General features: G+C 44.8%; 1 protein-coding gene across 1 annotated transcript; it reads left to right on the forward strand.

Annotated features, from left to right (window-relative positions):
• Nucleotides 1-1,800: 1,800 nt before the first annotated feature.
• On the forward strand, nt 1,801-33,518 carry LOC118960365 (centlein-like). The gene is made up of 6 exons (XM_036974507.1): nt 1,801-1,955; nt 3,404-3,541; nt 3,948-4,133; nt 8,293-8,490; nt 13,110-13,187; nt 32,462-33,518. The coding sequence occupies exons 1-6, from the start codon at nt 1,857-1,859 to the stop codon at nt 32,570-32,572; spliced, it is 810 nt and encodes a 269-aa protein (XP_036830402.1). The 5' UTR covers nt 1,801-1,856; the 3' UTR covers nt 32,573-33,518.
• Nucleotides 33,519-66,911: the final 33,393 nt, after the last annotated feature.

Below are 66,911 nucleotides of genomic sequence, written 5' to 3' on the forward strand. Positions count from 1 at the left end.
TAAATCCATTGGGGTAACCAGGGACCTTATGCAGCAGGTCCCCCCGGCCAGACTCTCCTCTCTTCTCTCTCATTTCATTTAATGTCACTCCAATAAGACAAGCTCTCATTTATTTGGGCCGGTCTGCCCCCAGGCTAACGGCTCTATCGAGGGAGACAGGGACATTTACTTACACAAAAATATGAACGGCACTTGCCCCTCGGTTGCGTCATCTGTTTATTTAGAATCGAAGCCCAGTCCGGAACATGCGCAGGCCGAGAGGGGAAAAAACAAGACATATTTTGCAATGTAAACCTGATTAATTAAAAGGAAACACATCTGATCTTTAATTATATCATTCCATTTGTTCTTCCGATCCCCCCCCCAGCGGGACCCCAGAAGGACATGAAGTCGGTAATATTTGCCTTTATGTGGAGAAAAAAACCCAGAGCAAAACATGTAAACAGAATAAACAACACGCTAAGACGTTTAACTGAAAGAGTCTCTTAAGATTAGGCTCCAAAGAGTTCCGGGAATATTAAGCGTGTCGGGGAGAGGTTTTGAAATGTGAAGTGACACGTCGTACATTTTAGACACACACACACACACACACACAGCCATGCCGTTTCAACAGCGGGCCCCCAGTGTCTCTCTATCTAGTTACTGTCAGAATAGTCAACTAGTCAAGTAAACAAGCTCTTTTGGAGTTCCCCTCTGGATCGTTATCTACAGAACCACGTCCCCCTCCCTAGTCGGCCCCTCCCCAGTCGAATGGGTTTTCATGTGGCGAGGACAGCAGTGGAACATTTCATCAAGAACTGTCTCTCTTTTCATGCTATTTGGATGTGTTGAATTGCTTCTATGTTAGTGTAGATCAGACTGTTACTGCAGTCAGGACGTTAATGTAGTTCAGACTGTTACTGCAGTCTGGATGTTAGTGTAGATCAGACTGTTACTGCAGTCTGGATGTTAGTGTAGATCAGACTGTTACTGCAGATCAGACTGTTACTGCAGTCTGGACGTTAGTGTAGATCAGACTGTTACTGCAGTCTGGATGTTAGTGTAGATCAGACTGTTACTGCAGATCAGACTGTTACTGCAGTCTGGACGTTAGTGTAGATCAGACTGTTACTGCAGATCAGACTGTTACTGCAGTCTGGACGTTAGTGTAGATCAGACTGTTACTGCAGTCTGGATGTTAGTGTAGATCAGACTGTTACTGCAGTCTGGACGTTAGTGTAGATCAGACTGTTACTGCAGTCTGGATGTTAGTGTAGATCAGACTGTTACTGCAGTCTGGATGTTAGTGTAGATCAGAAGATCTAGAAGGTCATTTGTCAGAAATGTTCCCCAACTGATGTATCACAACATGCATAGATATTCCCCACTAGTCTAGGAATCAGGAATGTATGCAGTCTACAAATGGGATGTTATACAGCCATTCATATTTACTGCAGCTTCCCCTGTCAGCATGGGATTGTCAATATATTTAGTTGTCATAATGAGATGTGATGGAAGGGGAGCATGGGGACACGGTGTGTGTGTGTGTGTCTGCTTCTGCGTGTGTTTGCGTCTGCATCGTTGCGTGCGTGTTAATGACGTGTGTGTGTGTGTGTGTGTGTGTGTGTGTGTGTGTGTGTGTGTGTGTGTGTGTGTGTGTTTGTGTGTGTGTGTGTGTGTGTGTGTGTGTGTGTGTGTGTGTGTGTGTGTGTGTGTGTGTGTGTGTGTGTGTGTGTGTGTGTGTGTGTGTGTGTGTGTGTGTGTGTGTGTGTGTGTGTGTGTGTGTGTGTGTGTGTGTGTGTGTGTGTGTGTGTGTGTGTGTGCGTGCGCGCGCGCGTCTCATTCCCAGGGTGATCCACACAGAGAGAGACGTGCACATGAAGAGGCAGCTGGTGGAGGATGTGAAGACCAGGATGAAGTTCCTCCTGGAGACTGAGAAGACACACAGAGGACTGGTGGAGGAGCTGGAGAAGAAAGTAGGTCCCAGTTAACATCTCACACCACATGGTTTCATCACACTTAGCAGAGTCAGATGGCATAAAATGCATTTAACTGGCACGTTTACAGTCCCTCTTGACTTGATGGTTTTCCTGTAGTCACAACAACATTTAACTGGCACGTTTACAGTCCCTCTTGACTTGATGGTTTTCCTGTAGTCACAACAACATTTAACTGGCACGTTTACAGTCCCTCTTGACTTGATGGTTTTCCTGTAGTCACAACAACATTTAACTGGCACGTTTACAGTCCCTCTTGACTTGATGGTTTTCCTGTAGTCACAACAACATTTAACTGGCACGTTTACAGTCCCTCTTGACTTGATGGTTTTCCTGTAGTCACAGCAACATTTAACTGGCACGTTTACAGTCCCTCTTGACTTGATGGTTTTCCTGTAGTCACAACAACATTTAACTGGCACGTTTACAGTCCCTCTTGACTTGATGGTTTTCCTGTAGTCACAACAACATTTAACTGGCACGTTTACAGTCCCTCTTGACTTGATGGTTTTCCTGTAGTCACAACAACATTTAACTGGCACGTTTACAGTCCCTCTTGACTTGATGGTTTTCCTGTAGTCACAACAACATTTAACTGGCACGTTTACAGTCCCTCTTGACTTGATGGTTTTCCTGTAGTCACAGCAACATTTAACTGGCACGTTTACAGTCCCTCTTGACTTGATGGTTTTCCTGTAGTCACAACAACATTTAACTGGCACGTTTACAGTCCCTCTTGACTTGATGGTTTTCCTGTAGTCACAGCAACATTTAACTGGCACGTTTACAGTCCCTCTTGACTTGATGGTTTTCCTGTAGTCACAACAACATTTACCTGGCACGTTTACAGTCCCTCTTGAGTTGATGGTTTTCCTGTAGTCACAACAACATTTAACTGGCACGTTTACTGTCCCTCTTGACTTGATGGTTTTCCTGTAGTCACAACAACATTTCAGATGGCACGTTTACAGTCCCTCTTGACTTGATGGTTTTCCTGTAGTCACAACAACATTTAACTGGCACGTTTACAGTCCCTCTTGACTTGATGGTTTTCCTGTAGTCACAACAACATTTCAGATGGCACGTTTACAGTCCCTCTTGACTTGATGGTTTTCCTGTAGTCACAACAACATTTACCTGGCACGTTTACAGTCCCTCTTGACTTGATGGTTTTCCTGTAGTCACAACAACATTTCAGATGGCACGTTTTCATCACATGACGTCATCTGCTGGCAAATTTAACAATGAATCGGCTACGCATGTACTATATTTCATGAAAACACCACTAACCGACATATACACCTAGCCTTGATTTAATGTACACAGTACTGTAGCATGGGCTAAAGAAAAACACTTTCAAACATCTTTGTTATTTATAAGGTCATCTCAAGTTCTTCCTCCTCTCTCCCTCTGTGTGTGACGTCCAGGTGAAGACCTTGACAGAGGAGGCCACTAACAGGAAGGCCTATATAGACTCTCTGAAGAGGAGGCTGAGTGTAGCCACTAAAGAGAAGAGTCAGTATGAGACGACCTGTCAGGATCTCAAGGAGGGCCTGGACAAGAAGGTAGCAGCGATAGCGGTTCAGGCTCACCATTCTAGTAGTGTGTGGTAATGTGTGGTAGCAGTGGTAATGTTGCTTACACACAGGCTGGGATCGTTCTTTTTTGACTTGGTAAAAAATATCATAAGGTGGATTTTATACAGTTTTCCTTCCCATGGACAAGCTGGGAGAAGTACACTAACGGAAGTGGAGATTGACTCCACAACGCCTTCTTATAGCGTCCTTTCCAACCCCATGTATTACGATATAATCTCCCTGGGTTGTCATCAAACCATAATTAATACATAAATCATCTCTACATTATCATTGTACGTCATGAAACATTGATAGACAATTGCTGTTCAATTTTCAGTGTAAGAGTGAACAGCATGAATGGAAATCTGATATCCTTCTCTCTCCCTCCTTGTAGGAGCAGTGTGTGGAGGCCCTGCAGGCCCGTGTGAGGGCCAGTGAGCGGGCCCAGGCTGAGCTGGAGCAGACAGCATCCCGTCAGATGGAGGGTCTGGCCCAGCAGAGCACCGTGGCCCTGGAGGCCCTGCACAGACGACTGGGCCTGGCCCACACACAGCTGGAGCAGCTACAAGCCTTCACTAAGGTACTTGATTTGGGACAGGGCATGGGTTAGAGGGCAGAGGTCAAATGTACTGGGTGGCAGACACAGCACAGCACAGGGGTCGGTGGTCACTGTCAAAGACATGGACATACCAGGGTCGTGTTCAGTCGGGGCACACCGTAGATTTCAAATAAAATTGAAATAACCAGCCCCCTCCGCGTTTCAGTCAGTTTTCTTCCGTTTGGTGCCTAATGAACATGACCCAGTTTGACAATCCCGGTCTGAGATTAGCCTAGTTATTCCTAATATAACCGTATTAGGGTTGTGAAATGCCAGTCAGACGAGGGACTGCTAATTAGCCTTGCTGCCATGGCATGTTCTCTTCACACAAAGACCTAATAACCGTTGTAATATGACATCTCTTATTCTAAATTCATTAACATAATTGCCTCTGAATCAGTCTTTAATCCGACCATCAAATTGAGTCATGACATTGGGTGACACCAGGGCTGAGTGCTTAGTCTGTGCCAGTGGAGGGCATAATGGGGGGTGAAGGCCCTGCCAGTGTGTGTCTGCACACAGTGGGATTGGAGGCCAGGTCTGGCCTGGTCCCAGTTCTAATCCAACTGCCTTTCTAGTGGTGTGTCTGCCAGGGCCTGATAAAGAACCTGTCAATCACACCGTCGCCGTGACACCTGCCCATCATCTCTGACTGCAGTGTTGAGGGGGAGGGGCTTGAGAGAGACTGCGATGGTATCCCCTCCCTCTGAACTAGTCCAGGAGACAACATGGATACCATTGTGGTCATCACCAGGTCTTTGTTCTCCCTCAAGACATTTGTTTCACTGGTCAAAATAAACTGAGCAAACTGTTGTCAGGAAGTTTTTAATAAGAGGTTGCCCATCTCTCTCTCTCCCTCCCTACCTTCCTTTCCTGCCCTCTTCTCTACCCCCACTCCCTCTTTTCTCCCCTAGCAACATCATACTGTATCCTATCTTTACTAGTGAGCCCTTTCCTTCCTTGTTCCCAGAACACTAGGGCTGAGTTGTCTGAATGTCTGGGCCACTGTTGTTGAGCATTCACATCATTCAAATCATTCCCATCATTCTATGTTTCTCCAATCCTTTTTATGATCCCTGATAAGACCACGAGGCCTTTTGATTGGCTGACCTGCCATCCAGAGGAGATTTACTGCTGTCATGTATTGATCAGTGTCCAGAGCTTCTGGGGCCTTCTTCTGTTGTGTACTCTGTTTGGTTAGACCCCGGGCTCCTCTACACCTCTCTACCAGCCTCAGGCCATGTTCCACCTCTGTTCATGTGCTAAACACTAAACAGTGGCCCTGGACTGGCTGCCTACACTCACCGGCTTAGGCTCAGACACAAAGGTGGACACCAGATTTGGGTTCAAATACTATTTCAATTATTTAAAGTACTTTCGCATACTTTAGAAGTAAGTATTCAGCAATGTTTGATTTGAAAGTACAAGTAGTTGAATATTGGAATGTATTTGGAAATATACTTGGAAAGTATTGGTCCTGGACACAGTTAAATAGAACAGTAATAGCCTATGTCAGTATATATCTATGAAGGTGCCATGTTCACACTAGAGATGTGTCTGAATTCACTCAACCACATATTGTGGTCTACTGTCCTTTACCATCCCTGTCTGTGTGTTTTCAAACGGCCATTTTCTCAGTCCTTCCAGACAGTTATTTTGAGTGTGTGATCTAGTGAGAGTGATCTAAACGAATGGGGGTAGTTATTAGAGAAGGACAGTGTTTCCCTGCTCAGTTGATCTCCATGTTGTAAGTCCTTCCAGACAGTTGTTTTGAGTGTGTGATCTAGTGAGAGTGATCTAAACGAATGGGGGTAGTTATTAGAGAAGGACAGTGTTTCCCTGCTCAGTTGATCTCCATGTTGTAAGTCCTTCCAGACAGTTGTTTTGAGTGTGTGATCTAGTGAGAGTGATCTAAACGAATGGGGGTAGTTATTAGAGAAGGACAGTGTTTCCCTGCTCAGTTGATCTCCATGTTGTAAGTCCTTCCAGACAGTTGTTTTGAGTGTGTGATCTAGTGAGAGTGATCTAAACGAATGGGGGTAGTTATTAGAGAAGGACAGTGTTTCCCTGCTCAGTTGATCTCCATGTTGTAAGCCTCTGCTGTCTAAATTGGCCCTCTGGCTACGGTGATTGTGATACTAGGTTTGTCAGGGTAAGATCTGTGTGCGACTGACTCGGTGTACACACACACACACACACACACACACAAAATTGTGTGAGATACAATTGGTCTCAATTTCATATATACACACACACACTGATTATTTCTCTCTCTCTCTTTCTCCCTCTCTTTCTCCCTCTCTTTCTCCCTCTCTCCCAGGGCTCAAAATGAGTGATGAATTCACCCCTTAATCTCTTTCCGGATTATTTCACACATTCAGGGTTTGGGTCAATTGATTGTAACCCTTGACTAGCGACAGTAAATATCTATTAGGGCTGTAAATAAAAGAATAGGATCTCTGGCAGTTTCTTAATGAGCTGTGAATTCCTCCAGGACACAGTCTCGGCACACTTAAGGAGACTAAAGCCAGTTTGGTCTATCAGGAAAATGAAGATAGCTGTGGTATATCAGACCGTATACCACGGGTATGACAAAACATTTATTTTTACTGCTCTAATTACGTTGGTAACCAGTTTATAATAGCACTAATGCACCTCAGGGTGTGTGGTATATGGCCAATATACCACGGCTAAGGGCTGTGTAAGAAAAGTATAAATACTTTATACAATGTACAGAGAAACCCTACAGAATATCCTAGTCTGTTTAGTCATATTCATAATCAGCGCATTTGTGTTTTTGTCTGAGCTTCAATGCATTTACATTTGATTTATTTTACTAATAGTCTATCTAATACCATCCATCGGCTCCGTCCACGAACTGTCTGTCAACGATAACTCTCCCCACCAACTCTCTGAGCTCTCCCTTATGAAATCTAGCAGAGCCTCAACTAAGTACTTCTTAAAGTACTTTTATTTCACACGCCCGAAAGAAACTAAAGCAATGGAGACGTCTACTGTATGTCTGTTTATGATTAGCCTGGGTTATGTACACAGAATATGGGGGGGGGGGGGGGTACGTGTGTGTGTGTGTGTACGCCTGTTTCTGTATGTGTGCAGCTTCCCTTGTGTATGTTTTGTGTGTGTGTGCTTGAAAAGCGGTCTCATGCTACCTAGCCCATCTCTCGGCTGACCGTCCATTCCAAGGTCAGCTTTTCAGGCGAGCTTACAGGGGAATGATACAGAAGATTATTGCATCGATCAATAAGCTCAAAATGAAGCAAAGGGGAGTTTTGGGTTATTGACTTTCTCATGTACAGTGGCAGCTTTGACATTTAATTGTCTCGCTCTCTTTGTATTTAGAGCCAACTGCCATTTAGTGGATTCAGGCCTCTGAGGTGCCCGAAGACCAATGAGGTTTCACACACACACACACACACACACACACACACACACACACACTATCTCGGGCAACATTTTAAATGCACCTCATTGCTCAATTATTTACACTGCTATGCCGTTGTATTGGTTAGTTGTATGGTGAGCCCATTCAAAAGCAAATAAATCAAAGGTAGCATCTTTCCCATGCGTGATTCGGTCCGCGTCAATTCTGAGGGGATTTAACGGAGATAAAACCTATTGTTGATATCCAAGATGCGTAGATACCCTCTGTGCCCGTCATCACGGTGCCATTCAATTGGTCGGATAACTCGGAAACCTTCTCAGGTACTAAACTCCTATACGGAGAATGAGCGAACGAACCAGAGAATTTCAGTGTCAAACTCAATATTGCTGCTGACGCCCTCGGCTCTTGTCTTGATAGGTTTAACTTATTCATCATTTATACAGGTGTAGGGTCTTAATTTGATCACCCTGTTGCAGGAGAACTTTCCAACAATGCAGGAAATGTTGAACTTGTGGTGTATTTAAAGTTTAAAAAGGCTTCTGAAGTCTGTAATTTCCACTTTTCCCTTACAAAAAAATGTCCATAAATTATAATACACATAATAAGTCACATTTCCTGTTGTTGCAGGACTTTTTTTCCCTGCTGTAGAAAACTGGCTCAAATTTAGATGCTACATCTGTATCCGTCTCTCTCGCTTTCTCTAGTTTCATCACCCTTTCTACATGTTCTTCCTCTCAGGCTCTGGCAAGCGAAACTCTCCGCGAGGTGCAGGACGCCAAATCGCAGCTGAGGAAGAACAGGAAGATGGCGGAGAAGAAGAAGGCAGAAGGTGCCGGAGGGCTGTCCAAGCAGTCCATGGTCAAGGCCCAGTCCATTGCTGCGTCCATCCTCAACATGACCGAGATGGACCTGGCTGAAATGCTGGACACCGATGAGGTACAGGATCATGAATCCATAAAATAGTCACTGCGGGATAGATGTAATATCTGACCCTGTATCAGTTGTTAATAGATGTATTCTACCACCTTCACAATGACCCAGTGGGAACAGATACAAGTATAGGTTACCGTCACTGATAGGAAAACATGGAAAGACCGTTGACTTGTATTGAAGTCCCAGTTCAGTCAGAGGAATCTAACTGGCACTTGGCCTCTGTGGCGGTTCAGTCTCGTGTAGAGGCGAAAGAAACGCACACCTATTTAGGCGAGGTGCTGGCTAGCGCAGTGGAACACTTTTTAAAAATGAAGGAGAGCCGCACACTCTAGGAGCTCAGATTGAAAAATATTTCAGTCTCATGTAACAGAGTGCTATGGTAAATGTAGCTATATAACCTTTCTAGTCGTTGACTGGATAAGTATGGGGGAGTAGGCATCATGGACAGTGCATTCGGAAAGTATTCAGACCCCTTGACCTTTTCCACATTTTGTTACATTACAGCCTTATTCTAAAATGGATGAAATAAAACATTTTCCTCATCACTCTACACACAATACCCCATAATGACAAAGCCAAAACAGGTTTTTATTTACATAAGTATTCAGACCCTCAAGATTGAGCTCAGGTGCATCCTGTTTTCATTGATCATCCTTGAGATGTTTCTACAACTTGATTTGGAGTTCACCTGTGGTAAATTCAATAGATTGGACATGATTCGGAAAGGCACACATCTGTCTATATAAGGTCCCACAGTTGACAGTCCATGTCAGAGCAAAAACCAAGTCATGAGGCCGAAGGAATTGTCCGTAGAGCTCTGACACAGGATTGTGTCGAGGCACAGACAGGCCTTTATGGTAGAGTGCCCAGACGGAAGCCACTCCTCAGTAAAAGGCACATCACAGCCCGCTTGAAGTTTGCCTAAAGACTCTCAGACCATGAGAATCAAGATTCTCTGGTCGGATGAAACCAAGATTGAACTCTTTGGCCTGGAGGAAACCTGGCACCATCCCTATGGTGAAGCAGAGAAGAATGGGTGAAACTTGCCAAATACAGGTGTGCCAACCTCGTAGCATCATACCCAAGAAGACTCAAGGCTATATTCACTGCCAAAGGTGCTTCAACAAAGTACTGAGCAAAGGGTCTGAATAATTATGTAAATGTGATATTTCTTATATTTAATACATTTGCAAACATTTCTAAAAATCTGTTTTTGCTTTGTGGGGTATTGTGTGTAGATTGATGAGGGGTAGAGAAAAATAAAAAAACAATTTAATCAATTTTAGAGTAAGGCTGTAACATAACGTGGTGGTCTAGTGTGTTTGGGATTTATCAGAGTTATGGAATGGGGGGTGGGGGGCTTGTTCTTTCTGGGGTCTTCCTGGGGCAAACATCTGACATACATCTATCTACATTATATATACAGTATATTCAAATTGTTTTGCAGTGGCGTCCACGATCCCCTAAATGCATATAGGGGAAACACTAGCTTTATGTATAGGAAGACAATTCTAGAAAACATGTCTACGTACATAACAGAATGGAACCAGGCTAGGGTACAACTATCTCTTATTCAAGAGAAGAAGAAAACACCACAATATTGAACATCTCACACTCTTACTCGCTATAAAAGTGATTTGGCTCATGGCTTTTCTTGTTCAAGAAGGACCCTTTGTTTCATGAACACAAGCTCTAACTACAGTACGTCTCTACTTCCTCCCCATAGATCACTCCTTCTCTCGCTCTTCTCCCTTGTCGTCAATTAACCGACACAGCGTTACAATCAACTTCCTGTCTTCATCACAGGATGTGAGAGTGTATGCCAGCCAGGAATCAGGCACCACCTACCCTGGAATGACAGGGCCTAGATATGTTTGAAGAAATGTTCCAACTTATCAGAGCTTAATGACCGTGAAGTGTGTGTGAGGTGAGCTTTGCTCAGGGTGTGTGTTAATGGCGGCTAATGGCATTCCGCCCGGTCAACGGCGTGTGTGTGTCTGTTGGTGTTAATTGCTCGTCCGTGGATCACGGCGCTGTCGGGTGCTCAGGGACCCACTGGAGAACGGGTAAGTGGTCTGTCACTGGAAGGGTGTGTGTGTGTGTGTGTGTGTGTGTGTGTGTGTGTGTGTGTGTGTGTGTGTGTGTGTGTGTGTGTGTGTGTGTGTGTGTGTGTGTGTGTGTGTGTGTGTGTGTGTGTGTGTGTGTGTGTGTGTGTGTGTGTGTGTGTGTGTGTGTGTGTGTGTGTGTGTGTGTGTGTGTGTGTGTGTGTGTGTGTGTGTGTGTTGGGAGAGGAGAGGAGAGGAGCCAGTCACTGTGTCTTGCTAATTGAAAATCCCCCAGGAACCATGGAAGGACAAGGGGGAACAGTAATTGTGTGTCTGTGTAGATCTTTATGCAACTGGAAGTTACTAGGAAACCAGACGTGTTTTAATCTGTCCAGGTTGGAATCCACCTACTGCTTACTTAGTAACAGAGAGTTTTCCACCAGTTATTTTACAGAGTCAAATGTTGATGTTGAGATGTTTGTTTCTGTGACTGAAAGATTCAGACAGAGTGGAATAGGGGCAGCAGTGTGGTTCTCTCAGTTTGAGAGGAGGAGTTGTTCTGCTATACTGTACCTTGTATTTATTTTCCGCTGTTACTGAGGGTGGTTGTGGGCAAAACCCTTTGTGTTGCCACGGCCCTACACACTCAAACACACACAAATCAAATGCTATTTGCAACATGCTCCGAATACAACAGTGAAATCCTTACTAACCAATAATGCAGTCAAAACATTGTTTTTAAGAACTATTAAAAAATCTAATTTTTTTATTTTTTATTTTTTTTACATATAAACAAATAATACATAAAATGGACAAATAACATAATAAATTAAGAAAAAAATATATCCAAATTACTAAAGAAATAATATACCTAAATAAAACAAATAGAATTAAAAATAAAAGTAATACACACACACTAGCACACTCTCAGCCTCAGCATACTCTCTCCCTGCCACTCCATCCAGCGGTAGACAGGCAGTAAGAGAGTGGCAGTAGTGATCAGCTCCTTCTCCTTTGGCAGCAGCAGCTTGTTGTGGACTTAATGATGCGTCTGTAATAAGGACATAATTGCCAGGCCAGTTTGTTTTCCAACAGGGCCCCTAATGAGAGACGAAGGGTCAGTGTATTGTTATGCATCCTCTGAGGGGCCACACACATACACACCCTTCTCACCTCCGTGGGAGGCAGGGGTGATGAGGAGCCCACCACCAAGCAAGCCCACACCTCACCTCGCTCTCATTCTATCGCTCGCTCTCATTCTATCGCTCGCTCTCATTCTATCGCTCTCTCTCATTCTATCGCTCTCTCTCATTCTATCGCTCTCTTTCGCTCTGCCTGTCTCACTACCTGTCTCTGCCTCTACCTAGTCCCTTTTCCTTCCTTCCTTCCCACCCTCCCTCCCTCCCACCCTCCCTCCCTCCCACCCACCCACCCTCCCTCCCTCCCTCCCTCCCTCCCTCCCTCCCTCCCTTCCTTCCTTCCTCCCTCCCTCTCCAGTCACACTAATGAGGGTCTCTGAAGACATGGAAATTAGCTGTGCGCTAACGCTACCACCAGGCCCACCGTCCCCATCCGTCTAGGGGAGCCAGGGAGGCCCACCGTCCCCATCCGTCTAGGGGAGCCGGGGAGGCCCACCGTCCCCATCCGTCTAGGGGAGCCAGGGAGGCCCACCGTCCCCATCTGTCTAGGGGAGCCAGGGAGGCCCACCGTCCCCATCTGTCTAGGGGAGCCAGGGAGGCCCACCATCCCCATCCGTCTAGGGGAGCCAGGGAGGCCCACCATCCCCATCAGTCTGGGGGAGCCGGGGAGGCCCACCATCCCCATCCGTCTGGGGGAGCCAGGGAGGCCCACCATCCCCATCCGTCTGGAGGAGCCGGGGAGGCCCACCATCCCCATCCGTCTAGGGGAGCCGGGGAGGCCCACCATCCCCATCCGTCTAGGGGAGCCAGGGAGGCCCACCATCCCCATCCGTCTAGAGGATAGGAGAGCCAGGGAGGCCCACCATCCCCATCCGTCTAGGGGATAGGAGAGCCAGGGAGGCTCATTAGCAGTAACAAGGTTGCACTATCTGCACGCTGGTGTCTCTTTAATAAAGACTGACCCTGAGTGGAGCAGCGGTCTAAGGCATCGCAGTGCTGAGGTGCCACTACAGTCTGGGGTTCACCCATCCGCCGGTGCACAATTGTCCCAGGGCCGTTCGGGTTAGGGGAGGGTTTGGCAGGGGGCTTTGCTTGGCTCATCACGCTGACTCCTTCTTTTCTCTTATTTTTCATGAATGAATGAATGAATGCTTCATTTTCTGAACTCACCTCAGCCTTTATTTTTGTATCTGCGTTGAAGTGAAATTGCCTTAAATTGAGTGATTTTCTGGTTGTACAGAGACGAGTCGCCCTGTGAGGCTCAGTTGTAGAACATGGCCAAATGGTTGTGGGTTGATTCCCGCTGGGCCCACCCATACTTAAATTGTATGCACGCATGACTGTAAGTTGCTTTGGATAAAAGCTTCTACTAAATGGCATATATCATTATTATTATTATTATTTGTTCATCTTTGGTGGTTGTTGTGTGTCTCTGCAGGAGGAGGATGATGTGGCAGCAGACAGCAGGAGAGACCAGGAGTGGCTGGACCAGGTCATGAAGATCCTCCAACAGCAGGTCTGGTTTCAAGTCTGCTAGTGTTTTTAGTATTATCTACAGTAGTTAGGATCAGTAGTGGAGGGTAAACACACCCCTTCAGGGTATGAAGAGTGTTACTTTACTCACCGCGAACGGTGATCAGAGCTTACCCACCGATTTGATTTTCCACCACATCACTGGTACTGATAGAGTTCAGCCATTGTGGTCTCACATAGAGATGAACCAACAAATGTTTGTCTAAATCAAGAATGAACTAGTTACAATAGAGAGAAGAAAAGACTGTGTGAGTTGTGTACAAACACTTGTCTGTGTGTATGTGCCGTCAGCTCTGTGTGATCCGGTTCAGATTGAGTGTGTGTGTCCGTGTCCATGTCAATTCGCGCTGCAGGCACTCATGCGTCGCCTCCTCACCACGACACACACCGGCTCTTCCTCTGACCTTTTCACCTCCCCTCACAGACACACACTGGCTCCACTCAATCCATGTTTTCCCCTCCATCCGGACTGCTCTCAGGCCCCCACTCCACCACTGTCCTCCTGCATTCCTCCCCTTCCTTTCTCTCTTGCTCTCTCATTGTCTCTCTCGCACTCTCGCTTTCTTTCGCACTCTCTCTCTCCCCCCCCCCCGATCTCTTTATCCCCCCCATCTTTTTCTCACTCTCGCTCTCTCTGGCTCAGACCCCAAGGCAGCTTGTTAGTGGGGAACTAAATATTGATTTGGCGTTGCTGTCGATGCCGGGAGAATGAGCGAGCGTCCACCAGAGACGGTCCACCGGCAGGCTGCTATCGACGTTTTCCGCGGGCAGAGGAGAGAGAGAGGGAGGAGAGGGGGATGACAAAGCTGAGACTAGCCCCCGGGTCCCGGAGGGGGCCACAGACACTGCCGTGGTGACCCCCCCCCCCCCCCCCCCTCTCTCTCTATCTCTTTTTTTTCTATCCCTCGCTCTCTCACGCCAGACTTTTTATATCCATCCCCTTTCAAGTCTTCTCTCTCTCTCTCTCTCTCTCTCTCTCTCTCTCTCTGTGCCTGGCTTAATAAACTCACAGTATCTCTAGAGGGACACACAAACATCAAGGGGAGTTTGTTGGCAGGTGAGATTTTAGAAAAAGGAAGCCGACTGTGACTGTGCTTAGTTGTGCTAGTGGTGTGTACTGTACTCTACAGCATATGTCTCTGTCTTTGTTTCTGTGTGTCTCTGTCTCTGTGTCTCTATCTCAGTTTCTCTATCTCTGTGTCTCTGTGTCTTTCTCTCTATCTCTGTTTCTGTGTCCCTGTCTCTCTTTCTGTGTCCCTGTCTCTGTCTGTCTCTGTCTCTCTTTGTCTCTGTGCCTCTGTTTCTGTCTCTGTGTCTGTCTCTTTGTCTCTATCTGTATCTACGTGTCTGTGTTTCTGTCTTTGTGTCTCTATTTCTGTGTATATGTCTCTGTGTCTATGCCTGTGTGTCTTTGTTTCTGTGTCTCTGTCTCTCTGTGTGACTGCAGGTGCATGTCATTTTCGTAAGGTGGAGACAGACAGTGGAGACCACAGGCAGTTGTTCCTTGTCAGTGTGCATCCTATCTTCACACACTGACACGTTGTCTTTAGAGAACTAAGAAGACATAATAGATACAGTTGAAGTCGGAAGTTTACATAAACTTAGGTTGGAGTCATTAAAAGTAGTTTTTCAACCACTCCACAAATGTCTTGTTAATAAACTATAGTTTTGTCAAGTTGGTTAGGACATCTACTATGTGCATGACACAAGTCATGTTTCCAACAATTGTTTACAGACAGATTATTTAACTTATAATTCACTGTATCACAAATCCAGTGGGTCAGAAGTTTACATACACTAAGTTGACTGTGCATTTAAACAGCTTGGAAAATTCCAGAAAATTATGTCATGGCTAATTGACATCATTTGAGTCAATTGGAGGTGTACCTGTGAATGTATTTCAAGGCCTGCCTTCACACTCAGTGCCTCTTTGCTTGACATCATGGGAAAATCAAAAGAAATCAGCCAAGATCTCAGAAAATAAATTCTAGACCTCCACAAGTCTGGTTCATCCTTGGGAGCAATTTCCAAATGCCTGAAGGTACCACATTCATCTGTACAAACAATAGTACGCTAGTATAAACATCATGGGACCACGCAGCCGTCATACCGCTCAGGAAGGAGACGCGTTCTGTCTCCTAGAGATTAACGTACTTTGGTGCGAAAAGTGCAAATCAATCCCAGAACAACAGCAAAGGACCTTGTGAAGGAGCTGGAGGAAACATGTACAAAAGTATCTATATCCACAGTAAAACCTATATCGACATAACCTGAAATGCCGCTCAGCAAGGAAGAAGCCACTGCTCCAAAACCGCCATAAAAATGCCAGACTACGGTTTGCAACTGCACATGGGGACAAAGATTGTATTTTTGGGAGAAATGTCCTCTGGTTGGATTAAACAAAAATAGAACTGTTTGTCCTTAATAACCATTGTTATGTTTGGAGGAAAAGGGGGAGGCTTGTATGCCGAAGAACACCATCCCAACCGTGAAGTACGGGGGTGGCAGCATCATGTTGTGGGGGTGCTTTGCTGCAGGAGGGACTGGTGCACTTCACAAAATAGATGGAATCATGAGGAAAGAAAATGATGGGGATATATTGAAGCAACATCGCAAGACATCAGTCAGGAAGTTAAAGCTTGGTCGCAAATGGGTCTTCCAAATGGACGATGACCCCAAGCATACTTCCAAAGTTGTGAAAAATGGATTAAGGACAATAAAGTCAAGGCCATCACAAAGCCCTGTACTCATCCTATAGAAAATGTGTGGGCAGAACTGAAAAGGCGTGTGCGATCAAGGAGGCCTACAAACCTGACTCAGTTACACCAGCTCTGTCAGGAGGAATGGGCCAAAATTCACCCAACTTATTGTGGGAAGCTTGTGGGAGGCTACCCGAAACGTTTGACCCAAGTTAAACAATTTAAAGGCAGTGCTACCAAATACTAATTGAGTGTATGTAAACTTCTGACCCACTGGGAATGTGATGAAAGAAATAAAAGCTGAAATAAATCATTCTCTCTACTATTATTCTGACATTTCATATTCCTAAAATAAGGTGGTGATCATAACTGACCTAAAACAGGGCATTTTTACTAGGATTAAATGTCAGGAATTGTGGAAAAACTGAGATTAAATGTATTTGGCGAAGGTGTATGTAAACTTCCGATTGAACTGTACATCAATAGAAATGACAATATTCTAGAAAGCAGGCAGCACTCTTCTGTCTTCCTGTCATCCATTTGAGTTGCTCAGTGAGCAGGAGAATGTGAAACAGTGAACACTATGGCCTGTCTGTCACCCTGCTGCCTGTGGCAGTCGCACTAATAACAAGGCTTCCTTAACAGGGATATGATCTGTCCTGTTCCTCCACACTGCCCTGTCACCGCAGTTAAAAAGGAGAAGAGACAGAAATAGACAGAGAGAGAGAAAGAGGGCAGGAAAGAGAGATCCATGTCCTTAGCTGGCTGGCTGTCACTTGGTGGGTGGGTGGGTGGGTGGTTGAGTTTGTATGTGTGTGTGTTTGTGTGTGTGTGTGTGTGTGTGTGTGTGTGTGTGTGTGTGTGTCCTGACTCCTTCTGCAGCAGCCCAGTCCTGTCACTGTCAGGCCCTAATGGAGCTGCCTGTGGGACAGCACTTTATTATCTCAGTGGCACTGTCAATAGCAGAACCATCAGTCACCGGGCTGTCCGTCTGTCTACTGTGTCTGGCTCTGGGCCACAGCCACCACCACCCACTGCCCCGCCAGGCTCACTGTCACTGTCAACACCACACCAGCCAGCCACACGTCAACATAACAAGGACAGAGGGAGAGGCCCTGACACAGTGGCTACTTTAGTGTGTGTGTGACAGAGTGTGAGGAATTGATTGAAGAGGTGTGTGTTTTGAGTGTGGAACTATTGTATTTTCAGTGTTGATGTACTGTGTATGGGTGATGGTGTTTGAACGCTGTGAATACTTTAATAAGACCATCCTACCGGTAGTGTGTTCATGTGAATACTTTAATAAGACATCTCTCTACTAGTAGTGTGTTCATGTGAATACTTTAATAAGACCACTCTCTACTGGTAGTGTGTTCATGTGAATACTTTAATAAGACACCTCTCTACTGGTAGTGTGTTCATGTGAATACTTTAATAAGACATCTCTCTACTAGTAGTGTGTTCATGTGAATACTTTAATAAGACATCTCTCTACTGGTAGTGTGTTCATGTGAATACTTTAATAAGACATCTCTCTACTAGTAGTGTGTTCATGTGAATACTTTAATAAGACCACTCTCTACTGGTAGTGTGTTCATGTGAATACTTTAATAAGACCACTCTCTACTGGTAGTGTGTTCATGTGAATACTTTAATAAGACCACTCTCTACTGGTAGTGTGTTCATGTGAATACTTTAATAAGACATCTCTCTATTGGTAGTGTTTTCATGTGAATATTTTAATAAGACCACTCTCGACTGGTAGTGTGTTCATGTGAATACTTTAATAAGACCACTCTCTACTGGTAGTGTGTTCATGTGAATACTTTAATAAGACCACTCTCTACTGGTAGTGTGTTCATGTGAATACTTTAATAAGACATCTCTCTACTAGTAGTGTGTTCATGTGAATACTTTAATAAGACCACTCTCTACTGGTAGTGTGTTCATGTGAATACTTTAATAAGACATCTCTCTACTAGTAGTGTGTTCATGTGAATACTTTAATAAGACATCTCTCTACTGGTAGTGTGTTCATGTGAATACTTTAATAAGACATCTCTCTACTAGTAGTGTGTTCATGTGAATACTTTAATAAGACCACTCTCTACTGGTAGTGTGTTCATGTGAATACTTTAATAAGACCACTCTCTACTGGTAGTGTGTTCATGTGAATACTTTAATAAGACATCTCTCTATTGGTAGTGTTTTCATGTGAATATTTTAATAAGACCACTCTCGACTGGTAGTGTGTTCATGTGAATACTTTAATAAGACCACTCTCTACTGGTAGTGTGTTCATGTGAATACTTTAATAAGACATCTCTCTACTGGTAGCTACAGTACAAGCACACTTAGTTATTTCTAGGAAACGTGTTCTAGTTATCTGCACAAGGCTAGATCTTTATTATCTTGTCACCCCTCGCTACTGCCCTACAGTTGTGGCCAAAAGTATTGAGAATGACACATATTAATTTCCACAAAGTTTGCTGCTTCAGTGTCTTTAGATATTTTTGTCAGACATTACTGTGGAATACTGAAGTATATTTACAAGCATTTCATAAAGTGTCAAAGGCTTTTATTGACAATTACATGAAGTTGATGCAAAGAGTCAATATTTGCAGTGTTGACCCTTCTTTTTCAAGACCTCTGCAATCCGCCCTGGCATGCGCCCCATTCTTGTATAATCAATGCTTGGAGTTTGTCAGAATTTGTGGGTTTTTGTTTGTTCACCCGCCTCTTGAGGATTGACCACAAGTTCTCAATGGGATTAAGGTCTGAGGAGTTTCCTGGCCATGGACCCAAAATATAGATGTTTTGTTCCCCGAGCCACTTAGTTATCACTTTTGCCTTATGGCAAGGTGCTCCATCATGCTGGAAAATGCATTGTTTGTTTGTCACCAAACTGTTCCTGGATGGTTGGGAGAAGTTGCTCTCGGAGGATGTACCATTCTTTATTCATGGCTGTGATCTTAGGCAAAATTGTGAGTGAGCCCACTCCCTTGGCTGAGAAGCAACCCCACACATGAATGATCTCATGATGCTTTACTGTTGGCATGACACAGGACTGATGGTAGCGCTCACCTTGTCTTCTCCGGACAAGCTTTTTTCCGGATGCCCCAAACAATCGGAAAGGGGATTCATCAGAGAAAATGACTTTACCCCATTCCTCAGCAGTCCAATCCCTGTACCTTTTGTAGAATATCAGTCTCTCCCTGATGTTTTTCCTGGAGAGAAGTGACTTCTTTGCTGCCCTTCTTGACACCAAGCCATCCTCCAAAAGTCTTTGCCTCACTGTGCATGCAGATGCACTCACATCTGCCTGCTGCCATTCCTGAGCAAGCTCTGTACTGGTGGTGCCCCGATCCTGCAGCTGAATCAACTTCAGGAGACGGTCCTGGCTCTTGCTGAACTTTCTTGGGTGGCCTGAAGCCTTCTTCACAACAATTGAACCGCACTCCTTGAAGTTCTTGATGATCCGATAAATGGTTGAATTAGGTGCAATCTTACTGGCAGCAAGTGGTTGACAGAGGAAGAACAATGATTCCAAGCACCACCCTCCTTTTGAAGCTTCCAGTCTGTTATTCAATCTCAATCAGCATGACAGAGTGATCTCCAGCCTTGTCCTCGTCAACACTCACACCTGTGTTAACGAGAGAATCACTGCAATGATGTCAGCTGGTCATTTTGTGTCATCTCTTCATAACATTCTGGAGTATATGCAAATTGTCATCATACAAACTGAGGCAGCAGACATTGTGAAAATGTATATTTGTGTCATTCTCAATACTTTTGGCCACGACTGTAAACATCCTCTCACAGACAAATAAAACATTGCTTCTCATTTCCTCCTCTCTCTCTCTCTCTCTCTCTTTATTTGCCGCTCTCTTTCTCTCGCCCTCTTTCCCTCTCTCTCTTTCCCCCTCTCTCACTCCCTTTCCTTCTCTCTCCCGCTCTCTCTCTCACTCCTCTGCTCTCCACCCGGTGGCTTTTCATGAAATAAAGCCCAATATCTCTCAGTAGAACCCCATCTTAGGCTCCTACTGTATACACACACACCTACCCAGCTCCACTGGTGCTCCCCTCCTCTCATAATAATTTACTAGCCAGGGGCCCCGGACCCACACCAGCCACTACACCCCACCATGAATAACACAGTACGAAGATGTAGTGTCTGAAGACGTGCCCTGTGCCACAGGGTGTCTAGCCAATCAACAGCCCAGGGAGAATGGGGTTGAAATGGCCCAGGCCCATATTGATTTAATTGCCTTGGTTTATTTGTGGCATCCTAATTATTGACTGGAGCTGAGTTTAATGGGCCTGGCTTTATGAACACAGGGAAATGACTGCATATATGGTCTTCTTCCTCCCAAATAGCACCCTATGCTCTATTTAGTGCACTACTTTTGGCCACTGCCCTATTGAAAATAGAGAATAGGGTGTGATTTGGGACACGCATATGGCCTTCAATCTGCAGTTTGTTTGGCCCATAATGAACTGCTCCCCGTCCCTCCCTAGATCCTCTTTCACACTCATTTCAAAGCTACATTCTGGGATTTGAAAAACAACACAACAGAAGCCCTGTTGAATTGAAATGACCATTGAACAGAGTCCCAGATCACAGACTGTAGCTTTAACCTTCTACTCAACCCTCCTGACAGCCCCCCCCCAAAAAAACCTTTGAAAAGTCGTCGGCGCACTGCCCTTTACGATCGCCGATTGGGAGGACGCTCAAGTTTTACTAGAGGGTGGCGGAAGCTGGTGTGATATTGAGCGGTAATATTTACCCTTCAGTACCCTCGGGGGAGGAGTTTGGTTGCTATAGGCACTGCACTGTGTCAACCCAGGGTCCATTAAGAGAAGATTAACTTAATATCTTTACTGTAGTGTACTCTACATATCTGGGCTTGTATTTCAATCAAGAGCCCTTAGACAACACTACTTTAACTGAGACTCAGCGATATGACGTTGCCACGAGCAGCACTGCAGATGAGCGTGATGCAAGACTTTGCTCTCACACAGTGTATCTGAGCATTTTATTTTTGATTTAACCTTTATTTAACTAGGCAAGTCAGTTAAAAACAAATTATTATTTACAATGACAGCCTAGGAACAGTGGGTATACCGCCTTGTTCAGGGGCAGAACGACTGATTTTTGACCTTGTCGGCTCGGGGATTCGATTTAGCAACCTTTCGGTTACTGGCCCAACGCTCTAACCACTAGGCTACCTACCGCATGTGCATGGGGGCGCCACACATTGCTACAAGGTGATCGCTACGGGACCAAAACAGCTGAGAAGTTTAGACTCGCGTTTCAACGCTCCTAGTTGTTGCGGAATTCGACCCGATATTCCTGTTTACTTGTGCATGGCTGAGTCTACCTGTAAACATGGCTGAGTCTACCTGTAAACATGGCTGAGTCTACCTGTAAACATGGCTGAGTCTACCTGTAAACATGGCTGAGTCTACCTGTAAACATGGCTGAGTCTACCTGTAAACATGGCTGAGTCTACCTGTAAACATGGCTGAGTCTACCTGTAAACATGGCTGAGTCTACCTGTAAACATGGCTGAGTCTACCTGTAAACATGGCTGAGTCTACCTGTAAACATGGCTGTTTGTGGAGGCTGTCATGTGACCCAGACTAGTGTACTGTCCAGGGTGTGTACTTGTACATCAAGCTGCCTCACACTACAGACACAGGAGATAGACTAGTGTCCTGTCCAGGGTGTATACTTGTACATCAAGCTGCCTCATGCTACAGACACAGCAGATAGACTAGCGTCCTGTCCAGGGTGTGTACTTGTACATCAAGCTGCCTCACACTACAAACACAGCAGATAGACTAGTGTCCTGTCCAGGGTGTGTACTTGTACATCAAGCTGCCTCATGCTACAAACACAGGAGATAGACTAGTGTCCTGTCCAGGGTGTGTACTTGTACATCAAGCTGCCTCATGCTACATACACAGCAGATAGACTAGCATCCTGTCCAGGGTGTGTACTTGTACATCAAGCTGCCTCATGCAACAGACACAGGAGATAGACTAGCGTGCTGTCCAGAGTGTGTACTTGTACATCAAGCTGCCTCATGCTACAGACACAGCATATAGTCTAGTGTCCTGTCCAGGGTGTGTACTTGTACATCAAGCTGCCTCATGCTACATACACAGCAGATAGACTAGCGTCCTGTCCAGGGTGTGTACTTGTACATCAAGCTGCCTCATGCTACAGACACAGGAGATAGACTAGCGTCCTGTCCAGGGTGTGTACTTGTACATCAAGCTGCCTCACACTACAGAAACAGGAGAAAGACTAGCATCCTGTACAGGGTGTGTACTTGTACATCAAGCTGCCTCACACTACAGAAACAGGAGAAAGACTAGCGTCCTGTCCAGGGTGTGTACTTGTACATCAAGCTGCCTCACACTACAGAAACAGGAGAAAGACTAGCATCCTGTACAGGGTGTGTACTTGTACATCAAGCTGCCTCACACTACAGAAACAGGAGAAAGACTAGCATCCTGTCCAGGGTGTGTACTTGTACATCAAGCTGCCTCACACTACAGAAACAGGAGAAAGACTAGCATCCTGTCCAGGGTGTGTACTTGTACATCAAGCTGCCTCATGCTACAGACACAGCAGATAGACTAGCGTCCTGTCCAGAGTGTGTACTTCTACATCAAGCTGCCTCACACTACAGAAACAGGCTCAGTAGCTTAGTAGCTCCTGTGAACAGTTCCAGCTCACACAAGCCAAGGCATGTGCAAGGCTACTTACTTACATACTCAACCAAAACCGTTGTAACTTTTGAGTCAAGCACCACCATGCCCAAACAACAATATTACCAACTTCTCAAACGTGTTTGTTTGTTGTCAACGCTGGCATAGGGATGGCGGATATCATCTGCAATTATTCTGCAGTTGGTAATTATTATGCAGTAATGACAAGGAACAGATCTCCAGCTACTGTTGTTCCTTCAGAAAGAAGGGACTCTAATTAAGCCTTGTTTAATGATTGGGCTAATTAAATCAGCAGTGACTGTGCTGTGTGAAGGGGGGGGGGGGGGGATTCTCAGACGTTGTACTGTAAATGTGCCAAGGCAGAGATTGTGGGGACAAGGGGCCCTAGGGGAGGTGGGCGACTGGGTTTGTGTGACGAGTAGAGACCAAAGTAGACTATAACCTTCCTCTCTGTGTTTACTGTGATCACAAGCTACATAGTTTATTCAGACAAAGACGCTGTACACTAATAGAGTTTGGTTTAAGTTGGCCAGTCAAGATTATTCTGGAACTGCATTCATTAATTATTTTCCTCAATTTTCCTCTACACTGGCTGACTTTGTTGAAGTAGGCACACAGAAGTCAATTGATGCTGGTAGTGGACATTCTAAAGTGAGTTAGCATATAGCTTGGCTGTTGGACAGGGTTTGGGCCTCATTGAGTAATGTTAGCCTGTTATGATGGCTCATTGGATAACGTTAGTCTGTTAAGATGGCTCATTGGATAATGTTAGCCTGTTATAAGGGCTCATTGGATAATGTTAGCCTGTTATGATGGCTCATTGGATAACGTTAGTCTGTTAAGATGGCTCATTGGATAATGTTAGCCTGTTATAAGGGCTCATTGGATAATGTTAGCATGTTATAATGGCTCATTGGATAGTGTTAGCCTGTTATAATGGCTCATTGGATAATGTTAGCCTGTTAAGATGGCTCATTGGATAATGTTAGCCTGTTATAAGGGCTCATTGGATAATGTTAGCCTGTTATAATGGCTCATTGGATAATGTTAGCCTGTTATAATGGCTCATTGGATAATGTTAGCCTGTTATAATGGCCCATTGGATAATGTTAGCCTGTTATAATGGCTCATTGGATAACATTAGTCTGATATGATGGCTCATTGGATAATGTTAGCCTGTTATAATGGCCCATTGGATAATGTTAGCCTGTTATAATGGCCCATTGGATAATGTTAGCCTGTTATAATGGCTCATTGGATAATGTTAGCCTCAGAGGAGGCTGCTGAGGGGAGGACGGCTCATAATAATGGCTGGAAGGGAGCGAATGGAAATGCGTCAATCCCATGGAAACCATGTGTTTGATGTTGTTGATACCTTTCCACCTATTCTGCTCCAGCCGTTACCACGTGCCCATCCTCCCCAATTAAATTGCCACCAACCTCCTGCGGTTAGCTTGTTATTATGGCTCATTGATTAACGTTAGCCTGTTATAATGTCTCATTGAGTAATGTTAGCCTGTTATGAGGGCTCATTGAGTAATGTTAGCCTGTTATGAGGGCTCATTGAGTAATGTTAGCCTGTTATGAGGGCTCATTGAATAATGTTAGCCTGTTATTATGTCTCATTGAGTAATGTTAGCCTGTTATAATGTCTCACTGAATAATGTTAGCCTGTTATTATGTCTCATTGAGTAATGTTAGCCTGTTATTATGTCTCATTGAATAATGTTAGCCTGTTATTATGTCTCATTGAGTAATGTTAGCCTGTTATGAGGGCTCATTGAGTAATGTTAGCCTGTTATGAGGGCTCATTGAGTAATGTTAGCCTGTTATGAGGGCTCATTGAGTAATGTTAGCCTGTTATAATGTCTCATTGAGTAATGTTAGCCTGTTATTATGTCTCATTGAGTAATGTTAGCCTGTTATAATGTCTCATTGAGTAATGTTAGCCTGTTATGACGGCTCATTGCTGAAGAAAGTCAAACTACTGTGAAACAGCACCATAACAGTCAAGTCATCATGATTTGTGATAGGATTACACACTTCAGTATACTGAACAGTATGGTATGTTTCTGATTTGTGATAGGATTACACACTTCAGTATAGTGAACAGTATGGTATGTTTCTGATTTGTGATAGGATTACACACTTCAGTATAGTGTACAGTATGTTTCTGATTTGTGATAGGATTACACACTTCAGTATACTGAACAGTATGGTATGTTTCTGATTTGTGATAGGATTACACACTTCAGTATACTGTACAGTATGGTATGTTTCTGATTTGTGATAGGATTACACACTTCAGTATACTGAACAGTATGGTATGTTTCTGATTTGTGATAGGATTACACACTTCAGTATACTGAACAGTATGGTATGTTTCTGATTTGTGATAGGATTACACACTTCAGTATACTGAACAGTATGGTATGTTTCTGATTTGTGATAGGATTACACACTTCAGTATACTGAACAGTACGGTATGTTTCTGATTTGTGATAGGATTACACACTTCAGTATACTGTACAGTATGGTATGTTTCTGATTTGTGATAGGATTACACACTTCAGTATACTGAACAGTATGGTATGTTTCTGATTTGTGATAAGATTACACACTTCAGTATACTGTACAGTATGGTATGTTTCTGATTTGTGATAGGATTACACACTTCAGTATACTGAACAGTATGTTTCTGATTTGTGATAGGATTACACACTTCAGTATACTGAACAGTACGTTTCTGATTTGTGATAGGATTACACACTTCAGTATACTAAACAGTACGTTTCTGATTTGTGATAGGATTACACACTTCAGTATAGTGAACAGTATGGTATGTTTCTGATTTGTGATAGGATTACACACTTCAGTATACTGAACAGTACGTTTCTGATTTGTGATAGGATTACACACTTCAGTATACTAAACAGTACGTTTCTGATTTGTGATAGGATTACACACTTCAGTATAGTGAACAGTATGGTATGTTTCTGATTTGTGATAGGATTACACACTTCAGTATAGTGAACAGTATGGTATGTTTCTGATTTGTGATAGGATTACACACTTCAGTATACTGTACAGTATGGTATGTTTCTGATTTGTGATAGGATTACACACTTCAGTATACTGAACAGTATGGTATGTTTCTGATTTGTGATAGGATTACACACTTCAGTATACTGAACAGTATGTTTCTGATTTGTGATAGGATTACACACTTCAGTATACTGAACAGTATGGTATGTTTCTGATTTGTGATAGGATTACACACTTCAGTATACTGAACAGTATGGTATGTTTCTGATTTGTGATAGGATTACACACTTCAGTATACTGTACAGTATGGTATGTTTCTGATTTGTGATAGGATTACACACTTCAGTATACTGAACAGTATGGTATGTTTCTGATTTGTGATAGGATTACACACTTCAGTATAGTATGTTTCTGATTTGTGATAGGATTACACACTTCAGTATAGTGAACAGTATGTTTCTGATTTGTGATAGGATTACACACTTCAGTATAGTATGTTTCTGATTTGTGATAGGATTACACACTTCAGTATAGTGAACAGTACGTTTCTGATTTGTGATAGGATTACACACTTCAGTATAGTATGTTTCTGATTTGTGATAGGATTACACACTTCAGTATAGTGAACAGTACGTTTCTGATTTGTGATAGGATTACACACTTCAGTATACTGAACAGTACGTTTCTGATTTGTGATAGGATTACACACTTCAGTATAGTGAACAGTACGTTTCTGATTTGTGATAGGATTACACACTTCAGTATAGTATGTTTCTGATTTGTGATAGGATTACACACTTCAGTATACTGAACAGTACGTTTCTGATTTGTGATAGGATTACACACTTCAGTATAGTGAACAGTACGTTTCTGATTTGTGATAGGATTACACACTTCAGTATAGTATGTTTCTGATTTGTGATAGGATTACACACTTCAGTATACTGAACAGTACGTTTCTGATTTGTGATAGGATTACACACTTCAGTATAGTGAACAGTATGGTATGTTTCTGATTTGTGATAGGATTACACACTTCAGTATACTGTACAGTATGGTATGTTTCTGATTTGTGATAGGATTACACACTTCAGTATAGTGTACAGTATGTTTCTGATTTGTGATAGGATTACACACTTCAGTATACTGAACAGTATGGTATGTTTCTGATTTGTGATAGGATTACACACTTCAGTATACTGAACAGTACGGTATGTTTCTGATTTGTGATAGGATTACACACTTCAGTATACTGTACAGTATGGTATGTTTCTGATTTGTGATAGGATTACACACTTCAGTATACTGAACAGTATGGTATGTTTCTGATTTGTGATAGGATTACACACTTCAGTATACTGAACAGTATAGTATGTTTCTGATTTGTGATAGGATTACACATTTCAGTATAGTGAACAGTATGTTTCTGATTTGTGATAGGATTACACACTTCAGTATAGTATGTTTCTGATTTGTGATAGGATTACACACTTCAGTATAGTATGTTTCTGATTTGTGATAGGATTACACACTTCAGTATAGTGAACAGTACGTTTCTGATTTGTGATAGGATTACACACTTCAGTATAGTATGTTTCTGATTTGTGATAGGATTACACACTTCAGTATAGTGAACAGTATGGTATGTTTCTGATTTGTGATAGGATTACACACTTCAGTATAGTGAACAGTACGGTATGTTTCTGCCAACAGGTACAAAAGGGTTTCAGCAGCGTTGCAGCATCCTTTTGTGTGGATATAACCTTAATGTATTTATACCTGTGTCTGTGATGATCACCTCATTTCCACTCCTAATGAGTGAAAAACAAAGGCCTGCCGTAGCGTTGCTGAAGCGTTTAATCTGGGTTGTATTTAGGTCAGCTCTAATAACACAGGTTGCACAGACCTGATGATGTTTCCCAACTAAATATCAACTCCAAAATAAGGCAAAGATTTTTAATTACAGTATCTATGGCCCCAAGTGTCCAATTCCCTTTCATATCAGTCTCCCGGGGCCCTAAAGGGGAGAATAGAAAGGAACACGGCAACGAGAGAGAGAACGAGAGAGAGAACCGTAATTACCAAGGAGAAAGAAGGAGAAGAAGAATAGACTTTGGGGATTTTTTTCCTTTTACTCACCTGAGTTTTTTCCCCGTCTTTTTTAATCTGCATGTGACATGTTCATTATCGGGATAATCAAATGCAGACTTTTTTTAGTAGGTCTTGGGTGCTTTTGTTTTGTTCCTTGTTGTTTATTCCCCGTTTGATAACTTTAATTTCAAACAAAAGTGAGCAGATCAAAGATCATAAAGTGTTTCCCTGTGATCATGTAAAGTATCTCCTTCCCCGCGGTGGCCTAGATTGGAGGTGTCTTATCGCCGCTTTATAAATGACGGTAAACATATTGTACCAGGAACATATTGTACCATTTCAGTGGTGTATGCAAGGGCACTGGAGAACAAGCATTGAATCTAAAGCATTTTTAAATCAATCAATCAGTCAATCACATTTCTAAGAGGTACAGATGCAGGATCTTAATTTGATCACCCTGTTGCAAGAGAACTTTGCTGCAATGCAACAAATAAAAAATGTGTTGTTCCCGCTCCTTTGTCTCTGTCGTCCCCCTCCCTCTTTCCATTTCTATCTAGACTTCCACACTAACACCATGCATGTCTACCTCTCCTCACACAAATTGGGCCCTCGAAACCTGCTAACCTGTTCCGAGGGAGAACAGAAAGCGTGTGAATGATCGATCGGTTAAGGGAGGTGTTGTTTCACGTAATGGCGTCTAACGCACAACGGGAGCCCCGGTGTTGTACCGCAAACGGCTCCCCGCCTCCAGTGGCGCCCCAGGCACTGGAGTAACAGTGTCATTTAATTGGTCTGGTAAAACCACCTTTACGTCGCGCCCCCGGCCACCTTGTATTGTCTCTTGTCAGTATCTCAACACACTCAACGCGGGTAGCTTAGCACGTCAGCGCTAACACACCGGACCGTGTTAATGAAAACATATCCAGACAATCGCTCTGGTCTGCGGGGCCTATTGAATAGTGATGGGGGCTAGGGGGAAGGTGTTACATGCTTTGGTTTTTCCATTTATATTTGGGGATGGACGTTAGCATGTTGGGCGCACCGATTGGTGTCACCTCGTTAGTCAGAAGGTGTTTCACCTGTCCTGGCCCATGTTGATATCTAAAAAAACTGTAATGTATCTGATCTTCCCTGTTTTCGTTTTGCTCCACTTTTTGGTTTGCTTCCTGACTTTAAGTTTGATTTGGGTTTTATTTTGTTTGCCTCTTCTGGTGGGTGTCTTTTAGGGCCCAGTCGTTGTTGCTAGTTAACAATTTGGTACGTTCCCCAGCAAGAAACCAAAAATTGCCACTCAAACAGAAGGTGGAACTAACAAAGAGTCACTGACAAGGAACAAAACAGGTTCCCGGAGGGGTTCTGAAAGACATTCATGGGGGTGTCCACTGAAAAGGTGCGATCTGCCCTAAGGGCCCGGGGCCCCTGTAAAGCAGCGGTTACATAGTAATGACAGGTCCTAGCGGTCCCTCTGGTGCCATTAGAGAGAGCAGGCAGAGACATGGGTACAGTGTGTGTGTCGCTCCAGGGCCTGTGTGTTCACCTGCCCCAGGTAGCAAGCTCTGTGTTTGATCTCACTGACTGTCACAAATGTAACCCATACGGCTACTAAAAGAAAACGCTCCGTGCAGAAGAACAGAGGCCCTTTTGCCAGAATACACACAGCATGCAAACCAGATAGGTCACCTCTGTGAACAAGGAAGGTTGTGTTTATGTAGACTATGAGTTACACACACTTAAACCAGAATAGACTGAGGTACACTTCTCAATCAGTATGTTTACCTTTATTTAGCCATATCAATCATAATTATCATTATGTGGTCCTCTGTAACTCAGTTGGTAGAGCATGGTCCTTGCAATGCCAGAATTCCAGGACCACCCATACATCAAATGTAAACACGCATGACTGTAAGTCTCTTTGGATAAAAGCATCTGCTAAATAACATATATTATTATTATTATCATTATGACCCTGTCGGTCTCCTCTCCCATAGCCCTGTGCTGTGGCATCTCTTTATACTGTATTTGACTGTGTAGTTGTTTGTTTGCTTAGTTAGTGGCTGTACGTGTACTGTAGTTAGCTGATTAGAGCAGTGGTGAGGAGCTGAGCTGTGATTGGGTGTGTAGTGTTGTCTCTGCAGAGAGGAACAGAGCGGTGTCTCAGCAGTGGTAGAGGAGACTCAGAGGAACAGAGAGGTGTCTCAGCAGTGTTAGAGGAGACTCAGAGGAACAGAGAGGTGTCTCAGCAGTGGTAGAGGAGACTCAGAGGAACAGAGAGGTGTCTCAGCAGTGGTAGAGGAGACTCCGAGGAACAGAGAGGTGTCTCAGCAGTGGTAGAGGAGAATCCGAGGAACAGAGAGGTGTCTCAGCAGTGGTAGAGGAGACTCAGCGGAACAGAGAGGTGTCTCAGCAGTGGTAGAAGAGACTCAGAGGAACAGAGAGATGTCTCAGCAGTGGTAGAGGAGACTCAGAGGAACAGAGAGGTGTCTCAGCAGTGGTAGAGGAGACTCCGAGGAACAGAGAGGTGTCTCAGCAGTGCGTGTGTGCGTGACAGAGACAGACAGACAGACAGAGAAATAAAGAAAGAGCTAAATAAACATCCTGAATGTTTAACTTTGTACAATTCCTCCAGTAAGCCACTTCAATTCACTTTCGAGATCTGAGCATGAAGAGAACCTTTAAGCTCCAGTACTTAGTGCTGATCTGGTTTACATATGTTATGGAGATATGTTCTATAATTAAAGCATAATACAACGTTTTATGAGTTTCAGAGCTAAGCCAGCTTCAGTCCAGTACTACTGAAACCTGGCCACAGCGAGACTTTAAAACCCCACTACAGGAATGAGTAGGTTTCCCAGCGTTTCAGAGCGGATGCACGGAGTTAATGTGAATATGTATGTGTGGTATATCTGCCTTTGATCGCCAGGGCCTGATTTCCATAAAGTCCTTGTGTCGGTTTTGAGAGGCAAGAGGAAAAACAAAATTAGCCGAGGCGCAGAGGTTAAGACTGCCCCCTCTCTCTCTCCCTCGCCTGCAGCAAGGAAACCACACACACATACACAGTGAGAGAAACCCAAACTATTCCTCTCAACTTTAACACTGAGTGCAACTCTCATTAGTCTAGAGTGTCCTCCTCTCCTTTCTTATATAACACTGAACGTTCACTCAGAGAGCATGCTGACTAGCAGAACACCAGTATGTACATTACAGAACCATAAGTATATGGACACCTGCTCATCCAACATCTCATTTCAAAATCATGGGCATTAATATGGAGTTCCCCCCCCTCCCCCCTTTTGCTGCTATAACAGCCTCCACTCTTCTTGGAAGACTTTCCACTAGATGTTGGAACATTGCTGCGGGGACTTGCTTCCATTCAGCCACAAGCGCATTAGTGAGGATATGTGCTGATTTTGGGTGATTAGGCCAATGGGGTTGAGGTCAGGGCTCTGTGCAGGCCAGTCAAGTTCTTCCACACCGATCTCGACAAACCATTTCTGTATGGAACTTGCTTTGTGCACGGGGGCATTGTCATACTGAAACAGGAAAGGGCCTCCCCCAAAACTGTTGCCATTGTCATTGTATGCTGTAGCGTAAGATTTCCCTTCACTGGAACTAAGGGGCCCGAACCATGAAAAACAGCCCCAGACCATTATTCCTTTTATTATTTCCTTGTTGCAAAGGTGGCATCATATGATGTTGCCACGTTGAAAGTCACAGAGCTCTTCAGTACAGACCATTTTACTGCCAGTGTTTGTCTATGGAGATTGCATGGCGGTGTGCTCGATTTTATACACCGTCAGCAACAGGTGTGGCTGGAATAGCCAAATCCACTAATTTGAAGGGGTGTCCACATACTTTTGTATGTATATTGTACCTCAGGACATAAAAATAACAAAGTGCTCAGCTGTTCCTTTTTCATTATTGCGAAGTAATCTGTTTTTAAGAAATGCTTTGTGGAACACACTAAACATGGACCAACCCCTCTCTCTACTGCCCCTCTCAGGCCCAACCTCTCTCTCTACTGCCCCTCTCAGGCCCAACCTCTCTCTCTACTGCCCCTCTCAGGCCCAACCTCTCTCTCTACTGCCCCTCTCAGGCCCAACCTCTCTCTCTACTGCCCCTCTCAGGCCCAACCTCTCTCTCTACTGCCTCTCTCATGCCCAACCTCTCTCTCTACTGCCCCTTTCAGGCCCAACCTCTCTCTACTGCCCCTCTCAGGCCCAACCTGTCTCTCTACCCTGCCCCTCTCAAGGCCCACCTCTCGCTACTGCCCCTCTCAGGCCCAACCTCTCTCTCTACTGCCCCTCTCAGGCCCAACCTCTCTCTCTACTGCCCCTCTCAGGCCCAACCTCTCTCTCTACTGCCTCTCTCATGCCCAACCTCTCTCTCTACTGCCCCTTTCAGGCCCAACCTCTCTCTACTGCCCCTCTCAGGCCCAACCTGTCTCTCTACCCTGCCCCTCTCAAGGCCCACCTCTCGCTACTGCCCCTCTCAGGCCCAACCTCTCTCTCTACTGCCCCTTTCAAGCCCAACCTCTCTCTACTGCCCCTCTCTCCTCTCAATACTGTACCACAATAATAACAAACCTGCCCTCTGAAAAGATGCCAAGTGTCAAAAAGCACACTTTAACTGTTCTGTGTTTTTTCTGTCTTCTTTCTCTCCCCTCTCCCCTCCCCCTCCACAGATCCCCTCTGCTGCTCTCCTAATGGAGGTGCTGTGTGTGAAGATGAAGGAGAGGAAAGTGCTGACAGAAGCGCTGGCCGCGCTCACAACACCAGTCAGCGAAATCGCCTGACTCCCACTCCGGGGCTGAGGGCTGCGGCTGGGAAAAACTGTCATCCTCTCACTCTCCTCCTCCTCTTCTCTCTCCATCCCTCCTTCGTGCCCAGGCCTTTCTTTCTCAGCGGGGGCTGAGTTGGCCAAGTAAACCTGAAGTTGCTCTCTGTGTGTGTGCGTGTGCGTGAGCGCGCACGTGTATGAAGTTGCCTCCACGCCGCACTTCCAGAACAAATATTTACGAGAAAAGCGCTGTCGACTCACTCCGAGCCACTCGCTCACGCAGCGGTCTAGTGCCGTGCCGGGGCCCAGCCTTTGTAAATGAGCCCCCAACATCTGCGTTAGTGGTTAGCGTGCTCCATCTGCGAGACAGGGCCCTTTAGCGTCAGGCTAATTTACAGTACAGAGACAAACGCTCTCTATCTCTTTCTCTCTCTACTCCAAACGCCATCCTGAGGTGATGATAACATTATGCTTACGTTTTTACTTCAAGTTAGACATGATTTGTTATGTTTTTTTTATTTTGATATTTTCAGTAATTTATTGTGGATCTCAAGGACCCCCCAGGGTGCTCGGAGTGGGACCTGACCCAACAGTGCAGACTCAACGAAAGAAAAAGTATCCTCTTAAAGTAAGAAGCAGACATACTCTCTCTCCTCTTAGGATATACTGGACTCAAACCCGACACATGCATTCCATGTCCCATTTGGACCGGTTGGATTCCATTGTTCCATTCACGTTTCAGTGACCAAATGCTCTTAACGTGAATGATAGCATAAAATATACATTTTGTGTGTTTTGTTTGTTATGTCTAGGTATATTCTGAAATGTGTTTTATTTCAGGATACTACTAGACATTTGTGTGTTCACTTCATACTGTATTTTGCAATAGGTAATTATGTTATATTGTTAATTGATTGAAACTGAATTGAAATAAAAGTGCGTTGCCAGTTGTTTTATTTTTACACTATGGAGTCAAGATTATGGATCTGTCACATTAAAGTTGCACTGTGCAGAAATCTCTCCACCATTTCCTGGTTGCTAAAACTCGAATCGTTTTCCTAATGTCAGTTTATGTAACAAAATAAGTATAGGTATAAGTATAGTGTAGAGAATCTAAACCGCTGTGAAATATATTTTCTATAACCAACAATACAGTTTTTTCAGCTGTTTAAAGCTGTAATGTAGAAAACCCAAAGGAAAATACACAAAAACACAACTTAAGAACGGGAAGCATAGAACAGCACACACAGAATGGATTTACCACTCCTTAGACTTGCTTTCAAGTGGAATGATAGATCTATATCTCACATTTCTATTGCATGAAAAGTTACATATGGCCACTTTAAAACAATGATTATTTTCTTCATGCATCATGTGCTGTAATGTTTTCATGTCCAGAATGTACTGTTGGGCCAGTGGTTAAAGTTGAGACCAAATCATTTCTATATCCAGGCTAGTCTCGTTAGAACTGAGGCTAATGGAAAGACAGTACTCTGTCCTGCCTTGTTGACAGTGATGGACCATGATTCAGTTCCTCTATTGGACGGGCGGAGGCGGGGCTCCCTGTCTTCCAGATGATTGACAGGCGACTGGTAGACCATCGGCATGGTTTCCGACGGTAATGAGCAACCCCCACTGTTGACTTCATTAACGAGGGTCTTCAGTGGGCCACACACACAAGCAGCCCAGTGGTAGAGAGGGAGCAGTCTCACCCTTGACGTACCTCTCCAGCCCTTTTATGTTTCTCTTCTCTCTCTCTCTTTCTCTTCTTTCATTATTCATAGTGAATATCAAACCGTGATCTGGGTCTCCTCTGTCCTTGAGCAGGAGTCCTACACCCGAGACCACCACACTTCTCTCTCTGATCATGTCTTCCTCTCCTTTCTCATCCCTTTGTTTTCAATTATTCCCTCTTTTTTTAAGTACAATTAACAACCTTATGTAAAATCATCCATTCAGGAATTAACAAGAAATAATTCAACTTTTTATCCCACCCCCCTTTCAAATATATGCTAATGATGTGTTTTTTTTCCTTTATCTTTCTATAATAAAGGGTGGATTAGCCCAGGACTGTCTCTCCAGCAACACAGGGACCAATTTAGCTGTGATCCCGGGGAGCACTATGCCCCAGTGGTTAATTACCATTCATTAACATAGTTTGCATCTTTTATTCTCCGTCGAATACCCAGGAGCGAGCTATTGTCAATATTTGTCCCATATAAATTTGTGCTTGGTTTCTCTCCCTAGTCACTGTCCTCTGGCGTAATGCTGCTAATGACAAACATTAATAACTGAGAAATCCAGCGTGCAGTGGGGATGATACAAGAACAGAGGAAGGAGGGGGGGGGGGGTGTAGTGTAGAGTCGCACAAATTAGCATGGAGCCCCCTTTTATTCTCTCTCTCCGTGTTTTAATGCATAGTCAACATGTTTGCTTATACCCGCACCATCCGGCCCTGTCTGCTTGACACTCAGCCTCTATTTATGTGACATATTCAAATGACTACCCAGAAACCTCTTGGGTTTAATTAACCTGGCCTTGGCTCTCTGTGCCCCCCTCCCCCTGCCCCCGTGAAGACGTTAACAGATCCTGAACGCACCCTTCACACTCCTGCCTTCCCTTGTGCTAGTCCTCGTACCACGTCCACACGCTCCCCCCATCCTTCGCTCTATAGGAATGGAGAATTAGAGCCATCCACTTGTCATTTTTCCCCCTCCCTCTCTCGCTTTCTCTGTCTTCCTCCCCTCTTTCTCTCTCTTGTACAACTCTCATTAAGGGCAGGTCTCCGAGGGGAATTACTTTGATCACTAGTTCCAGTTGCGAAGTTTTCCATCTCCTTCCTCTGTCTTTTATTCCTCCCCACGTGATCAACTCTGTGGCATTTCTATTTCTTTGCCATTTCTTTATTTAATCCACCTGTCCCAGTTATTTTTTCTGCAGAGCTTTCCTCTGGGGTTGCTCCTCTCCTGGATGGGGTAAGAGGGGGCCAGGGTCAGGAGTTGACTGGGAGGCCGATCAATGATAGGGGTTGAGGGGTGTGGTAGTGTCTCGGGGCACCCCTGGTGTGATTACGAAAGCCCCCCTATGTCACTTGGGTGGGGAGCGCTGGGAGAGAGCAGGGGGGCCAAGGAGTACAAAGACAGAGGTGGATCTCAGCTGCCAATCGCCGCAGCCTCCAGCCCATCACAATTAGCCCTCCGCCTCCCTCTCCTCCTCACTGCCTCCTCCTCCTCCTCACTGCCTCCTCTCCTCCTCACTGCCTCCCTCTCCTCCTCACTGCCTCCCTCTCCTCCTCACTGCCTCCTCTCCTCCTCACTGCCTCCCTACTCCTCCTTACTGCCTCCCTCTCCTCCTCACTGCCTCCTCTCCTCCTCACTGCCTCCCTACTCCTCCTCTCTGCCTCCCTACTCCTCCTCACTGCCTCCCTCTCCTCCTCACTGCCTCCCTCTCCTCCTCACTGCCTCCCTCTCCTCCTCACTGCCTCCCTCTCCTCCTCACTGCCTCCCTACTCCTCCTCACTGCCTCCCTCTCCTCATCACTGCCTGCCTACTCCTCCTCTCTGCCTCCCTACTCCTCTCTGCCTCACTCTCCTCCTCTCTGCCTCACTCTCCTCCTCTCTGCCTCCCTACTCCTCCTCTCTGCCTCACTCCCCTCCTCTCTTCCTCCTCTCTGCCTCACTCTCCTCCTCTCTGCCTCACTCTCCTCTCTGCCTCCCTACTCCTCCTCTCTGCCTCACTCCCCTCCTCTCTTCCTCCCTCTCCTCTCTGCCTCCCTACTCCTCCTCTCTGCCTCCCTCCCTCTCCTCCTCTCTGCCTCCCTCCCTCTCCTCCTCTCTGCCTCCCTCCCTCTCCTACTTTTTGCCTCTCTCCCTTTCCTCCTCTCTGCCTCTCTGCCTCCCTCTCCCCCTCTCTGCCTCCCTCTCCTCTTCTCTGCCTCCCTCCCTCTCCTCCTCTCTGCCTCCTCTCCTCCTCTCTGCCTCCCTCTCCTTCTCATTTCGACACTAGTGTAACAGGAACCAGGAGCCTGAGAGAAACAGCCTCCGGTGAGTTGACTGACTTCCCCTTTTCTCCCTGACACAGTTTCTCTCCCTGCTTCTCTCAGCACCAGGAGATGGTCTGGCTTTGATATGACAGACAACCAGACAGACTTGGCTCACTGTGTAAAGTAATAGGTGTGTCTGTGACTCTCAGCCAAATGCATTGTCAAATGTATAATGCAGCATGTTTACTGTACTGTTGATTCTACCTTGGAGAAAACGAAGTGTCGCGTTGGGTTTTCTTTTTCTACTTTTTGGATTTAGATCGCGATCCAATGAAAATAATTGCTACCGTACGATAAAGATGTACACTGACCGTCAACACTACATTTCACTACATTAACCGTTCAGGGTCTTTCACATAAGGACATATAAAAGGAAAGGAAACAAGGAAGGAGAGGGAGGGAGCCATTTTAAAACTATTGAGATGCACCCCAGCTCATATTAGGACCAGTCTCCACAGTATCAAGTCATGTTCAATGTCACCTCTCTTTCTCTCTCTATGGTGAAGAGGAGGACAGGAGGACTGCAGCTTCCCTCTGGTCCTCTGAGGAGGTGGATTAGACGGCCAGATCAGCTCTACTGCCTCTTCTCTTTTCTCCCCGGGAGCTCAGTCAACAAAGGCAGCCCAGGACATCAGAGGCAGGGCAGCGCTGAGCAGGGCTTAGTCCAGCCTGGGAAGAGAGAGGGATGAGAGGGAAAGGAGGAGCAGAGAAAGAAAGAGAGGAGTAGAGACTGAGAGGAAGACTAACGGGAGATGCAGAGTGAACGAGAGAGGCTGTACTAGGAATCCTTAGAGGATAAGGCCGTGGAACTCTCCCCAGAAGCAGTCTGCTATCCTGTCTTTTGCTTTTTTGTTTTTTGAAAAGGGCCACATCCACAGATAATCTAGCGCTTTTTATGTTGTCTGTTGTCTGTGGAGTGGATAGACTTGCTCAACTATTAGATCAGTAATGAGTTTATATGGTCTCTCTACTAGATATCTCTCTACTAGAAGAGATACTGATCATGATGTTTCATCTGGAGAGCACGATCAAATCCCTCTTGGGGTTTCCTCCTATTGGAGAGATATCAGAAGTCTGACTTGGCTTCCAAAACTGGCTTCCTTTCATTTTATTGGCTCTGTGGGGTTCTAGATTGCTGTAGATGAAAGAGAGGAGACGAGGAGAGGAACTGTTGAGAATGAGATGCACCCCTGGACTGGTCTTGGTTTGGCTGGAGACTTTCTCCGTGGGTCTCGTCTTAGTGAGTGACTCTGATAGCTACTTCACCAGTCTTTCGTTATGATATCTGTACAATGGAAATATATTGCTCATGTTTTGTTTAAGTATGATTGATTATTGAGCAATATTTGTATATAGTACCATGTACAGTGCATTCGGAATGTATTCAGACCCCTTGACTTTTTCCACATTTTGTTATGTTACAGCCATATTCTAAAATTGATAAAATTAATGTTTTTACTCATCAATCTACACAATACGTTTTTTGATTTTTTTTCTAATTTATTAAAAATAAAACCTGAAATACCTTATTTACTTAAGTATTCAGACCCTTTGCTATGAGACTCGAAATTGAGCTCAGGTGCATCCTGTTTCCATTTATCATCCTTGAGATGTTTCTACAACTTGATTGGAGTCCACCTGTGGTAAATTCAATTGATTGGACATGATTTGGAAAGGCACACACCTGTGTCATGACATTGGCCTGGGGGTAGGTTTATGACAGTCATAAATACATCTTCCCCCCTTTTCCTCTCTCTACCCTACTGATGTTACATTTGCAAAACCCTTGGTTAACATAGAGATTCTGGGAACATCAGAAGGGGACGGGGGGGGAATAAACTATATTCTGGTAATCTGACCAATTGAACATATGCGGTGGTACTTAATGAATATGATGTCAGTTCAGTTGTCATCTGAGACATTCTCATCAATGATAAGATGACAAACTCTACAGTGGAAAGTCTACACATCAGAGTTATCGGATTCACATGGAATTGTTGTTCATTTTAAATGTTTGAATATGAAATGATTCGTGATGGGATGAAATGTGAGTTTTGGGTTTTTCATAAGGCTCTGCTCAATCAGTGGCCCGTCCCTGTGAAGGGACATGGGCTATAAAACTTTTCAAACACGCCCTCCTCTCCCTTCCTATATAAAGCCTTGACGACAATATAACCTCCTGTTCCGAGGATGTGAGGACGACGGTCCTATGTCAGAATGGTTCAGATAATAACTACAGAACAAAGCCAACATCAGCGTAAGCTTTGGTTGCGAATGGTATGAACTATGAACTCTTATTCACTACAGAAGTGATACCTCCTAGCCGTTGAGTTAGCAACAGCCGCTGCAAACGAGGGTTAGGAAGGAACAGACAGAGTATCCCGTCTATCACACAACGACGTTACTACAACGTATCCAGTTGACAACCAGAGACATTCTTCAAAGGACTCGGTTGGGCAACACGGCCTTCCATCTACCGCCAACCTACCGAAGCGCAGCTCAGAGTAAATATTTATTGCATTTTCCTTTTCCAAATGGGCGGTAATGTAGAATGCATAAGATACTGTATTTACGATAGCACAGCTTCGCCCTTTGTTCCTCAGTCTTCCCACTCTTTCACTCAAACCCAGCCCTTTTCTTTTGTGTAACAAGCTGTCATATCTGTTCTGCCCGCTAGGGACGTTTTCCTTTATGACGTAATTTGTAATCAAGTTATGATTTAATTTTGTGTATGTGTAATTCTGTGTGATTAGTTAGGTATTTAGTAAAAAATAATTGGTAGTTAATTACATTTACATGATTAGCTCAATCAGGTAATATTAATTACGGAGAAATTATTTTATAGAATAGCATGTCATATCACTTAATCCGGCATAGCCAAAGACACGACACCTGTCTATATAAGGTCCCACAGTTGACAGTACATATCAGAGCAAAACCAAGCCATGACTTTGAAGGAATTGTCGTAGAGCTCCAAGACAGGATTGTGGAGAGGCACATATCTGGGGAAGGGTACCAAAAAATTTCTGCAGCATTGAAGGTCCCCAAGAACACAGTGGCCTCCATCATTCTTAAATGGAAGAAGTTTGGAACAACCAAGACTGTTCCTAGAGCTGGCCATCCGGCCAAACTGAACAATCGGAGGAGAAGGGCGTTGGTCAGGGAGGTGACCAAGAACCCGATGGTCACTCAGACAGAGCTCCAGAGTTCCTTTGTGGAGATGGGGAAAACCTTCCAGAAGGACAAACATCTCTGCAGCACTTCACCAATCAGGCCTTTATGGTAGAGTGGCCAGACAGAAGCCACTCCTCAATAAAAGGCAAATGACAGCGCACTTGGAGTTTGCCAAAAGGCATCTAAAGACTCTCAGACCATGAGAATCAAGATTCTCTGGTCTGATGAAATCAAGATTGAACTCTTTGGCCTGAATGCCAAGAGTCATGTCTGGAGGATTTGTGTATCTTGTTTTGTTCCATGTTAATTTATTTATTAAATTCACTCCCTGTACTTGCTTCCTTATTATTAGCTTGCACGTTACAGAATAAAGCCTCACCAAGGGAAGCAACAGGGATTTTTTTTAGCTTTTTTACTGGTAATGTCAGGTCCAAGGGCGGCTGCCGAAGCAACAGGGGAAGCCTCCGCTTGCTCGTTAGGCTTCCATGCCTCAGCTGGCTCGTCGGGATCCCATGCCTCAGCCGGCTCGTCAGGCTCCCATGCCTCAGCTGCATCGACCGGTTCCCATACCTCAGCTGCCTCGACAAGTTCCCATGCCTCAGCTGCCTCGACAGATTCATCTGTTGGGGATGAATCAGAATTAGTTGGGTAACAGATAAATAAGATGTTTTATTTACTTTCATAATATACTTATGTGAGATACTTGTCATTAGAATGTCTCCTTTTGGACTATACTGTTGGCAGTTGCACTTTTCCCTTCTCAGCTAGGGAAAAGTCACTTGGGGCCCAGAGAGGGGAGAGGTCAGGCTTGTCTTCATATGTGAATGTATCTGTTAAACCATGTGAAGGGATGATTAAGGGGGAACCAATTATCTCTTGGCTCCACAATGTCTGTGCACAAGTCACGCTCCTCAGTGAGCTTGTCCAGGAGTGGGGAGGGGGTGTATTTGAGATGGGCGTATCGAGAGTTGACAATTGATATATGCCATTGGATGAGGTAATGTTTTGGTACTATGAAGTACCAAGAATGAGGTTAGAACCTTGTCTTGGAGACCAAACTGAATGATAATCTATAGCGAATGCTATCTGGCTATGGGATACTCCTCTCTCAAGTAAAAAGTTCCTGAGATCTGTGGTTCATCATGTGAGTAAAAGATACTAGTATTCTGTTGTAAGCACTCTCAGAATTCATTTTATAGACACTGAATTGATCTGAGAGTCAAAGGGCTATGGTGAAGCTCATATAATTAAAGATGAAGTTTAAGTATAACTCTGACTGGTGTGTGGTTTGTAAACTCTCCTCATTTAGTAATACAGGAAATTACCACGACAAATCGCTGCTAAAGGTGCTTCAACAAAGTACTGAGTAAAGGATCTGACTTGTAAATGTGATATTTCTGTTTATTTTACTATAAATTTTGCACAAAAAAATTTAAACTGTTTTTGCTTTGTCATTATGGGGTAATGTGTGTAGATTGATAACTGGGGGGGGGGGGGGGGGGGGGGACTATTTAATCAATTTTAGAGTAAGGCTGTAACGTGGAAAAAGTCAAGGGGTCTGAATACTTTCCAAATATACTATATTATATTTGTACTATATTTCTGTCTGACTAAGCCTATCATTCCTAGCCTGGTTAAATCATATTGAATAAGACCCCTAACCTAACTTTGTCTATTGTCTTTCTTTCTTGCAGGTGATGGCCCACACACACACACACAATAACATTCTTGCTACTTGGTTCTTCATTGATCATAGCTGCTTGGGGCAGCAGGTATAACCTCCAGGTTAGATCATTGGAACCTAAAGGTCGCTGGTTCAAATCCTGGTGAAACCTGCCGCTGTGCGCTTAAGCAAGGCACTTAACCCCAATTGCTCCGGGGGCCCTGTAGGTGTCTCAGGGGGAGTTGGGATATGCAAACAACACATTTCCAGCACAAATAGAAGCATATATATATATATATATATATACATATTTTTCCTTTTGTTTTCTCCTGTCTCTGTGCAGCGTACACTTTGGTCTGGGGCTGAAGCACCTCAAAGCATCCCTCCACCTTCACTAACTTTCTCTAGCCCTCATTAGCGAATGGCTGAAGTTATTGTTACAGGGGGTAACGGTGCCCACACACACACACACACCTCAGGTAATCATGGTAATGAATTCAGGCCCCCATCTCTCTCTCCATCTTTCTTTCGTTCTCTCTCGCTCCCCCTCTTTCGCTCAGTGGTGGGCAAAGAGCACGAGGAGCCCAAACAACAAAGGATTGTTTGTTTGCATAACATTAGGGTGTGCGCACACAATGGCGGGGCCGACCGCAGGACTGACTGGAGGCTTCCCGTGAACACAGGTGGAGCAGCCGAGCATCTGTGGGACCAATTAGACGAGCACAGGTACATTAGCATGTTTGAGTGGGGTGGGGGATGAGGAGATGGGAGAAGGGGTGTAAGGTATGTAGGCCTAATAATTAACCTCAAGGTACATTAGCATGTTTGAGTGGGATAGAGGGGGGAGGGGTAAGATGTGTATGCTCATGATAAACCACACCCTCTTGTCTTGACCAAGGTACATCAGCATGTTTGAGAGGGGTGGAACATTAAGGTGTGCAATGATTAACCTCTTAGTGGTATAACCTCTCCAAGTGGTGTGTTGGTTGTTTTAAGCCATTTTTTTCCCGATAAGGTGAGTGTGACTGCTGATCACTGCTCCATACAGACTAAACACACCCACAGCTGGTCCCTCTTGTTATTAAAGGAGATTTTTGTCTCTGTCGTTTATTTCCACCTTTTCCTGTCTTAGATGATAGAGTTATAGCCACTGCAATTGGTCAGTTGTGTGGAGAGAAGAAAGTATTTACCTTTTCACTTTGGCCTGGCCTCTCACCATCTGTCTCCATGGTACAGGTAAGATTTATGGGCTTGAGATGACAAACGGAAAGAGACCTTCACTGGAGGTCTGGGAGACACACACACACACTGCTCACTCGGCCGTGGGATACAGCACTTTATCAGAGCTGAAGCCACTGACCAGTACTACTCATTCAGGACAACTGCATTCAGGTGGCTGACAGATGAGGTTGATATATAACTGATACTGTCTCTCTTTGAGCTGTTGTTTAGTTCTGTGATGTCATTTTCAGCTGTAATGTAGTGAAGTAGTATAGTATGCTTTTCTATTGAAGGATTAGTAACTACTTTGACTGGATCTGAATTTATACTCCAGTGTAGTGGTGAACCGTCGTTCAGGGCAAGAGCCCCACCTGTTTTGAGCCCCACATGTTTAGCTAAAAAAAATATATATATACACTGCTCAAAAAAATAAAGGGGACACTAAAATAACACATCCTAGATCTGAATGAATGAAATATTCTTATTAAATACTTTTTTCTTTACATAGTTGAATGTGCTGACAACAAAATCACACAAAAATGATCAATGGAAATCAAATTTATCAACTCATGGAGGTCTGGATTTGGAGTCACACTCAAAATTAAAGTGGAAAACCGCACTACAGGCTGATCCAACTTTGATGTAACGTCCTTAAAACAAGTCAAAATGAGGCTCAGTAGGGTGTGTGGCCTCCACGTGCCTGTATGACCTCCCTACAATGCCTGGGCATGCTCCTGATGAGGTAGCGGATGGTCTCCTGAGGGATCTCCTCGCAGACCTGGACTAAAGCATCCGCCAACTCCTGGACAGTCTGAGGTGCAAAGTGGCGTTGGTGGATGGAGCGAGACATGATGTCCCAGATGTGCTCAATTGGATTCAGGTCTGGGGAACTGGCGGGCCAGTCCATAGCATCAATGCCTTCCTCTTGCAGGAACTGCTGACACACTCCAGCCACATGAGGTCTAGCATTGTCTTGCATTAGGAGGAACCCAGGGCCAACCGCACCAGCATATGGTCTCACAAGGGGTATGAGGATCTCATATCGGTACCTAATGGCAGTCAGGCTACCTCTGGCGAGCACATGGAGGGCTGTGCGGCCCCCCAAAGAAATGCAACCCCACACCATGACTGACCCACCGCCAAACCGGTCATGCTGGAGGATGTTGCAGGCAGCAGAACGTTCTCCACGGCGTCTCCAGACTCTGTCACGTCTGTCACGTGCTCAGTGTGAACCTGCTTTCATCTGTGAAGAGCACAGGTCTCCAGTGGCGAATTTGCCAATCTTGGTGTTCTCTGGCAAATGCCAAACGTCCTGCACGGTGTTGGGCTGTAAGCACAACCCCCACCTGTGGACGTCGGGCCCTCATACCACCCTCATGGAGTCTGTTTCTGACCGTTTGAGCAGACACATGCACATTTGTGGCCTGCTGGAGGTTATTTTGCAGGGCTCTGGCAGTGCTCCTCCTTGCACAAAGGCGGAGGTAGCGGTCCTGCTGCTGGGTTGTTGCCCTCCTACGGCCTCCTCCACGTCTCCTGATGTACTGGCCTGTCTCCTGGTAGCGCCTCCTTGCTCTGGACACTACGCTGACAGACACAGCAAACCTTCTTGCCACAGCTCGCATTGATGTGCCATCCTGGATGAGCTGCACTACCTGAGCCACTTGTGTGGGTTGTAGACTCCGTCTCATGCTACCACTAAAGTGAAAGCACCGCCAGCATAGGAACTTCCAGGCACCAGGAAGCATAGAAACTGAGAAGTGGTCTGTGGTCACCACATGCAGAACCACTCCTTTATTTGGGATGTCTTGCTAATTGCCTATAATTTCCACCTGTTGTCTATTCCATTTGCACAACAGCATGTGAAATGTATTGTCAATTAGTGTTGCTTCCTCAGTGGACAGTTTGATTTCACAGAAGTGTGATTGACTTGGAGTTACATTGTGTTCTTTAAGTGTTCCCTTTATTTTTTTGAGCAGTGTATATTTATTATGATATTTATTTTTTTGCCTGTTTTGCATGTTATTTTGGCATTAATACGTGTCACATATCAGTTTTCAAACAATTTAAAATATATAATTTTGAGTTAATAAACCCTCATACAAACATGGTCTCTTTTTTGCTTTCTTGAGTAAGGCAGCTCCAAAATGCAGTTGTTTCAGCCTAGCTTAGTGCTTTCTGTGGCGGTGGGACAGCCAGCAAAAAATACAGAGTGTAGGTGTTGGTAATCTTCTCTGATTGCGCCGTAATTGGCTCAGTGTTCTGTCACTCATGGGAACGCTACATCACCGCAACCTCAGTCTACAGGGAGAGCTAGAAAGTTAAAGCCCCCTTAGATGCTGCCATAGATTTACATTAGAAGCGCCCATCCAAGAAGGCTCAAGGTCATTGGCCACAGATAAAATGACGTCAAATCACGTTATATCTACAGTAGCTTTCTTTGGACTGATCACGTCAACACCTTACTTTCAAAGTCTTAGCTAACAGTCATCATCATGAATCATGTCAACAGTCTACTGGCAAATTATTTCCAATCCTTGTCATTTGAAGAAAAATTGTAGATAAAGCGTATCGGTGCTCATCGGCCATTGGACATAAACACTACACAAGTTGTAAATCGCAAATTCAACAATGAGTGGTTTGGAAGGAATCAGTGGCTAACTGCAAGCATTGCAAAGTAATCACTATTTAGCTTCCCCTCCCTGCTATTGGGTGGAGAGGGTGTGTGGTCCAAGTCTGGGTTTCGCGGTCTCTTTTCCAAGCTTAAAAGGCTAAATATTCACACGCAACACCCTGGGCCAGAAAAGGTTGAATACATTGGCCATGCTGTCAATCCATCATGACTTCTGCCCTGTTCAAAACAACTGGAAACTCGGAACTGGGAAATCTCAGACTTCAGTGAGTTCAAGACAACTGGGAACTCCGACTGGGAAAATAAGTATTGAACAGTCATCCATCTCGGAATTTCAAGTTGGGAACTCAGCCACTTTCTAGAGTTCCGACCTGAAGATCATTGACGTCATGATTCGATCTTGTTTTTTTCTGGGTTCCCAGTAGTCTTGAAAGCACCATAAATCCATAGAATGCCAGACTGCCAAATTCTTCCCACAAGAAGGACCGCCGCGCCACCTTCCTGTTCAAGTTAGCACAGCACAACGAGTCCAAATATGTATTGTATGCTGCTGAATAAATTATGTAATATGTCAGGGAAATATGTATACTGAGGCTAAGAAAGTAATACTTAGTGTATGTTGTGTAGTAAGCTGTTAGTAGCCCATGTGCCTCAACCTAATAGTTTGGTCCCTTTCCCCCTCATAACTTAGCCTACTGTTCTGACTTGGTGGTACACATGTAGCCTATAGCCTGTTTTAGAGAAATGTCATCATCAAATATTGTAGGAGCTTTCATTGTCTCCTTATATGCCCCCTTTATTTATCATACGATTCTGACTTGGTGTACAGGGAAAATACTATAAGAACGGCCCATTTTCTGAATTCTGTTGCTGTACACTTCAAAAGTGCTGAACAAATAGCTATACAACGTCTGTTTTAGCTTGCTCATTAATGTCTTAATCAAAGTTACGGATTGCCTCTTATCCGGTCGTCGTTCCCTTATACCATAGTTTGTACATCTCAATTGTCAGTAGAAACCACATTTGTTCAGCAAGGCAGCCATATCAGCTATCTATTTATTTATTTTTAAGCCAGTAATTGAGGCTGAATAAACTGTTTCGAGGCCAGACATGGCGCTGTTGATAGCCAGGTGTAGCATGGTAAGTATTCACTCCATTGTGTTGAAAAGAAAGCTCTGCTGTTGGGACAGAATTATGTTGGCCTTAACAGTTTGTGGGCACCTTTGTCACCATTAATGCATTGTTTAGTGTTGTATTGTATAGTGGCTTTGCTGGCATACATCTAAAAAATATATGTTGAGTTTGCCCCACCAAGATTGACATGCTAAAATCGCCACTGCCCCAGTGGCATGTTAATTAGAGCGTAGATGCTTCTTCTGTCCATTGTTCATTCGCTGTGCGCCTAGGTCTACCATTTGACCACAAGGTGTCGCCAAGACAATGTACTTTATCATTCAAGCAGACATGTATTTTAGCGTTTGGGCCTTACGTGCTGCGTATACCATTTGACCACAAGGTGGCGGCAATACAGTGTTATACAGTAGTTCTGAAAGAAATACATAGTGCCAGACAGTCATGTTTTTAAATAGATGCACTTTGGGTTGTTGTCCACATGATGGCCCTATTTCCCATAGGAAAGACTGGCCTGCCTGCACTGGCATTGACAAACTACTTTGTATGCCGGTTTGGGCCTAAACCTACAAGCGAGTCGAATGTTGTGTTCACATTTGCTGGACGAATTAAATGGATTTGAGTCACACCGCCGCCTCCATGCCATATCACCATAATGCACTAATTACCTGCTTCTGCATTATTCACACGTATCACCATGAATCATACCCCATGTTGTTTATTAGTGTAAACCATATGTGTGAGTAATAGTGTTTATCACACTCAATATGACTCTCTCTCACACACACACACACACACTGCGATCATGTCATAGGCCTAGACCTCCCACCACTGACCCAGAAAATGCATAATATGGCTTCAGCTTGCAAAAATGAGCAATTAATCAGTAATACAATGTTATTGTTGCACATTGAGGCTGTTCACCAACAACCATAGATCTACTTGAGTTCTGTATTAGGGATAGTCAATGAACAGGGGGAAGAAAGTAATGAGTAAATTGAACTGACGTTATATAGTTACACAAGAATGAAGGCTACTCATTTCCAGGGCAGGCATATAAGCCAAGTCTTTAATTTCCACCAATATATATTTCAGAAGTTACCTATCACAGGGCCTCCAGCTACACCGTGTGTAATTTTATAGCTAGATATCGACATTTAGCTTGGGCCCTCTTCCAGGGCTGAAATAGTGTCCATATTGGATGCATCTCAAACTGTTTGCCAAAATGAAACTATCGGCCTGCCGTCTGGCGCCTAAGGGCTGAGCTGCAAAAATGTGAAGCTTCTTCGGCTCAGTGTTAATTTAAGGACCATAGCTAGGCTACTTTTTTATAGTAAGCAGGCCAAGAATATTGTGATGGCCGGATGGTGTGTAGGCTAGGTATGTTAGGCTATTCAATATGTGTGAACACATTTGATGTTTTAGTCGTATCATTTATTGGAATTAAGTTTAGATTGAATAGGCTCAACTTTTGAGCTCATGTATGTTTTATGTGTATTCATTGTTGTTCTTAATCTGTACCTTTACGACTTCAGTAGGACTGTAGTCATAAGTGTCGAATCTATTTAATGTGGAAAGGACCTTTAGCTCTGTGTGCCCAATCGTTCCTGCTTGAGCGCCCATGCTGGTTGCTGTCCATGGTGCTAGAACCGGCTACGTACGTGGTGCTGAAACTCCCAACTCATAGCTACTGCGGATACAATGTCTGGTAGGCTACTTTTTTAAACCTTTATTTAACTAGGCAAGTCAGTTAAGAACAAATTCTTATTTTCAATGACGGCCTAGGAACAGTAGGTTAATTGCCTATTCAGGGGAAGAGCGACAGATGTGTACCTTGTAAGCTCGGGGATTTGAACTTGCAACCTTTCGGTCCAACGCTCTAACCACTAGGCTACCCTGCCTCCCCATATGCCTTTTTAATCTGTGGTGTATAACAAGGTTGTAATGCACATTGTTCTATTTGGATTTCGTAGGCTATTAAAATGGGAATGAAAGGCCGATTCTTGATTCTAGCTTCAAGTGATGTAATTCCCTTCGTGCCAATTTGTTTTTTCATACTTGTCTGCCATGTCACGTCCCGATTTAGCGCTTATATCCCCTTATTCGCCACACTCTCCTCTAAAATGGCGTGATTACAGCGTATGGCCGTTTAAACATGCCGTGTCGTGCAGTGGTAGATAGACTGGCCAACTCTGTAGCCTACGCTGCTGCTTTAAAAAAAGAGCCTGGTTGCGGAGCGCTGACGTCACTGGCGTGTCGTACATGTGGGTTTGACATTCGGTAGACTATGCTGATCACTGATCACGGCCCCCGCTCAAAGGAGATTCCCAATAGTTAAGAGCAATACAGAGGGGTTTTCCTCGGAAGCAATATCATCCCACGCAATTAGGAGCCGAGATTCCTGCAAAACAATCCCACATCAGCTCGTAATCCATCTAGAATCGTCGTGTATAGCAGCAGCAGGAGCCATGTCTGTAGCTGGGTTTAAGAAACAGTTCCACAAAGCTACTCAGGTAAGCCGCATTGTTAATTCAAATAATACAGGACATTGTCGTGCCTTTTGGATATAGTAGCCTAATCGTGTAGATGCATTGAGAATGTCAAGGGTTTTCGTGATTGCTGGTTAATGCTTTGTGAGGTTGGTGTTGAAAGGATAACATAACGGTATCTGCCTCATTAGTTATGCGCAGCGTTTTTCCGTGGTAGACAGTTTGTAGCATATTCGCGGTTGCATCATGGCTAATACGCTTTATTGTGAGGAAATTGATCTTCCTATCACAACTGCACTGTATGCGCCTTCAATGGCGCTCGAATCCCCTAAATGAATGACATTAAAAAGGACTGGCGCGACGCAGCAATGCGCCACGGGCCGCATCATTCTTATCCCTCTGAAACGTGCAGAGAGAGTGATAAATTAACCTTTGACATTCTATGCAGAGAGTGATTTCAGGTCAAAAGAACAAAATGGGGATTGTTTTCACGATAATCCCTTTGCTCTACGGTCCGTGCTATCCGGGATCCTTGGGATGTCCCTAGCGGATTGGAAAATGCCATGTTTTAAATGGTTAAGATTAGTGTTTAGTGTAGGGACGTCCCAAGGATACCGGATAGTACTGACCGTCTACATCACAGACCGTCGGTACAGGACAGATGGTCTGAAAATGTGATGATTGGTACACCTTCTCCACTTCACATGACGTTCCGCCTGTACCGGAGAAAAACTCCAGCTTGGAACAACGAATAATGTTATTATCTGTTTTTTCTACCATAAGGGCTAGACCAGTGCGTTATTAAATCGCCTTTATGTAACCGTTAAATGGGTCCTGGTTGAAATCCTCCCAACGCGGTTGCGCAGGTTGACCTCGCCGCCCTCTAAAACCGGGCATCTCACGACCAACATCTAACTGTCCTGACAAACTGTCTAGAGTTAGGCCTACTGAATCTAATTCCTCCCAGGGTGCTTTCTCCAACTTGCTGACGATGCAGAAAACCGTACAATGTGTGAAATGATCCGTCATTTAAGTATAATTGTAATGCATCCCGGTGGACGCATCTACACACTGCAATATGGTTTAGGGCCATCCCAATCTCTGTTTAGTGTTTTTACTGGTTTAAAAATAGACTATAGCTAATGCTGTTTTAATCACTTTGGACGGATTTAAGACACCGTTGGGAAGTGTCTGTGCGCCCCATTGGCCTGTCCCCTTTAAAACGCCCGGCTCACCGCGGTTCAGTCCTGCCAAAGTGATGTCCAAAGACGTGTTCTGCACCAGCCCTGAGTGTCTCTAACTGAAGGGCTTACATTTTATCTTCAAGCTGGGTTTAAACCTCCCTGGAGAGTTCGCGGGGGTGTTGTGTTGGAGTGCAGGGTGACATGCGCTCTGGGCCACACGCAGCAGGAGGACCTAGAACAGGGCTGAGTCACCCTGTCACTCTGGCCATGTCTACACTTGACACTTGCATGTTACTTCTGCTATCAGAATGCGAAGATCGCATTGAAAAGACTGGCCTAGACACACAAAAGTGGCTTTGTGGTCTGATTGTGTTCAGATCTGGCTGACCACTTCAGGAGGTGGTCAGGGCTGCATTGTGTGTGGATTCCTCCTCAGTGTGGATGCAATCAGGCTACCGAAAGCGCATACAGTGGGCGACATCATCAGCACTTCTTCCACAAGTCTCCAGAAAACTTGTGTTTTGGGACCGAGAGGCACCTTTTCATTATAACATTGGAGGAAATGCGTTTCTAGCATGTGAGGAACATGTTTGCTGGCCTTATAAATGTTAGCCAGCTAGCTAATATTTAGAAAAACTATTTTTTGTTTGGTAGTTCTGCTAACCTGTTTGCAATCCCTGTAGTGTTTGTTTGCTAGCTTGCAGGCTAGCTACAGAGGTTAGCTGGCTAGTTTGCTACGGTAGTTAGCAGCTGACATCAGTTGTTGTGTTATCATATTTAGCCTATTCCACCGTTTTGTAGAGTGAATACTGGCATTTGAATATAGCGCTGGAAAAGGGAATCCAGACACACTGTGGACACGCTAGACATGTTTCATGTAGATGCCTGACGCGTTCGGAACTCCATGATCAGAACTCTATGATCAGAACACTAACACGGCATGAACTGTCAAGTCTAAACAAGGCCTCTGTCCTCTCTCACACTGGTTTAGTACACTACACACACACACACCCCCCACACACACACATGACATTAGTCATCAGCTGACAGTCAATTCAGTAATATTGTATGTGCAGTCACTTGTTAAGAGACAAGCAAAGACAATGACTGAATCATACAGTCAATGAATACTGCCAAATGCACAGCAACAGGTCATTGAATGTCAGCTGCTTCGATCTCAACATTCAGTTCATGTTCAATACACTTTGAACATTGTGTCCCATAACTGTTACGCCACATGCAATGTGTTACCAATGAATGATGCAAGTTAATGGTTTCTAATGTATCATAAGGCCGTTTCAACCTGTCAGAGTATATGTACTACTACTTTGAGGAACAGTGAGTTGTACAAATATCCTTGTGGTAGAAGTAGCCAAGCCATGTCTGGGTAGAATAGTGATGTAGTTGTGGTCAAGACACCTGAAGGAGGGAGCTGTCTGTCACTGTCACCGTGGGAAACCTTTTCTCTCCCTTAGATTTGACCTCGGAGCACCCAGAGACTGTGTGTATGTGTCACCATAGACATACAGATGTAGTCATACATCGTTGGTCTTTACAGCAATGGGCCTATATTTAATGTATTACTGTTATTTTACCAGGTAAGTTGACTGAGAACACATTCTCATTTACAGCAACGACCTGGAGAATACTTACAGGGGAGAGGAGGGGGATGAACGAGCCAATTGAAAGCTGTGGATGATTAGATGGCCATGATGGCATGATGTTAATGTAGCCAGGACACCAGGGATCTTTAGTGACCACAGAGAGTCAGGACACAAGTTTAATATCCCATCCAAAAGATGGCACCCTACACAGGGCAATGTCCCCAATCACTGCCCTGGGGCATTGGGATAGTTCTTAGACCTGAGGAAAGAGTGCCTCCTACTGGCCCTCCAACACCACTTCCAGCAGCATCTGTTCTCCCATCCAGGGACCAACCCTGCTTAGCTTCAGAAGCAAGCCAGCAGTGGGATGCAGGGTGCAGTATGCTGCTTGCCAATATGAGTGTATGAGTGTATAAACCCCAAGAGGTATAGGAGGAGCTCTCTCCTGCTATCTGCCTTTACACACACACACACACGCACACACACACACACACACACTCTGCATGCTGCACTCAGTCTCCCAGGCAGTGACAGCAGGGCTCCCTCTATTCATCTGAGAGCAAATGTTATGCCTGTCCCCTGACAGAGGAGATCAGTGGGGAAGATGGGTGGATGAACAGGCCTAAGGAGGGAGGAGGGGCTTATGGGTGGGGTCTCCACTTGGCTGACCCTCAACACTGTACACCTGTAGTCCCTGTTCACCCACGACTGCGTGGCCACTCACGCCACCAACTGATTCGTCAAGTTTGCAGACGACACAACAGCAGTGGGCTTGATTACCAATAACGACGAGACGGCCTACAGGGAGGAGGTGAGGGCACTCGGAGTGTGGTGTCAGGAAAACAACCTCTCACTCAACGTCAACAAAACAAAGGAGATGATCGTGGGACTTCAGGAAATAGCAGAGGGAGCACCCCTCTATCCACATAGAAGGGACAGCAGGGGAGAAGGTGGAAAGTTTTTAAAGTTCCTCGGCGTACACATCACAGACAAACTGAAATGTTCCACCCCCCACAGACAGCGTGGTGAAGAAGACGCAACAGCGCCTCTTCAACCTTGGAGGCTGAAGAAATTTGGCTTGTCACCCAAAACCCTCACAAACTTTTAGATGCACAATCGAGAACATCCTGTCGGGCTGTATCACAGCCTGGTACGGCAACTGCTCCGCCACAACCGTAAGGCTCTCCAGAGGGTAGTGAGGTCTGCACAACGGACTACTTGCCCTCCATGACACCTACAGGACCCGATGTCACAGGACAGCCAAAAAGATCATCAAGGACAACAACCACCCGAGCCACTGCCTATTCACACTGCTACTATCCAGAAGGTGAGGTCAGTACAGGTGCATCAAAGCTGGGACCGAGAAGCTGTTTTTCAGTCTCTATCTCAAGGCCATCAAACTGCTAAACAGTCATCACTAACTCAGAGAAGCTGCTGCCTACATTGAGACCCAATCACTGGCCACTTTAATAAATTAATCACTAGTCACTTTAAATAATGCCACTTTAATAATGTTTACATATCTTACGTACTCATATCACATGCATATACTGTATTTTATACCATCTATTGCACCTTGCCTATGCCGCTCATCCATATATTTATATGTAAATATTCTCATTCACCCCTTTACATATGTGTGTATTAGGTAGTTGTTGTGGAATTGTTAGATTACTTGTTAGTTATTACTGCACTGTCGGAACTAGAAGCATTCGCTACACTTGCATTACCACCTGCTAACCATGTGTATGTGACCAATCAGATGTCATTTGATTTGGTATATGTTTTTAATATGTGGTCGTTCTGGTTACAAGACAAAGCATCCATCTCTAAAAGGTCAAAAGTGTATGTTGTTCCTTTGAAGGTTTACATCTGATCCAGGGTCACCTTTTGTGGCTTTGGCTCATAATGGTTAAGGTCCAGTGACCTGATCTGAAATCAGTTCTAACAGATGCAATGATCCAGAACATTATTGTACTGGATGTCCCGGGAATCTCAACTGACCCGACATTGACCAGAGCTAATGCTAACGGCTAATTACCCATCAGACCCTGCCTTGCCTGTGTGATTATGTAGCAGATGCTTTGCGGTGTATATTTTATGTTCCATTCCCCTCCTGCACGCTGTGCATTATCCCTTCTTCACTCAGGCTTTATGGGCCAGGGCTCTGTGGGGAACAACTGGCCATAAAAAGCTGCTGGTTTCACTGAGGGATTTAGTACACACACTTAAACAGTTGTGTACACACACACACTGTTCACTCTCTTACACAATCTCTCTCGCACGCACTGTACAAGGGCAACTGCAATGCAGTCCATTTAATATTGGTGAGAGAGGAGAGGGAAGCACGGGGCATGAAGGTTAAAGCAACCAAGTCTCCCTCCATCCCTTCACTGGACATGAATCCAGCTTTATAAGTTGAAATGAGACATTTCTCTAGAGAAGTTTATAAGGTGCAATGAGAAATAGTCTCTCCTGCTCACTGGGAAACATGACTGTATTACGTCTTTTGATTTGGGAAGCAATTAGGATGACTCACGCCGAGGATGTTTTTCTCCAAATTGGTTGTGTTATTTAGAGTATTTCTAGAGAACAGTGTGTGTGTTACGCCATCCGTCGACTTTGTCCTTAGTGAAAGAGGAAGAAGGAATGGAGAGAGGGATAGAGGGACAAAGAAGGAGAGCTATGAGTCAGAAGCATCAGTTAGTGTGGAGGAGAACAGATGCTCTCCAAATGTCAGGCTTATATTCCCATGGTAGGATGAGAGGCCCCATACTGAATGTTAGCCATGGCATGATTGACTCTCACACGTCATAGACTACTGCTTATCCACAGCTACCCACATCAACTAGGCTAACGTTTGTTGTGGGGCAAACACATGAACTAGGCTAACGTTTGTTGTGGGGCAAACACATGAACTAGGCTAACGTTTGTTGTGGGGCAAACGCATGAACTAGGCTAGTAGATTAGTAGAATGCACAAGGTGCAATTTCTAAATTGGGTAGTGCATCATCACTTCCTCGTGTCATGTAAGTCATGTCATTACTTCGAGAGCTATTTATAAATGTCCAGATCAGTCGGCCATATCAGCTGTTTTTTTAATTTAGGTTTTTAGCCCGTAGATATTGTTGTCATTTTTTAGTCACTCAAATATCACATGAATACACATTGGACATGGCAAAATGTATAGAATTGCAAGACAATAAGCTTTAAACTTGCAAAATTCTCTCCACCACCAAGAGGAGTGTGAACAGTTTGTGTCATGAACAGTGCCTGTACCCATAGAAATAGATGTGGCGCATGCTGGATGTCCCCCAATGCTGCAAGGGTAGCCCCTGGTCTACCCCATGTTCTGTTATGCTAGAGGGGAAACCCTCTTCTTCACCAGAACATGCCCTCCTCAGAACATTGGTTGTGACGTTCTGTTTTTAGCCCATGGTAGCTCCGTAGTACATTGCATCTAATGGTAATAGTCTGCTAGCCTGGCCGACACGAGCCTGGCTGACACGAGCCTGGCTGACACGAGCCTGGCTGACACTAGCCTGGCTGACACTAGCCTGGCTGACGCGACCCACGTGAATCACAGCACGGGGAGAGCTGTGACACACTGGTCTAGAGGCCGTTTGTTAATGCAATTTTGTCTCAGAATTTGAGTGATGTGTTTGATTGGTTCTCTCAAATGTATGGATATGAAAATCCAACAGTAGTAATGGAAGGGGGCGGAGCTCGGGGCCTGTGTGGTTGTCCATAAGTCAGAAAGACATGGAGGAGAACCAACCAGGAAAATCACAGACCTCCTTCATTATAAACACATCGTGCTGACAACATGAAAGAGCCACTCCAAGCTCTAACATCCGAAGGAGGACTTTGAGAGTTAGGTCTTAGCCAGACTAACAGTCTGCCAACAGGTAACTAAAAATACCTTCAAAAACATCTACTGCTGGGGGAGGGAGAAAGAGAGAGTGTGGGAAGGAGGAGAGGAAATGGGGAACTTCAGAAAGTGTCTTTAGGTCTTTGGCTGTACAGAAATGGATGTTTTAGATAAATGTCAGAAGGGAAACTCGGGCCGCCGACACATTTAGTTGATTTAATGCTGTCGACATTGGTGATTCTAAGCTATATGGCTACTGTAATCTTCTTATACCCTATTACATGGCAGGTTATTCTACTGGCTAATATGGTTGGCTTAGCTACATGGGTGAGAACAGGAGTAAAATAGCATGGAGGTCTCTGTTCAGTAGAGGTTAAAGTAGAGCGTTGTGTGTTAAGTCACTGTTCTTAATGAAGCAGCATTTCTTCACTCCACTGCTGTGTCTGATAAATGATTCAAGCCTCTTGTGCTTTCTTCTTCTGAGAGCTACTGTGGTACAGATAGACCGCAGCAAGACAGCGAGCGAGCAGATGTGTCTGTCTGGTCTGTCTGGTCTGTGTGTGTGTGTGTGTATTCCTGAGATATGATGCTGCAGTTTCTCTATGGATATCAGGTGGCACTAAGAGCTACTGAACCAGGTCAGTGGAAGACATCAGACATATTTCCCCACATAGAAATTGAATGACAGAATTCATATCTATGACAGGTTCTATTTCTATGCTCCCCCATCACATGGTAGTTATCAGAATAGCATAGATGACAACTACAAGACGATTATGATGAGTAGAGAGATTGATAGTCATTTTGATGATGGCTTTATTACTAACTCCACATCTCCAAATAAAGGACCGGTGGGTGGTGTTTCTGTAACTCCTATGGACAGGTGTAAAACATGGCCGTGTTTATCCCAGGGTGGAGAACAGGTACCAGCATGAAGCAACGTGTGGGGTTTTGTTTTGGAAAGGTTGGGTGTGTGTGTGTGACCGAGACAGAGACATCTCTCCATAATACGTGGAGGTGCATTCAACCTCTTATCTCGGTCAGTCCAGCGTGGGAAGAGCTGTAACTGAATACTATCTGTTCTAGACTACAGCTGCCATCATCATGCAGATATGGTATCAGAACAGCATGAACACATGAGGCAAGGTTATGTGCAAGAGGAATTGAGAAACTACAGCAGTGGTTATTTCCTACTTCTTCTTCTGTCTCTTTTGTGTTGTACAGTAGTTCCCCCTTCAGGGAGAAAATAAGTCGGTCCCATCTAGCCGCAATTCTTCTAATTAGAGATGGTCTGTAGTCTATTAGAAGAGAAGTCTCTCTTTCTCTCTGCCTCCTCTCTCTTTCTGCCTCTCTCTCTCTCTCTCTCTCTCTCTCTCCTCTCTCTTTCTTTCTGAAGTGTGTGCAGCATTTTTAAAACCTTTCGGTCTTGCATGACTTTTGTACACTTAAGATTACCTCTGCACTAATCTTTAATAACGAAGTAGATGTAGAAGCACGGTGGTTAGGAAAAACTCCCTAGAAAGGCATGAACCTAGGAAGAAACCTAGAGAGGAACCAGGCTCTGAGGGGTGGCCAGTCCTCTTCTGGCTGTGCCGGGTGGAGATTATAAGAGTACATGACCATTTAGGCCAGATTGTTCTTCAAGATGTTCAAAGATGACCAGCAGGGTCAAATAATAATCACAGTGGTTGTAGAGGGTGTAACAGGTCAGTCAGTACCTCAGGAGTAAATGTCAGTTGGCTTTTCATACCCGAGCATTCAGAGGTCAAGACAGCAGGTGCGGTAGAGAGCGAGTCCTAAAGAGCAGGTGCGGTAGAGAGCGAGTCCTAAACAGCCGGTGCGGGACAAGGTAGCGCGTCCAGTGAACAGTTCAGGGTTCTATCGCTGCAGGCAGAACAGTTGAAACTGGAGCAGCAGCGTGACCAGGTTGACTGGGGACAGCAAGTAGTCATCAGGCCAGGTAGTCCTGAGGCATGGTCCTGCCAGGAGGGGAGGGGGAGAGAATTAGAGGGGGCTTACTTAAATTCACACAGGACACCAGATAAGACGGGAGAATTCCAACAGACATAACAGACTGACCCTAGCTCCCCGGCATATAGACTATTGCAGAGCTTACAACGTTGGGCATTGTGACAGGTGTCCCTTAAAGGCATTTGCTCTGCCTCCTGTCATTCACATTTCCCTGCCAATCAGAAGATTGGTAGTGTCCATTGATCTCTTGTTGATTGGTGTAAAGTGGTTATTTAAAGGAAGAAGATGAATCTGAGTGCTGTTTACCATAGATGGGAGAGATGACAAAGGCATTGATGATTGTATTGAATGATTGTTTCCCTTGTATTTGATCTACTGTAACAAAGTACTGATGTTCTACCTTTGACCTGTTGAACTGCCCGTATCAAACATCTGCCAGTGTTGAATGTTATGGTGACCGGTAGACGCCACCCTGAGCCGAGGGCACACTGATAATGTCTCTGACATTATGTAGCAACTGTTGTCTTCCTCTCAGCCTCTCAGGCTGGTGTTTCCAGAACATTTGTGCCGTCTGATTAGAGTATAAAGGGCCCGTCTCCAAGAGGCCAGCGAGACAAAACATCCACGACTGCTCTTCACTTCGGTTCACTTGAAAATCCCCTTTCCATGGCTTGTTGCAGAGGGAGAGAATCCATCCACTGTAGTAGCAAGCAGTCCCTGCAGCAAGGCCACACACAAACAAACACAATCATATTCAGCCTGTGTGTGTTTGCTGTGTCTGTGCCGAGTTGGAAGAGGGTACAAACACCATGTACATCAACAGTGTCTGGAGGACACGCGTCATTAGCTGTCATCATTAGAACAGTCCAAAGGCTGCCTCTAGCACTGCAGACCAGGGTCACTCAGTACATGGGAATCCCTTTCAGCTCAGGAAGATGTAGCTGTGGATTCAGGACCACGGTATAATCCACCTGACCATAGTAATGCAGCAACGTATAACATTTAGCTTGGTGTCTTTGGTATGGATGTAGTTGAGGAGAGAGAGGCGTTGTGGGGAGAGGCTTTAGGATATGTCTACTTCAGGAATGGTGCATCCGTTGTGATGGATTTAGTAGTGTTCTGTGTGCTTGGTGTGCATCCATTATAGTGAGAGATGTGTGCATCCATTGTGATTGCTGATTTAGTAGTGTGTGTGTGTGTGTGTGTATGGCAGCAGCGTTGGACTCCCTGGATGTGGCTGCAGCCTGCCTAGGGGCCTGTAGGGCCGCAGATTGTGAGAGGAGAGGGTGAGTCATCTGGTCTGCCTCTCCTTCCTCTTTCTCATTCTGCTGCTCCTAGTCATGTATACTGCAGTGCAGTGCAGGGGAGAACCGATCCATCTGGGAGATAAGAGGGAGGGATAGGGCGAGAGGGGTGGAGAGAGAGAAATAAAGGGAGATGGTGGGAAAGGCAGGACTCATGCCAAAATACTGTAGGCAGGGGAACAAAGAAGAGAACAGTAGCTGAGAGGATCAAGTCCCAAACACCCGATGTACCTACACACACGGCACAATCTCTATAGTCATCTTTCACTGACTGGATTCTCACTTCAGCGCTGCCCTAATAAGCTAACACACACACACACACACTGCCTAATAGTCTTACACTAGAACTGCCTCATGAAGAAATCTGTATTGCTCCTGAAACCAGCTCAATATACCTTCATCAATGAGACGTTACGCAACGACTAACACTTTCTCACCCTTCAATCTTGGTCTATTTCCTGGTTGATTTTGTTTTTCTTCTGAGCTCATAGGAAGATATTGTTTATTTGCACCACTGGCAAAAGTCCATTACTCAGTTATTGATGGGTGGAGTAAATGCCTTTACAGCGGTTGTATTGATTTGGGAAAAGACTGTTATAGTGAGAGATGGTGGCGAGTAGCTATGAATCTCCAATGCTGCCTTTACTTCCTGTACTGAGCTTCAGTGAATACTCTCGGGCTAAAGCACCCGAAGACCAAGGATGCATGGATATTGTTCTGTTAGAGTGGAGAATGGTAGATTTGTCAATTGAATTGTCCTAGAATGGACTAGCCGACAATGTGTGTGTGTTCGTTCCTTGGTGCGTGGGTGTGTGTGTTCGTTCCTTGGTGCGTGGGTGTGTGTGTTCGTTCCTTGGTGCGTGGGTGTGGTTCGTTCCTTGGTGCGTGGGTGTGTGTGTTCGTTCCTTGGTGCGTGGGTGTGTGTGTGTGTTCGTTCCTTGGTGCGTGGTGTGTGTGTGTGTTCGTTCCTTGGTGCGTGGGTGTGTGTGTGTGTTCGTTCCTTGGTGCGTGGGTGTGTGTGTGTGTTCGTTTCCTTGGTGCGTGGGTGTGTGTGTGTGTTCATTCCTTGGTGCGTGGGTGTGTGTGTGTGTTCATTCCTTGGTGCGTGGGTGTGTGTGTGTGTTCGTTCCTTGGTGCGTGGGTGTGTGTGTGTGTTCGTTCCTTGGTGCGTGGGTGTGTGTGTGTGTTCGTTCCTTGGTGCGTGGGTGTGTGTGTGTGTGTGTGTTTGTTCCTTGGTGCGTGGGTGTGTGTGTGTGTTTGTTCCTTGGTGCGTGGGTGTGTGTGTGTGTTCGTTCCTTGGTGCGTGGGTGTGTGTGTTCGTTCCTTGGTGCGTGGTGTGTGTGTTCGTTCCTTGGTGCGTGGGTGTGTGTGTTCGTTCCGTGGTGCGTGGGTGTGTGTGTTCTTTCCTTGGTGCGTGGGTGTGTGTGTTCGTTCCTTGGTGCGTGGGTGTGTGTGTTCGTTCCGTGGTGCGTGGGTGTGTGTGTTCGTTCCGTGGTGCGTGGGTGTGTGTGTTCGTTCCTTGGTGCGTGGGTGTGTGTGTGTGTTCGTTCCTTGGTGCGTGGGTGTGTGTGTTCGTTCCTTGGTGTGTGTGTTCGTTCCTTGGTGCGTGGGTGTGTGTGTTCGTTCCTTGGTGCGTGGGTGTGTGTGTTCGTTCCTTGGTGCGTGGGTGTGTGTGTTCGTTCCTTGGTGCGTGGGGGTGTGTGTGAGGGTAGTCCTTGGTGCGTGGGTGTGTGTGTTCGTTCCTTGGTGCGTGGGGGTGTGTGTGAGGGTAGTCCTGGCCAATTTAAATGTAGTTCTGCAGTGCAGCAGAAGTGGTGCTGTACACTGGATCCTCTCATCATTCCAGAAACCTGAACATATTCCTTACCCCTCCTTTCATCTGAGCTTTATTTTCTTCTTCAAAGTACCTCTATATTACTCTGGATATTTGCCTGCCAATTCCTCCCCTCAGGATGTACTGTGTTTTACTTACAGTACCACTTCTTGGAGTGTATTTGCTCAAAAGTACTTTGGTTGTTGACGGGTGCACCGATGAGCTTCCCTGAGATGTTTGTGCGCAGAAAATTATTTGGTTGTGCAAACCCACAGTTTCATCAGCTGTCCGGGTGGCTGATCTCAGATGATCCCACCGGTGAAGAAGCCGGACGTGGAGGTCCTGGACTGGTGTGATTATACATGGTCTGGGGTTGAGGCCAGTTGACGTACTGCCAAATTCTCCAAAACAAGGTTGGAAGCAGCCTTTTATTGTCCCAACACAATGTGGAGCTGTGTAATGATCTGTTTAAAACCCCCTAGAGTACATCCTAAGTAACATAATCAAAATGAATCTGTCAGTTTAGCTAGATATGTATTTTTCACATTGTTTGCGTCTCAATCCTATGCATCCGCCTATGGAAAGTAGCAGAGCTACAGCGCTGTTTGTCAGATCAGGAGACATCCCAAGAAATCAGCTTACATTCTGGATCAGCACTCGTACTCTGAAACGCTTTGTGAGTACAGGCCCAGTCCATTAGGGTATTGAGTGAGCTGAGCTTGTCAAATACAGAGAACGGGTAGTGCGCTGGGCTGACTCTGGATCAGTATTATAGAGGTTAATAGATGACATCCACAGAACCACTCCCGATAATCCTAATCCCTTGCCCTGGGTTAGAACGCCCCGTAGCTAGGCAACTAATGCCTAGAGAGAGACAATGAATGGTGACATGGACACTGATTAGTGAACAGCTTAATTCCACTAATTAGCCTACTGTTCTAAGTTCTCTCTGTGTTTGTGAATGACTGACCATTGAAAGGGACACTTTTAAAAAACTATCCTCTCTCGTCATAATGACTGTAGGCTGAAAGTGTTACCGGAGAGTGTAGTTCTATGAGCTGACGGCAACAGTCACGGCCAGTCATCACTCATTCATTCCTTTGTATTTCCCCGTCCCTGTCTTGGAGAGTGATGACGCCTGGACAATAAACTAGGCAGTTTGGTCGGAGGCAGATATAGCAGCTCTCTCTTTCTCCTCCGTCTCTCCCTCTCCCCCTCCCCCCATAACATCAGTATTCAGGCCATGAAAGATGTTTTATTCAGGAGTTAGATATTACATATTCTGGGCATCACCTACTGCGGCTGGGAAACACAGGAAGGCTGGGGCTGAGAGGATGGACTGGGAGGGGAAAGTTCCAGAAGCCTCCAGAAGGAAGACAGGTGAGGGGTTCCTTAACACATGGTATTCTAAAATCTAAATATTGTTATTGGTATTATGTGTTGATGATAAGCTGTTTCATGTTCAGCATTGGCCCGGTCCAAGATGGAGGCAGTATTAGGGGCGTCACAAATCGGATGGATTCAATAGGAGTCATCAGTGCTACATCTGTGGCTAGTAAGGCACACCTGCATATGGTGACACGGCCCAGGAGGAACACACACATGGTGACACGGCCCAGGAGAACACACACATGCACATGGTGACACGGCCCAGGAGAACACACACATGCACACTTACAAACACACATACACTTTCTCTGTGTTTAACATGCGGAGCATCCAGGCCACACAGCTTTATTACCAGAATCCTATTAGGGATAGGATTCCCCCTACCTCTCTCAAACACACAACACACACACACACACACACACACACACACAACACACACCACACACACACACACACACACACAGTGTCTCTGTGTCTGGAGACCAGACCACACACACCTGAGTTATGGATGGTGATAATAGATTGCTGTAGGGACATACAGTGCCTTCAGAAAGTATTCATACACCTTGACTTGTTCCACATGTTGTTACAGCCTGAATTTAAATGAAATAAATCGATTTTGTTTCTCACCCATCTACACACAATAGCCCATAATGACAGTGAAAACATATATTTAAAAAAATGTTGGCACGTTTGTTGAAAATGAATGTAGAAATGGACGTATTTACATCCCTGAGTCAATACATGTTAGAATCACCATTGGCAGAGATTACAGCTGTGAGTTTTTCTGGTATGTCTCTAAGAGCTTTACACACCTGGATTGTACAACATTTACCCTTTGTTATTTCCTAAATTCTTCAAGCTCTGTCAAATGTGCTGTTGATCATTGCTAGAAAACCACTTTCAAGTCTTACCAACTGTAACTCGGCCATTCAGGAACATTCACTGTCTTCTTGTTAAGCAACGCCAGTGTAGATTTGGTCTTGTGTTTTAGGTTGTCCTGCTGAAAGGTGAATTCATCTCCCAGTGTCTGGTGGAAACCAGACTGAACCAGGTTTTCTTCTAGGATTTATCTAGGTGTTTAACCATTCCAAGCATACCCATAACATGGTGGTCACGTCTGGCTCAGTTGGTAGAGGATGGTGCTTGCAAATGACTAAAATGTAAGTGATGCAGCGACCGCTATGCTTTAAACTGAGTGGTACTCAGTAATGGGTTGTAATGGATTTCTCCTCAAACTTAACACTGTGTATTCAGGACAAAAAGTTAATTGCTTTGCCACATTTTTGCAGTTTTACTTCAGTGCCTTGTTGCAAACAGGATGCATGTATTCTGTACGGGCTTCCTTCTTTTCACTCTGTCATTTAGGTTCATATTGTGGAGTAACTACAATGTTGTTGATCCATCCTCAGTTTAACAGCTATTGAACTGTTTTAAAGTCCCCATTGGCCTCAAGGTGAATCCCTGAGCGGTTTCCTTCCTCTCCGGCAACTGAGTTAGGAAGGACGCCTGTATCTTTGTAGTGACTGGGCATTTTGAAACACCGTCCAAAGTGTAATTAATGACTGCATCATGCTCAAACGGATATTCAATCTGTTTTTTTTTTATTTGTACCTATCTAGCAATAGGTGCCCTTCTTTGTGAGGCATTGGAAAACCTCCGTGGTCTTGTGGTTGAATCTGTGTTTGGAATTCACTGTTCAACTGCGGGACCTTACAATTATCTGTATGTGTGGGGTACAGAGATGAGGTAGTCATTCAAAATCATGTTTAACACTATTATTGCACACAGCGAGTTCATGCAACTTATCATGGGACTTGTTAATCACATTTTTACTCCTGAACGTAATTTGCCATAACAAAGGGGTTGAATACTTATTGACTAAGACATTTCAGCTTTTCATGTTTATTAATTTGTAAACATTTCGAAAAACATAATTCCACTTTGACATGATGGGGTGTTTTGTGTAGGTCATTGATAAAAACATTGCAATTTAATCCATTTTAAATTCAGGTTGTAACACAACAAAATGCAAATTACATTAAGGCAGTTTGTTACAGCAGGGAAATATTCCTACAGCAACAGGACATGTGGACTTTCTTTGTTTTTCAAAGTGGAAATGACCAACTTCAGAACCTTTTTCAACCTCATACACTACATGTTTTACATTTCCTGCAATGCTGAAAAGTTCTCCTGCAAACAGGGCGATCAATTAAGATCCTACATCTGTAACTATGATGGGTACTCTGCGGTCTCTGTCTGTCATTTGTGGACGTGAGCGTAATGCACTGGGTGTGGTGTCAGGGTAATATCAGTGATCTATAGTCTCATTGCTCCTCTGATATATCAGAGGGTCAGGTATTGGACAAGAGGGCATGAACCCATGGAGTATTAGTAGTTACAAGATTTCATTTCAAGCACATTTTTTTGCAGTGTAAACCCATTGTCAATGAGTAAATGTGAAGGGGGGTGCTAAACATTTGGATCCTTGTATGTGAGTCATTGTAACTCAGGAAGAGAGGGGGAGTAGAGAGGAAAGGATGAAAGAGGGAACAGAAGAGGGGCCTATGGGCTAGGGCACTTATCAGGCCTCGAAGAGAGGAGGAAAGGAAAAGAGGAGGAGTGGAAGAGAGGAGGAGAGGGAGAGGAGGAAGGGGAGAGGAAAAGGGAAGAGAGGAGGAGAGGAAGGGGAGAGGAGGAGAGGAGAGGGTCTGTACAGGACTCTGTAGCTGAATGACCCATGTGTCTGTCAGGTGAGATCAGCAGCAGGATAATGAATGGTGACTACAGAGACAGGGGGCCAACTCTGGGGCACTGTGTGAGGGTGCAGGCTTTGTGTGTGTGCTTTCATATATATGCTGTGTGTGTGTGTCGGTGAGCATCCGTTCATTCCCATGGACCAATCGGGTCGACCGATGACTCATAGACGCCACAGTGGAGCGTGTCATTACTGCACCAGCTGGCCTTAGCACTAACACGTGCTCCACCGCATAAACCCCCCTTGAGAAACCAGGAGAGGTGTGTGTGTGGTATTCATGTGTGTATGCAGTATTGGAGTGTAATTGTGGGTGTGGGCTGTGATTAAGCGTGTGTGTGCTTGAAGTGTGTTTTGTGTGTCCCTACGCTTGATTCCTTTAAGGTCTTGGGGAAGATCAATCAATAAATCAAATGTATTTATAAAGCCCTTTTTACACAGCAGTTGTCCACAAAGTGCTTATACAGAAACCCAGCCTCAAACCCCAAACAGCAAGCAATGCAGATGGAGAAGCACAGTGGCTAGGAGGAAACCCTTGAGAGGAGCCAGGCTCTGAGGCGTGGCCAGTCCTCATCTGGCTGTGCCAGATCTCAATTGCGTACTCCTCACGTCCTCTTTTCTCTCTCCTTGGAGGAGAAGATCATTGTATGGTAACACATACAGGGTGTAAACCCTCAACATATACATACATACATACATACATACATACATACATACATACTGTACATACATACATACATACATACATACTGTACACATACATACACACACACACACACAATTCCACTGTGTTTTTACGCATGTAGCACATCCAGATCATACAGCTTTATTACCAGAACAGGATCCTCCCACCACACATTTGTTTCACTATCCTTGAGGGGACCAAACAATTGATTCCCATTCAAAATTCTATTTTCCCTAACTCTTAACCCCTAACTCCTAACCCTTAACCTAACCCCTAACCCTAATTGTAGCCCTAAACCTAACCACTAACCCTAATTGTAGCCCTAAACCTAACACCTAACCCTAATACTTTTAAAATAGACTTATTTTTTTTTCCTTCCTTCCTTCCTATCTTCCTTGAAGTACGTCCCAGATCTGACTTAATAGGTGAAAGCCATGTGAAGGTGAAGCACCCCAATGAACGAGGGATTAGAGAGTTTAGATTAAACGAGAAAATGAAGAAAGGATTTAGGTATTTGTAATTACTGTGTGAGTCACTTAGCTGGAAGTGTTGGTTTCACATTGGTCATCTGTTGGACATGTTAGACACCTGGTTAATACCTGTGGATAATGCCGTTGTGTTACGACTGTTTCCCCCTCACTGAATCGTGTGTGTGCGTGTGTGTGTGTGTGTGTGTGTGTGTGTGTGTGTACTGTGGAGAACACTTGTGGAAAAAGAAATGAATGATTGAGAGGTAGAACAAAGACAGAAAAGGGGGAAGAGGTCAGAGACTTGAGAGTTGGTTGGTATGGCAACGCTAAGAGGAGGAAGTTGACTGCGGTTCCGGCAGCCTTGGTTGTGTGTGTGTGTGTGTTAATGTTAATGTTAATATATGAAATCCTCAAAGGGGCTTTCTCCAGTCATTCCTAGGGATTTCCCAGTTGTGTGTTTCTGAATGACTCCTTGGGCACACTTCCAATTCCCATCAGCCCCGTCACCCTGAATTGTTTGCCTTAGAAAGGCTTTGAGATCCAGCAATTGCTTATTCCCGTTATCGCAGGCAGTAGTCGTTAAATATGGATGAGTACACATCACACATCACACACACACACATACACCGTACACATCACACACACACCCACCCACGTATGCTTCATTCATTCATACATACACACACTTACACACACACAGTACATACGCACACATATATATATATATATATATATATATATATATATATATATATATATCACATACACACACCACACACACACACAACACACACACACACACACACACACACACACATCGTGCACACACATGTGGTTTTGTGTTTTTCTCCCCTCCTTCCTTTCCCTCCCTCCCTCCCTCCCCCCCTCCCTCCCTCCCTCCCTCCCTCCTCCCTCCCTCCCTCCCTCCTCCCTCCCTCCCTCCTCCCTCCCTCCCTCCCCC

This window comes from Oncorhynchus mykiss, unplaced genomic scaffold (assembly GCF_013265735.2).
Source record: "Oncorhynchus mykiss isolate Arlee unplaced genomic scaffold, USDA_OmykA_1.1 un_scaffold_614, whole genome shotgun sequence".
In the NCBI taxonomy this organism is placed as follows: domain Eukaryota; kingdom Metazoa; phylum Chordata; class Actinopteri; order Salmoniformes; family Salmonidae; genus Oncorhynchus; species Oncorhynchus mykiss.

What these genes read in the sequence shown, in the direction of transcription:
- LOC118960365 (XM_036974507.1), top strand. Translation starts at nt 1,857, where the DNA reads ATGAAGAGGCAGCTGGTGGAGGATGTGAAGACCAGGATGAAGTTCCTC. An exon ending in TGGAGGAGCTGGAGAAGAAA is followed by an intron (nt 1,956 to 3,403) that starts GTAGGTCCCAGT and finishes TGTGACGTCCAG; the next exon opens with GTGAAGACCTTGACAGAGGA. An exon ending in AAATGCTGGACACCGATGAG is followed by an intron (nt 8,491 to 13,109) that starts GTACAGGATCAT and finishes GTGTCTCTGCAG; the next exon opens with GAGGAGGATGATGTGGCAGC.